The sequence below is a fragment of the Protopterus annectens genome, chromosome 7.part0 (assembly GCF_019279795.1).
Source record: "Protopterus annectens isolate FY-2018-M chromosome 7.part0, PAN1.0, whole genome shotgun sequence".
Taxonomy (NCBI): Eukaryota; Metazoa; Chordata; order Ceratodontiformes; family Protopteridae; genus Protopterus; species Protopterus annectens.
This window is the reverse complement of record NC_056739.1, coordinates 246992741-247064829: the sequence shown is the minus strand read 5'-3', so window position 1 is coordinate 247064829 and position 72089 is coordinate 246992741. Positions and strand designations below refer to the sequence as shown.

Sequence of the window (72089 nt, the reverse complement as noted above, 5' to 3'; positions counted from 1 at the left end):
AATAAAGAGAAGGAAAGAGCTAACATTTTTGATTGCCGAGTCCTGCCTTTCTAATTTGGTTTATTGGTTTTATCTTTGGGATTACCTTCTTTTTTTAACTCAGAGTTGCAATGGGCAAAAATGCTTGTGGTGAGCGTTTCTATTTCTAGGTCAGAGTTTCTTGTCTTGGCCAAGCCAAAACTGCTTGCGCTCAGTGGTGCTCACCCACCAAGTACGTGAAAATATAAGCAAAGGATTACTCGTTATAACTTTGATAATCAAGAAATCCTTGCTAGGTTTAAAGTGAAGAGGGACATTATAGGCATCATAGTGGGCATGTCTGACCTCCATAGGGGCAGTGGAGGAATGCGTGGGCTTCCTATTCCTGTGGATACCAAAGTATGTTTATCCCCAGATACAGACTAGGCACACATTGGAGATCTCACAGGCTTCTGCCTTGAGGATACAGAAACAGTTCCCAGATGTACTCCTGGCATGTGTGGATCAGCACATCTATTTCTTGTTGTCACCTCAGCACCAAGCCAGGGCTATGTGTGCTTTTTATGGGATGGCAAATTTCCCTGAGGTACTCTGTGTGACAGATTGCACCCATGTCACAATTAGGGTCCCTCCTGGTTAACTGGGGAAGGGGTACAACAATAAGAAGGGTTAACATTCCATCAATTGCCAGGTAGTATGTGATGCATGGAGGTGTATCACAAATGTCTAACCCCAGCATCCAGGCAGTGCACACGATCCCCATGTCTGGCACACTAGCTCACTGTACTGTCCCTTCTTGCACTCTAGTTTGCCTAGTGGTCATCTTGTTGGCAAATTGAATTGCTTTATTTTTTATTAAGTTTAACTCATGTTAAACTTTATTTCTGACTGTGCTTCTCAAACATTTTAGAAATATAGAGTATATTTCAGAGCATTTATTATAACTGTAATTGCCTCAATATTGCCACAACTCAAGTGCTCTAGGTTGCACTGCATCTGAAGTGTTTGTGTGTTTTAGCTGCTTTTCTGTATATATAGACTTCTCTGTTTCTTTAACTAAATAAGCTCTGCAAAGTTGTTTTATTGCATTCCTGCCTATATTTCTGAGTTTTTTTGCACTTTTAAAGTTTGTTTTTGCTTAGTTTAACTGGTAGGCTACACACTCAAGTGTGCCAGCCGAATTAACGCATTTACTGTGTTTCTGTACCTAATTTCTGCTACTTTGTAAAAAAAAAAAAAAAAAAAATCCTTGTTTCCTGCCTTTACTGAACTAGAATAGTCCAGTCTTCAGGTATTGCTGATCTCCGGGAGGCTGTGTCATAGTTCCTGTGTTGCCCATATCCTTATTTGGATAGGAGGAAGCTTCTTTGTTCAGCAGTGAGAGTGGGGAGCTCTGAGCAGCCTATCTGTCCATTGAGCAGTGGTTCCAGCCCAGTGACCTGTAGCTTATTGGCTGTTTTGGGCCATTTCCTATCTCTTTCTAACCCCCTGATTTAAAGCCAGCTTTAGCGCGCTTTTGCACTTGTAATTTAAAGTTTGTCCTGTTTGTTGCATTTACCTGTTGAGGCTACACACTCAAGTGCGCTAGCCTGTGTTACATATTTATTGCATTTTTCTGCTGTTTGTTGCAAAAAAGAAAAAAAAATGATCCTTGTTTCCCATCTTTCCTGACCTAGAGTAGTCCAAATACAGGCTTTGCTGTATTCTGGACTTTTGGAAAGTTCCTGTGTTGCCCATTTCCTTTCTTAGATAAAGGGAGGCTTCTTTGTTCACCAGTGGCAGTGGGGAGCTTAGAGCAGCCTATCTATCCCTGGAGGAGTGTTCCCAGCACAGGAATCTGGTAGTCTATTGGCCGTTTTGGGCCAATTTCTAGCTCTTTCAAGTCCCTCTGTATAAAACCTGCTTTGGCGTGGTTTGTGCGCTTGTTACTACTCAGCCAAGCTCCTCGTGGTCCTGCAGAGTAGTGCTAGCAGCAGAGAGGCTAAAAGAGTGACTGCTAACCTGATAAAAGTGTTTTTTTTCATGCTACTACCTTGGCAACTGTCTGATCTAGCTAAACTGCAAGTATTTCTGCTTCTTGAACTGTTTTAAACTGTTTAAAGTTGTTTTTGCACCTGCACTTTTAAAGTTTGCCCTGTTTGTTGCATCTACCTGTTGAGGCTACACACTCAAGTGCGCTAGCCTGTGTTACATATTTATTGCACTGTCCTGCTGTTTGTTGCAAAAAAAAAAAAATTATCCTTGTTTCCCATCTTTCCTGACCTAGAGTAGTCCAAATACAGGCTTTGCTCTATTCTGGACTTTTGGAAAGTTCCTGTGTTGCCCATTTCCTTTCTTGGATAAAGGGAGGCTTCTCTGTTCACCAGTGGCAGTGGGGAGCTTAGAGCAGCCTATCTATCCCTGGAGGAGTGTTCCCAGCACAAGAATCTGGTAGTCTATTGGCCGTTTTGGGCCAATTTCTAGCTCTTTCAAGTCCCCCTGTATAAAACCCACTTCGGCGCGGTTTTTGCGCTTGTTACTACTCAGCCAAGCTCCTTGTGGTCCTGCTGAGTGGTGTTAGCAGCAGAGAAGCTAAAAGAGTGACTGATAACCTGATAAAAGTGTTTGCTTTCTAGCTACTACCTGGGCGACTGTCCGATCTAGCTAAACTGCAAGTATTTCTGCTTCTTGAACTGTTTTAAACTGTTTAAAGTTGTTTTTGCACCTGCACTTTTAAAGTTTGTCCTGTTTGTTGCATTTACCTGCTGAGGCTACACACTCAAGTGCGCTAGCCTGTGTTACATATTTATTGCATTTTCCTGCTGTTTGTTGCAAAAAAGAAAAAACAAATTTCCTTGTTTCCCCTTTCCTGACCTAGAGTAGTCCAAATACAGGCTTTGCTGTATTCTGGACTTTTGCAAAGTTCCTGTGTTGCCCATTTCCTTTCTTGGATAAAGGGAGGCTTCTTTGTTCACCAGTGGCAGTGGTGAGCTTGGAGCAGCCTATCTATCCCTGGAGGAGTGTTCCCAGCACAAGAATCTGGTAGTCTATTGGCCATTTTGGGCCAATTTCTAGCTCTTTCAAGTCCCCCTGTATAAAACCCGCTTTAGCGTGGCTTTGGGCGATTTTGCACATAGCGCAGCATCGGGCAGCGCCTCTTAATTGGGTTTAAACCATTCTCGGCTCCACAAAGTCTGCTCTTCACTTTTTCCCTTAGAACTGATCTAGTTCTCATAATAAACACCCTATTCCCACTCTAAAGCCTGGCACTTGCTCACTAAAGCAATTATATAAGTCAGCACTAAAAAATTAAAAGCACTACACACTCACAAACTCCCCTTGAGTACTTTGTTCCCCATTGGCCCTTTTTTTCAATTATAAAGGAATTCCCAATACTAATCTAGCATGTCCAAAGGTCAGTTGTCAATCTCCTCTCTGGTCCAGCTGGTGAATCTGGGAATCTTGAGGCAATGTTACAACTCCTCCTCCCAACAAATTCCAACACATGTGAGAGATGCAACCATATAGCCAAACTGGAGGCTAAGCTCTCTCAACTTAGTACTGGCGTAACCAGTCAGGAGGAGAAGGAAACCACACTCACTACAATTCCAGTCTCACATAGACCTACCACAACAGCAAACCAAACACATAAACACACAAAAACATACTCTGAGGCTCTAAATAAAAATCTGCCTAAGCAGCAGAGACCTCCAAAGCAGACAACCAAGCAAACGCTACCCCAAAACAAAACACATGCAACACATATCTCACAAAGCCAGTGTGCTGAACAGTCACAGCCCTTAAGGCTAAACAACACACCTGATACACTTGTAATAGGTGACTCTATCATCAGGCACACTGACGTCCCACTCACCAGGCTGAACAAGGAGAAGGTCACGGTGAGCTGCCTGTCGGGCGCTAGGATCCGCCACATAACACAAGCACTCAGGTCACTCCAAGGCAAGTACAAATATGACTCAGTCATTGTCCATGCTGGTGTGAATGACCTGAGACGTACCACACTGGACTACATGAAAAAAGACATAGAGGAGCTCTCTGAGCATGTAACCCAGGCTGGTATGACCCTGACCTTGAGTAGTATCTTACCCTCACCAAGAATGATGCCACAATATGAAGACAAGATGATCAATTTCAACAATTGGCTTAAGTATTGGTGTCATTCAAAGGGGATCCAATGCCTGTCTGCCTGGGATGACATGCTCGACAAGCCACAATGCTTCGCTAGGGGTGGCTTGCACCTGTCACCCCTGGGCTTTCGGATATTTGAAAAGGCTCTTGCCACCCCCATAGTGCCTTTTTTAGGCAAGGCTCAAAAGACAAACCCACCTCCATAGGTATCACAAGGGATAAGAAACTAAGAGTAATGCTACTCAACGCCAGAAGTCTAAACCTCAAGATGCACGCACTCAAAACTCTCCTTAGCATGGGGAACATCGATATCTGTGCAGTAACAGAAACCTGGTTCAAGGCTCCCGAGAGCACCCCAGCACTACCAGGTTATACCTCATACCATGTTTTTCGGCCCCAAAACTTAGACCGAACCACAAAAGGAGGGGGAGTATCAATATTCGTCAAAGATACCCACACCTCCAGGTTGGTGGCACAGCACGAAGCATCAGAGACTATCCATGTGCAACTAACAGTGGGTAAAACTGCCTTCCAGTTTATAGCCTGCTACAGACCACCCTCCCAAACCCAGGAACCCCACTCGGCCTTCCTGAGAACACTGGAAAATATGAAGGTCTCTCCAAACACCATTATATTGGGCGACTTCAACTACCCTAACAGACTGGGAGCATTACTCTAGCTCCAACACCCTAGCCCGAAGGTTCCTAGAATTTATAAACTCAAATGCTATGGAACAACTTGTTGCCACTCCCACAAGAGGGGAAAACATACTGGACCTGATCATCACCAACATGGGGACTCTATGCTCCAGACCAGAAGTGTATCCCTCACTGGTAAGATCAGACCATAAACTAATATCACTAGATATTCACATCCCGACCCCAACCCCTGCCCAGAAAACCACAGTGAAAAACTTCTCTAAAGCAAATTTCACACTCCTCAAAACTGAGGTGGAATCCTTCAAAGCCCCCGGGTCTGTGGAAAATACGGCCCAGACCGCAGAATCCTTTATAAACACATTCTATGAACACCTTCAGGAATGCATGGATCATGCAATCCCAAATAAAACCAAGACCCAATCCTCCAAAGTTAGGCGTCCTGTCTGGTGGACCCCAGCCATAAACAAACTATACAATAGAAAGAGGAAGCTACTACATGATAGAACAAAATCCCAAAAAGGGAAGGCATTTCTGATCAGTATTAACAAAAACTACAGGCACTCATAAAATCGTCTAAGGCCAGCTTCGAGAGAAAAATTGCACAGGGCACTAAGGATAATCACAAGGCTTTCTTGAGTTATGTTAGGAACCTGGGTGGGAATTCCCAGATATGCTCAGAATTAGTCCAAAATGACAAAAAATACACCAAACCCACAGATATTGCCAACATCCTAGCTGACAGGTTCAGTGCAAACTTCCCCCCTTCCCCACCAATAGGGCAAATATCTATCCCAGCAGAGTGCTGCCCCCCCCGACATCTCAGATGCTCAGGTAAGAACCGCCCTCTCCAAAGCAAAAAACACAGCATCAATGGGATCAGATGGTGTCCTGGGCTGCGTCCTACATGAACTCTAAGAAGAACTAAACCCAAACATAAAACTACTGTTCAATCTCAGCCTTACTACAGGATATGCACCCAAAGAGTGGCGTACAGCAACAGTGGTCCCTCTCCACAAAGGTGGTGCCTCAACGGATCCTGGAAACTATCACCCCATAAGCCTGACTAGCTTGGTCTGCAAAGCTATGGAAAGGATCATCATGGACCTCATAAATAAAGATATTGGGGACCTACAGACACTGGATCCTACCCAGTTCGGCTTTAAGGGCAGATCCTGCCTCTTAAACCTGGTTGATTTCTTTGAAACAGTCACCAAGGCCATTGACGAGGGGAATGTGGTCCACACAGCCTACCTGGACCTTGCAAAAGCCTTCGATACAATACCCCACTCGGGCATTATAGATAAGCTCACCAGCTTAAATATAAACCCCTATGTCACTAGATGGGTTGCAAACTGGCTCAAGGACAGAACCCACATAGTTAGAATTGCTGCAGCCATGTCAGACTCCAAACCAGTTACAAGTGGCGTCCCACAGGGCTCAGTCCTGGGACCTCTCTTGTCGGTATATATTTCTCGGAGGTACAGGCTAACACGGAAGGACTTTGGCTGACCAAGTTCGCAGATGACTGCAAACTGGGCGCCATAATCGACTCTCCAGCCGACACAAGCATCCTACAAAAGGGCCTCATAGAAACAGACAACTGGTGTCAGAGCCATGGCCTCAAGCTAAACGCCAAAAAGTGTATAGTCATTCCCTTTGGCAAAAACAAAGTGTCCATAAATTACCACATAGGTGGTAATCCATTAAGTATGGAAGAAGTAATTAGGGACCTGGGGACCCAAGTTGATAGCAATCTCTCATTTGACAACCACGTGGCCAAAGTGGTTAGAAAAACATTTTATATAGCCCACCTAATCATGAAGGGATTCACATCTAGATCAGGGGAGGTCATCGTGCCTCTTTACTCATCCCTCATCAGGCCCATAATTTAGTACAATGCCCCTTTTGGGATGTACCTTACCAGACACCTGCAGCAACTGGAAAGACCTCAAAAGTACCTCACCAAGAGGATCAAAGGGCTCAAACAGATGCCATATGCTACCCGGTTAAAGAAACTCCAGCTCTACTCAGTGGCATACCACCTACTCTGAGGCGATCTGTGCCTGATGTATAAAGCCATGTCCAACCCGGAATTAATGGACATACTGCACCTCAGAAAATCCAAATCCCATCGAGCTATGCGCTCGAGAGACTTGAACCTCAGCACTGAAATAAATAGGACATGCTGGAGGGACAGATTCATAACCCAGAGGCTCCCTTCACTCTGGAATAAAATCCCAGTCCAGGTTAGGCAGAGTCCCTCATTGACTCTCTTCAAGAGGAATCTTGATGAGTGGATGGGAGATAGTAGGTTTACCCTGGGTATCACTTCTGTGTCACTGTTAGACAGAGGCACAGTATACTAACCTCGAAAAAGGGCATAGCAAAATTAATTTAAAATGGGTGGTGAAAGCCAAACACACTCTGGCTAGGCTTATAAATGCCCTAGGGCAGATAGCCTAGTATGAACCTATGAACCTATGTATATTAATGCTTATTTTCCTGTTTTGTCTCCCCTCTGCTTTCTCTCTCTCTCTCTCTCTCTCTCTCTCTCCTTTTTTAAGGTGATGCTGGATATCCACTGGAGCCATAGCTCATGACTTCAGTGAGAAATCCTTCTGGAGCTGAGGAGGACAGATATAATACATCCCTATCCCAGACCTGTATGGTCAGAAGAGCCATTTCAGGTGCCTGGATGAGTCTGAGGGTGCCCTTCACTATGACCCAGTTACTGCATGTAGGTTGTCTGCTGCTTGTTGCATTCTGCATAATACCATCATGCACCAGTGTGGAGTGAGCCATGCTGTCACTGCAGATTCAGGTTCAGGTACTACTTTGGCTAATGATAACCAGCTGGTATCAGTAGTCAGGGAACCCATATTGCAGGCTCATGCATGGCATCTGACTGCACAGGTTAAGAGGCAGTGTTTAGTCCTGAACTGTGGACCAGAACATTCATGGTATTTTATTTATTTATTTATTTGAATTTGTTTACAGGGATGGTCCAGCTGGGGCAGAAGTGCCCATTTTTAGTGGGGTCCCAGGGAAAAAAGCTCCACATATAAGACATTTCAAATACAATATGGAATTTACATTAATAAAGACATTTAGTAGATATTATTGGCAGCTTATGCAATTGGTGAAAAAAATAGTACATAAATAATCATTCTCAAATCAAAGATATTATACAAGCAATAAAGAGTATATACATGAGAACATTCTATATGAGTAGTTTTCAGCTAGCAAAATTTATATAGGGCACTTCATGCAGTGGGTGCAAAACAGATATAGGAATTAATTAGAGACTAGGTACTTAAACTTTTCACACATTTAGGAGGTGTAATAGCTGAGTGATAGGCTATATGAGTCCTGTTGCAGGAATCAGCAAAGTTGGTGGATATTGTTGCAGATATAAGTGGTGGTATGATATCAAGGTAGGCTGCAAGACTACCTGAATGTCTTGCCTAGTTCAGTGGTAGGTCTATAAGGGTTAGGAAGAGAAGGAAGTAGTCAGGAGGGATCAGTGGTAAGACAATGAGGGTTATTAACAGAGGAAAGTGGACAGGATGGGGAGGCGGAGTAAGTAAAAAGACAGATGGATGTGAAAGGAGGATGCCAAAATAGTACAGTGGAGGTGAGAATAGTTGTGATGGTTGAAGTTAGGTTATATGAGATGTGGTGTTAGCACATGTGCACAGCAACCAAGCTGAGGAGAGGTGTTGTTTCAGAGATGTCATGAAGAGGGTTACTGAGTAGGTGGATCTAAGTGTTGGGGGAGGGAGTTCCAAAGATTTGCGATGATAAAGGAGTAAAACATCTGGCCAGCCGAAAGTTTGGGTTTTTCTATATTTACAAGCAGTTGACTGTTGGATTGGAGTGGTCTGTTAGGATGGTATAAAATAAGTGTAGAAGATAGAGCAGGGCACATGGATGGATTATGAATGAGTTTGTGAGCTGTAGTTAGCTGGATAAAGGTGAGATAGTTGAGGAGTTCAAGCCATTTTAGGTTGCGTAATGATAAGCAGTGGTGGGATGAGTAGGAGGCATTAGTTACAAACTTAGCAATTTTGTTGTAGCATGAGTCTAGTTTGGACTTTAGAAAGGACTGAATGTTGGTGAGGAGGGGGCACCATATAAAAGAGAGGGTAATAGAAAATAAGAGGCAAGGGAAAGTCAGGCTGATACACTGAGTAGATGTTTGCGTTGGTAGAGAGTGACAAGGTTTTGTTGTGTCTTTTTGACATTGGACTAGATGTGCAGGTTGAATGTGAGGTTTTCATCTATGATGACAACTAGGAGTTTTGTGCTAGGTACAATGTCGATGGTGGTACCATTTAGGGATTGAATGGTGAAGTTCTCTTTTTGTAGGGGGTGTGGACTTTTTGGGGGCAAAGATTACTAGTTTAATTTTGTTGGGGTTCAGGGCAAGATGATTATTAGACATCCAGATTTCAGTGGAGGTGAGTGCATTTTGGGTGCGTTTGTGTAGTTCTGAGTTGTTTGCAGTGCAGATGATAGTGGAGCCATCTGCATACTGGATGACTAAGCCTTGAGAGAGTGCAGTGTGGAAGTTATTGATAAATATGCTTAATAGAAGTGGGCCTAAAATGGAGCCTTGAGGAGCACCAGTGGTGGTGTTTAGGAAAAGGGAGTAAGAGTTCTGCCATTTAGTTGATTGTTGCCTGTTAGTGAGGTAGTTAGTGAACCAGTTTAGAGTTTGAGGTGAGGTACCTATGTCAGAGAGTTTTGTTAGAAGGTGAGTAGGATATAGTACCAAAAGCTTTAGAAAGATCAAGAAATTGTGAAGATACGAATTTACCAATGTCACGGGCTTGGTTGACAGTGTCCATGAAGGATATGAGGGCAGTGGTGGTACTATGTCCTGCCCTAAATCCGTGTTGGGTGGGGGAGAGGATGTGATTGTGAGTCAGATGGTAAAGACGTTGAGAATGATAGTATAGCAATGGGCGGAAGTTGGTGGTGTCTATGTTGTGGCCTCCCTTGTGTAGAGGGAGGATATAAGCTTTTTCCAGATGATGGGCATATAGGATTCTTGGATATTTATTCATTTATTTGGGTAGTATTTCCTTTTTTTGTAAAAAACACATAGAGTATAACTGATGCATCCAGTGATATCGGTGGGCTATTTTGTGTAGTGCATGGTCCACTGTCACAGTTTATCAGTCATGTTCATCTTACAATAGTTTTATATTACTACCTGTTTGCCTGATTTCTCACTGATTCCTGTTCAGTGATACGTGAAAAGCATCAAATCAATAAATAAATTAACAGTTGTATCTGCTGTACAGAATAACTTTTCTTTAATTATTTATTCACTGTGCAATAGAAAGCAATACTGGCAACAATGAAATATTACAGCAATAACCCACGCCTGGGTGTGGGTAATGCTGGATTTACCCACGGTTGGTGTGGTTTGGTCATGAGGGCAAACCACTCCCAGCAAAACCTCATTCCAACTAAAAAGAAATATTTGTTAATGATACCACGAGTTATACACATCTCCTATTGATAGGTATGGTGATGGTGCAACTGATTTAGAGGCAGGCTACCATGAGAACTGTAAGGTGAGTTAGACTGGTGGTGTGATCTACTGGAAGAAAGTGATCCTGCTGTCAGTGAACTGATACTGTTGCATGACCGTGTTCATGACTGGGAACGTGAGGTTCTTCTAGGTGTAGATGACTGTTGACATGACTTGTGGGAAATGTGTTGTGATTGTTCAGTGTGAGTGCTGACACTACTGTCTTGAGGACTACTGGTGTGTTATGTGATCTCCTCCCATGTGTCCAGACAGTACCCTGTCTGCTGCCCTTTTAAGACTCAGTCCTGCTTGCATCTGGTTTGTCCTAACCAGTGTACGAATGGAGGTTGTAGCTGATGCTTGATGTTCCACCATTCTGTGCATAAGTGACACCATGGTATTATCCCTGATGTCTGCCTGTTCAAAGTAGTGTTGGAAATCTTCACACATACCCTGTAGGACTTTGACCATTTCCAGCTGACTCTCTGTTGCAGTGCTCTGAGCCCTAACAATGTCACAACATATTTCTTGTTGGGAAGCCCATGCTCTATATGCTTCCTGAGGTGTCTGGCACCTCCTTGTAATGGTATCACTGTGGACAATGTGGCCTCATGAATGTCTGCCATCATCTGCAAAGTGTTCTCCTGTGAGTGGGGAAGATGGTGCAGGTGTGCAGGATTGTTCCTGCTGAAAAGTGTGAGTTGAATTACAGCTTGTATAGTGCTTTGTGATGCAGTGTCATTTTCTGTAGAGTTACTATCATATTGTGAGGTGAGAGGTCCTGCAATTAAACCTAGAGACTGCCTGTCACTTAGCTCAGGTTGTCTCATAAATAACTATATTATCAGCAGCAGCAACACCCATTCTGCTGCTGACTTTATCCATATTTATTGGTAGAGTTGGACTGCTTGTTTTTGATGCTGACTGTAAAATAAATCATTACAAAACATTAATAACAATACAATAGCATGCAGTACAGTATGCTTCCAAAGGGATGAATGGAACATTTACCATGCACTTTGCTTTCATTTACATTAGTTGCTGATGTACAAGGCTCAGCTAATAATAAAGAAATGCAATGTATTTAATTGCAACAGTTTTTGCCACTGTTCAATTTTGAGTATAAAAGGTGTACATTTTCAAACAACCTTTAAGAGCTGATGAATATAAATGCTGCTGCAGACTTTTCTTTAATGGAACAGTCTCCATACCACCTCTAAGTCCTCTTAGTCCTGTTTTGTCCTCTTCAGAATCATAGTCATCCTCATAGATGGACAGAAGGTAGTCTTCATCTGGTGTTAACTTAATAAGATTCAGTGCCCCCCTCCCAGTAGTGGTTCTGGAAATTGTTTTCTGCCTAGCCTTGCTTCCAGCACATTCTACCATATCATTTGCACTTTTCTTGCACTGTACCAGAGATCTGTTTCTGCCTCCAACTGCATTGATTTTAACATCTATTTGGCTCCATGATTTGCTCCTCTTAGCTTGTTTTGACTCTCTTTTATCAAAAAGAAGTCTCCCGTATGTTCTAAGTGCTGCCATGAGTGCACAATTTTACACATGGCTAAAATTATCATGTCTATGCCTCGATCCCTTATACTTCATAAGTACTATAGAAAAAAGGGGAAAAAAAGAGTACAGTCAACACTTCCCACAGTATTGTTTGGATGACATTAGCTGTTCAAGTAGAAACAACCGGCCTGCTATTCCAGATACCCACAGATATAAATAAATAAGCAAACAAAAATGCTACCTAAACTACACAGCTACACACAGTTTGTTCAATAAAGACAGAAGTTAGAACAAAAACAATCTGCACTATGATCTACCATTGCGATGTATGTTTCCCTCACTGTCAGAAGCAGAACATCGCTTCTTTTTTTGAGATTCCGCCCCAAACCCGCCCCACCCTCCGGCGGTAAGGCTGCTCGTGAACGCTAGTCGCTCGCTATTACCCTCACCCTCCAACCTCGGGTACTCCTCAGAGTTTAATTAACCAACAAAGACATATAACATCCTAAGGTGATAATCCCAGGATTGTCTGGATCCATAACAACCACAGCACTGGGTGTAGCCTGTTCTCCCTCAAACAGGAGTCAGTGTCTCGCTATTACCCTCACCCTCCAACCTCGGGTACTCCTCAGAGTTTAATTAACCAACAAAGACGTATAACCTCCTAAGGTGATCATCCCAGGATTGTCTGGATCCAAAACAACCACAGCGCTGGGTGTAGCCTGTTCTCCCTCAAACAGGAGTCAGCGTGTATGTTGAACTATCTACGGGTCTCCATCTAGTGTTATCTTGAGATTAAGTAAGAACTAACCACTTGCTAAATCTAGTTTGTTGTATTTTAATACCTAAAGACCCACAGCGTAACACACTAGCAGCCTACTGCCGTCCATAGACCCTCTTTACTCCACTCCACTCCCTGATTTTAAATATTTCTAGCTGCCTGTATTTTAAAGAACAGTGTACCACTGTATGATTTTTCACCAATAGGTGGCAGCATTTACCCACTTTTAGATACAGTACCCCATATACCAGCATACTTCAGTTGTATCCCTAGCCCTTGTAGTACTAGATATATGAATAATTGACTTCTACGTATCTCCCCTCCCTAGACTAGTCTCCCTAGACTGCTGTGTATTACCCCACCCAGGGACTCCCACTTACCTAGCATATAGCTGTTGAACCTTACAATTCCAAAGGGTCAGCTCACTGATAGTTTCTCGTAGGACTCTCACTCCTCTCAGCTCTGCAACCCTGCACCTTTCCACCTAACTCCTCCCCCCTTTTTTTCTCCCCTCCCTGTCCCCTCCCCTTAGGCTAACTTCCGATCACAAGGGGATAACACGGTGTTGCTACCTGCGGCGCCATTTTTAGATTCTGCCCCAAACCCGCTCCACTGTCCGGCAGTAAGGCTGCTCGTGAACGCTAGTCGGTAGGTCTGGTTTACTTTCTTTTTTGTTGTCTGCACATAACTAATGGCTAAATGCACTGATTAATTATTATATTCCTCTGTAGTTGATAATTAGCAGTTGACATTCTGTGTTTATTGTTTTAACCGCCTCTATAAGAACCGCGGTACACGTGTGCGTAGATAGATTAAACCCTGCCTAAAATGGCTGCCGTCTGCGCTAGTTTAACTTGTGTTTTTATGCATATCTACCTCTGCATGTATTGACTGCATGTAAACGGCACAAAGAATACGCCATACACATGTGCTTAGACAGACGAAACTCTGCCTAACAGCTGCTGTTTCATATTTGCCTTGGACCGAATACTTGCTAATAATCAGTTAAAACAGCTGAAACAGGAATTACTTGTTGAATTAAGCGGTACTGGGCCAGCGCTATTATGAACAACATTACTTATTAAAAATTAGTTGTATTAAGCGGCACTGGGCTAGTGCTGGTATAAACAACATTACTTGTTAAATATTAGCTACAACAGCATAAACAAGAATTACTTGTTGTTTTAAGCGCGCTAGTAGAACCCCATTACTCTCCAGCAACACAGTTCATAACCACAACGGGCTGCACGCGTAAATGCATACCAATATAAATACCAACTTCGCATTTGTGTTTATGGGTGTTTCTGGAATCACTAGCAAGACAGTCTTAACCTATATTTCTGATATACACGTAAAAGCATACTACTAATTTCCAGCACGCAGTTGTTTAAGAACGTGTTCTGCTTTGTTTCACTGCTTAAGCAGCCGTCTACCAGAAAGACTGGCAAGACTGTTTGTAGCCTGCATTTTTGTAACAAATATTAATGCTTACTGCATTTGTTTAAGAACAAGTTCTGCTATACTTAACTGCTCAAGCTGCTGTTTACCGGAAAGACTGGCAAGACTGTTTGTAGCCTGCATCTTTTGAAACATATTTTAATGCTACTGCTAATTTCCATCAGGCATTTGTATAACACTGTGTTCTGCCTGTCTTAGCCACTTAGTTACTGGTTTTACCTGAAATGTTAATGCACTGTTTTATGTTAATGCACTGTTTTATGTAATTCCTCCTACACCCTTGTTGTATGGTCTACCTGGTACAGCATTATACAGTTTTCTATCCTTTCTGTCTTTCTGCTATTGTACTCACCCACTCCTCTCAATATAGCATTAACTAGTACAACTATACTTTCCTAAACTGTCCCAACATATCTACTCTATTCTCCTCCTAGACACTCCCCTTTTTACTTACTCTCTCTCCACCTAATGTTACCAAACTACTAAACAGCCTCTTTCTCTCTCTACAGCTCGATATTACCCTCATCCTCCAACCTTGGGTACTCCTCAGAGTTTAATTAACCAACAAAGGCGTATAACGTTCTAAGGTGATCATCCCAGGATTGTCTGGATCCAAAACAACCACAGCGCTGGGTGTAGCCTGTTCTCCCTCAAACAGGAGTCAGCATGTATGTTGAACTATCTACGGGTCTCCATCTAGTGTTATCTTGAGATTAAGTAAGAACTAACCACTTGCTAAATCTAATTTGTTGTATTGTAATACCTAAAGACCCACAACGTAACACACTAGCAACCTACTGCCGTCCATAGACCCACTTTGCTGCACTCCACTCCCTGATTTTAAATATTTCTAGCTGCCTGCATTTTAAAGAACAGTGTACCACTGTATGATTTTTCACCAATAGGTGTCAGCATTTACCCACTTTTAGATACAGTCCCCCATATACCAGCATACTTCAGTTGTATCCCTAGCCCTTGTAGTACTAGATATATGAATAATTGACTTCTACGTATCTCCCTCCCTAGACTAGTCTCCCTAGACTGCTGTGTATTACCCCACCCAGGGACTCCCACTTACCTAGCATATAGCTGTTGAACCTTACAATTCCAAAGGGTCAGCTCACTGATAGTTTCTCATAGGACTCTCACTCCTCTCAGCTCTGCAACCCTGCACGTTTCCACCTATCCCCTCCCCCTTTTTTTCTCCCCTCCCTGTCCCCTCCCCTTAGGCTAACTTCCGATCACAAGGTGATAACACGGTGTTGCTACCTGCGGCGCCATTTTTAGATTCCGCCCCAAACCCGCTCCACTGTCCAGCGGTAAGGCTGCTCGTGAACGCTAGTCGGTAGGTCTGGTTTACTTTCTTTTTTGTTGTCTGCACATAACTAATGGCTAAATGCACTGATTAATTATTATATTCCTCTGTAGTTGATAATTAACAGTTGGCATTCTGTGTTTATTGTTTTAACCGCCTCTATAAGAACCGCGGTACACATGTGCGTAGATAGATTAAACCCTGCCTAAGACAGCTGCCGTCTGTGCTAGTTTAACTTGTGTTTTTATGCATATCCACCTCTGCATGTATTGACTGCATGTAAACGGCACAAAGAATATGCCATACACATGTGCTTAGACAGACGAAACTCTGCCTAACAGCTGCTGTTTCATATTTGCCTTGCACCGAATACTTGCTAATAATTAGTTAAAATAGCTGAAACAAGAATTACTTGTTGAATTAAGCGGTACTGGGCCAGCGCTAGTATGAACAACATTACTTAATAAAAATTAGTTGTATTAAGCGGCACTGGGCTAGCGCTGGTATAAACAACATTACTTGTTAAATATTAGCTACAACAGCATAAACAAGAATTACTTGTTGTTTTAAGTGTGCTAGTAGAACCCCATTACTCTCCAGCAACACAGTTCATAACCACAACGGGCTGCACGTGTAAATGCATACCAATATAAATACCAACTTCGCATTTGTGTTTATGGGTGTTTCTGGAATCACTAGCAAGACAGTCTTAACCTATATTTCTGATATACATGTAAAAGAATACTACTAATTTCCAGCACGCAGTTGTTTAAGAACGTGTTCTGCTTTGTTTTACTGCTTAAGCAGCCATCTACCAGAAAGACTAGCAAGACTGTTTGTAGCCTGCATTTTTGTAACAAATATTAATGCTTACTGCATTTGTTTAAGAACAAGTTCTGCTATACTTAACTGCTTAAGCTGCAGTTTACCGGAAAGACTGGCAAGACTGTTTGTAGCCTGCATCTTTTGAAACATATTTTAATGCTACTGCTAATTTCCATCAGGCATTTGTATAACACTGTGTTCTGCCTTACTTAGCTGCTTAGTTACTGGTTTTACCTGAAATGTTAATGCACTGTTTTATGTTAATGCACTGTTTTACGTAATTCCTCCTACACCCTTGTTGTATGGTCTACCTGGTACAGCATTATACAGTTTTCTATCCTTTCTGTCTTTCTGCTATTGTACTCACCCACTCCTCTCAATATAGCATTAACTAGTACAACTATACTTTCCTAAACTGTCCTAACATATTTTCTCTAGTCTCCTCCTAGACACTCCTCTTTTTACTTACTCTCTATCCACCTAATGTTACCAAACTACTAAACAGCCTCTTTCTCTCTCTACAGCTCGATATTACCCTCACCCTCCAACCTTTGGTACTCCTCAGAGTTTAATTAACCAACAAAGACGTATAACCTCCTAAGGTGATCATCCCAAGATTGTCTGGATCCAAAACAACCACAGCGCTGGGTGTAGCCTGTTCTCCCTCAAACAGGAGTCAGCGTGTATGTTGAACTATCTACGGGTCTCCATCTAGTGTTATCTTGAGATTAAGTAAGAACTAACCACTTGCTAAATCTAGTTTGTTGTATTTTAATACCTAAAGACCCACATTGTAACACACTAGCAGCCTACTGCCGTCCATAGACCCTCTTTGCTCCACTCCACTCCCTGATTTTAAATATTTCTAGCTGCCTGTATTTTAAAGAACAGTGTACCACTGTATGATTTTTCACCAATAGGTGGCAGCATTTACCCACTTTTAGATACAGTACCCCATATACCAGCATACTTCAGTTGTATCCCTAGCCCTTGTAGTACTAGATATATGAATAACTGCCTTTTACGTATCTCCCCTCCCTAGACTAGTCTCCCTAGACTGCTGTGTATTACCCCACCCAGGGACTCCCACTTACCTAGCATATAGCTGTTGAACCTTACAATTCCAAAGGGTCAGCTCACTGATAGTTTCTCATAGGAATCTCACTCCTCTCAGCTCTGCAACCCAGCACATTTCCACCTATCCCCTCCCCCTTTTTTTCTCCCCTCCCTGTCCCCTCCCCTTAGGCTAACTTCCGATCACAAGGTGATAACACGGTGTTGCTACCTGCGGCGCCATTTTTAGATTCCGCCCCAAACCCGCTCCACTGTCCAGTGGTAAGGCTGCTCGTGAATGCTAGTTGGTAGGTCTGGTTTACTTTCTTTTTTGTTGTCTGCACATAACTAATGGCTAAATGCACTGATTAATTATTATATTCCTCTGTAGTTGATAATTAACAGTTGACATTCTGTGTTTATTGTTTTAACCGCCTCTATAAGAACAGTGGTACACATGTGCGTAGATAGATTAAACCCTTCCTAAAACGGCTGCCATCTGCGCTAGTTTAACTTGTGTTTTTATGCATATCTACTTCTGCATGTATTGACTGCATGTAAACGGCACAAAGAATACGCCATACACATGTGCTTAGACAGATGAAACTCTGCCTAACAGCTGCTGTTTCATATTTGCCTTGCACCGAATACTTGCTAATAATTAGTTAAAATAGCTGAAACAAGAATTACTTGTTGAATTAAGCGGTACTGGGCCAGCGCTAGTATGAACAACATTACTTAATAAAAATTAGTTGTATTAAGCGGCACTGGGCTAGCGCTGGTATAAACAACATTACTTGTTAAATATTAGCTACAACAGCATAAACAAGAATTACTTGTTGTTTTAAGTGTGCTAGTAGAACCCCATTACTCTCCAGCAACACAGTTCATAACCACAACGGGCTGCACGTGTAAATGCATACCAATATAAATACCAACTTCGCATTTGTGTTTATGGGTGTTTCTGGAATCACTAGCAAGACAGTCTTAACCTATATTTCTGATATACATGTAAAAGCATACTACTAATTTCCAGCACGCAGTTGTTTAAGAACGTGTTCTGCTTTGTTTTACTGCTTAAGCAGCCGTCTACCAGAAAGACTGGCAAGACTGTTTGTAGCCTGCATTTTTGTAACAAATATTAATGCTTACTGCATTTGTTTAAGAACAAGTTCTGCTATACTTAACTGCTCAAGCTGCTGTTTACCGGAAAGACTGGCAAGACTGTTTGTAGCCTGCATCTTTTGAAACATATTTTAATGCTACTGCTAATTTCCATCAGGCATTTGTATAACACTGTGTTCTGCCTTACTTAGCCACTTAGTTACTGGTTTTACCCGAAATGTTAATGCACTGTTTTATGTTAATGCACTGTTTTATGTAATTCCTCCTACACCCTTGTTGTATGGTCTACCTGGTACAGCATTATACAGTTTTCTATCCTTTCTGTCTTTCTGCTATTGTACTCACCCACTCCTCTCAATATAGCATTAACTAGTACAACTATACCTTCCTAAACTGTCCTAACATATTTACTCTATTCTCCTCCTAGACACTCCTCTTTTTACTTACTCTCTATCCACCTAATGTTACCAAACTACTAAACAGCCTCTTTCTCTCTCTACAGCTCGCTATTACCCTCACCCTCCAACCTCGGGTACTCCTCAGAGTTTAATTAACCAACAAAGATGTATAACCTCCTAAGGTGATCATCCCAGGATTGTCTGGATCCAAAACAACCACAGCGCTGGGTGTAGCCTGTTCTCCCTCAAACAGGAGTCAGCATGTATGTTGAACTATCTACGGGTCTCCATCTAGTGTTATCTTGAGATTAAGTAAGAACTAACCACTTGCTAAATCTAGTTTGTTGTATTTTTATACCTAAAGACCCACAGCGTAACACACTAGCAGCCTACTGCCGTTCATAGACCCTCTTTGCTCCACTCCACTCCCTGATTTTAAATATTTCTAGCTGCCTGTATTTTAAAGAACAGTGTACCACTGTATGATTTTTCACCAATAGATGGCAGCATTTACCCACATTTAGATACAGTACCCCATATACCAGCATACTTCAGTTGTATCCCTAGCCCTTGTAGTTCTAGATATATGAATAATTGACTTCTACGTATCTCCCCTCCCTAGACTAGTCTCTCTAGACTGCTGTGTATTACCCCACCCAGGGACTCCCACTTACCTAGCATATAGCTGTTGAACCTTACAATTCCAAAGGGTCAGCTCACTGATAGTTTCTCGTAGGACTCTCACTCCTCTCAGCTCTTCCCGCTCCTTTTGCCTACTGGGCTCACTCCGCTCCCCTACCCTGTCCCCAATTTCCACCCGCCCCCATTGCTCACACCTTTATACTGCCAATAGTCACACCCCTAATTCTACAACCTATCACCTTCCCTAAAATTGCTTATCCACTAAGACTCTCACCACACCCCACTACATACAGCCTTCTCCTTCAATACCCCCTAACAAATCATGCTAGGTATACTGCCACTACTACTACTAACTCTCACTACTCTAGCCTACACCACATCCATACATGCTACCATACCATTAAACACTACCTTCCACACAGCTCATACCTACACTCACATACATACACATACAAATATTACAATCTGCCCCACACTATTTAATAGTAGCCCATTATATTTTGTAACCAAACCACAGACCACATTATCTCCCCATAGAATAACGACACCTAGACATCATACAGACCTAGCTTACGCCATCAAACTCAAACTGTTCCTCAAAAGATGGCTACTAATTTCAGGAGACATACACCCAAACCCAGGACCAAGCTATGAAATTCTCTACCACAAACAGGAAACAGACCTAATTATTATTAACCTAAACTCAAGAAGTATATCCAACAAACTACAAGACTTACATGCATTCATAGCCCACTACTCAACAGATATACTAACCATAATTGAACCCTGCCTAAAACCCACCACCCAAGACGAATAAATTCTCCCCCTTGAATATAACATTCTAAGGCAAGATAGAACTACCAAAAAGGGTGGTGGAGTTGCAATCTTATTTAAAAATACACTTAACCTTCAACCCCTTAATACCCCACTTCCCATTTTTGGCAACTCTGAAACATTAGGCTCCACTATCTCCCTCAAAAACAAAAAAGAAAATCAACATCCTCTGCAGTTATATTCCTCCAGGAAATAACTCACCTATAATAGAGGATATGTTGCAATGGGTTACAATCAACCTGCCCCCACGAAACCATCCTACTAGGAGACCTAAACCTAGACTGGCTAGCCTGCAAAGCCAACAATCCTACAAACCATATAAACTTGTTTGGTTTCTCACAACTGATCCAAGAACCCACCAGAGTTGACAAAAGATCCAATAAAACCTCCATTCTTGATTGGACTTTAGTTAACCTTCCCAAAGAAAATTATCAAGTGGGATGCCTACCTGATATACTGAGTGACCACTGCCCCACTTTCCTCCTTCATAGACAAGTAAAAATACCCAAACCCATACTATACAAAAAGACCAGAAATGAACACAAGGTACAAATCCGTAACTGCATGCTACAACAAAGTAACTGGCACCCACTACAAACCCTACCACTAGACCAGACAGGCGAATATTTCAATACTACCTTTATGAGAGTGCTTAACACACTAGCCCCCATCAGGAAACCTAGAACTAAGATCAACTACACCCCTTGGCTAAACAGAACAACAAAAGTTCTACAAAAAGCCAGAGATAATGCATGGAAGAACTGGAAGAAAAATAACACCAACCAAGATAAACAAAGATATCAACAACTTAGAAACCAGGCCAAAAAACAAATAAAAATGGACAAACAAAAGTACTTCCTAGGGATCCAAAACAAACATTCAAAAAACCCCAAAAAGTTCTGGAAAGCTTTAAATACCCTTCTAAAACTTGGCCAAACTACAACCCCAGCACCCAACACCAACAATGATAACGTCAGCATAGCCTCCCAGTTTAACCATCACTTCACAGACTCTATTCTATCCCTATCTACCCAGCTATCCAACAATAAACCTATGCTCACCCCAACTTTAGATCACAATAATACACCCCCTTTTACCCTCTCACCCATACCCACCTCCACAGTAAAAAAAACCTACTCTCTAAACTAAAACCCACCACTCTCGCAGCAGATGGCCTACCCACTACTTTTCTAAAGTTAGCTGCAGAGTCCTTAGCCTACCCCATCTCACTTCTTATAAACCGCTCCATACAGGAATCCTACTTCCCCCAACTATGGAAAGTGTCATGAGGTAACTCCTGTGAACTATATAACTATCATCCCATTGCTATCCTATCCCCCCTTTCCAAGCTTCTGGAGAAATGTATTCACACCCAGGTGATGCACTTCTTAACCTCACATAATCTCCTCTCCCTCACACATCATGGATTCTGCCCTAACCATAGTACAACTACTGCTCTTCTCTCCTTTACTGACCAGGTTAACCAACTTAGAAACAACAACAACTTTGTATCAGCCATTTTCTTAGATCTATCTAAGGCATTTGACATGGTCTCACATAACCTACTTATAGACATTCTAACCACCATCTCCTTCGCACCCTCTGCTACTTCCTGGTTCAAAAACTACCTCTCTGATAGAAAACAGTCAGTAAAATGGCAAGGCATACTATCACCACGACTTCCAACTACTGTAGGCATTCCACAAGGGTCAATACTAGGTCCTTTACTATTTACCATTTTCACCAACAATCTACATACCTCCACCCTACATGCATCACTTATACAGTATGCAGATGACTCAACTCTAATCTGCTCAGCCCCAACCATAACCACACTTCAGAAACTTACCCAAGAATCCTTCTGCTCCGTAGAAAAATGGATTACTGATATCCACCTTATTCTAAACCCCAAAAAGACCAAACTACTTCTATTCACCCCCAACAAATTCAAAACCACAACTCTTCCCTTCACCATCACCTCCAACAACGGCACAGTAATCTCTCCCTCCCCACATACCAAACTACTTGGTGTTGAAATAGATCAGGATCTTAACTTCAATGTCCACATCTCTCAAACCATTAAAAAAGTTCATAAAAAATTAGGAACTTTATACAAACACAAACAGTTCCTATCAGACCAGGCTCAAATCACCCTAGCCCAAACCCACCTCTTGTCTACCCTACTGTATGCATCACCAATCCTAATTCACATCAGGAAAACAGACCTTGACAAACTAGAATCATGCTACAATAAGATAGCAAAATTTGCCAATAACTCCCCTTTTAGAAGTCATCACTGTCTTGCCTTAAAGCACCTGCAATACTTAGAGCTCCCTCAACTAATTAGGTACCACCAGCTAGTACTCACCTTCAGCATACTAAAGCATCCCCACAAAACGCCAGCCCTAAACCAAATACTAAGCCAGTACTTAGCAAACCGTCCTCTATGCTCATCTAACAAGACCTTGCTCTGCATATCCAAAGCCAACAACACTGCAGGGAAAGCCCTCTTCTCTCATACCTTCGTCAAGGAATGGAATAAGCTCCCCCAAAATATATCCTCAGCCACATCTATCTCACTGTTTAAAAAATCCCTCAAGCCACACCTCCTGAAGGCGTGGCTCTGTCCTAGCTCAAGCCACACCTCCTGAAGGCGTGTCTCTGTCCTTGCATTACATAAATGCTTTCCTAATCTCCTTAATTTCCTGTTTCTCCTCTCTATCACTACTCACTATGCCTAACACTTGGTACTTCATAAAATCCTAAAACAGGGCTACTCTCAGCTACGTTTTCCTACTATATTGCTGTCTATGATGTCATTTTGATTGCACCAAGTAATGAGTATATCTACTCTTCTCTTTTTCCTCCGAAATAACCAATATCCAAGGTCCGCTCTTGACAAATGTAAGTCCACCTGGAAAGAACTTTGTATGAATTATCTTCTTGATTGTTAATAACTCTGTATGAAACTAATTTTCTTTTCCATCACAAAAAACAATATCCAGGGTTCTCTGTCTGTAATGTAAACCTGTCTGGAAAGATCCATTGTATGTAAATTTTTATTATTTGAATTTTTTCTGATTGTTTGTGTAATACTGTATAAAACTGTTGTTGTGGAGCTTTTCTCCCCGGGCCTCCGCTGTAAATGGACCTAGTTCCAGTCGGACTTTCCCGGTAAACAAATGTAAAATAAAAATAAATAAATAAATACATTTTATCACTCATATCTAGTCCTTTTCTTTATACACTGAAATTTCTCAAATACAATAAGCATTTTTTCCATATATGCACAATCACTGCACTACACTAATTTCTTTAATGATTATTTACTAAAATTACAATGTACTGCGAATGTCCAGGCGACTTCAGCAAAATGACCAGCGTTTAAGCAATAACCCATGGCTGGGTGTGGGTAATGCTGGATTTACCTACAGTTGGTGTGGTTTGGTCATGAGGGCAAAGCACGAGTGACCAAACAAAGCCAACCGTGGGTAAATCCAGCATTGCCTACACCCAGCCGTGGGTTATTTCTATTACACAATGACATTATTTATGGAAAAAAATACTTACTTTTCTTAAATAATTTAATTGTATAATGCCTCTGTGCTGCCCTTCTGCAGTTTTCTGGTATCTGGGGCATTTCTGATGTACTGTGCAGATGTAAGGGACTTGTGTTCCCATGTTTATGCAGTACATTAGTGCTATGCAGAGGTAGCACTGGAGAAAGGAAGATCTCTGTTCCTTCTTTAAAGATATCTTGCTATGTTATACGAGTTATTCAAATCATATAACATAGCAAGATATCATAAAAAAAGCAACAGAGATCTTCCTTTGTCTGTTGAAAGGAAGATCTCTGTTGCTTTTTTTTTTTTTAAGACATCTCTCTATGTTATACGAGTTCTTCAACTCATATAACATAGCAAGATATCTTCAAAAAAGCAACAGAGATCTTCCTTTCAACAGACAAAGGAAGATCTCCATTGCTGTTTTTAAGATATCTTGCTATGTTAAACAATTTGAAGAACTCGTATAACATAGCGAGATATCTTTAAAAAAGCAACAGAGATCTTCCTTTCTCCATTGCTACCTCTGCAAAGCAAAAAAAAGTAAAAAAAAAAAAATCAGGAGATTGTAATACAAATATGGCTAAATTGACTATTGACTGTGTAGGCCTGATTACTGTCACTCAGTTATTAATGGGTTAATATTCAGCTTAACATTTTACTTTTCTAAACTTTTCTATGAGTTTATGGAAGAGGTCAGAAGAAGCTTGACAGTACGAGATGTCAGGCTGAGTCGTCATAACTTGGCAATGCAAGTTTTGTTGTGATGGCTCGGCTTGATATCTTGCCTCCACACCTTTGCTAGTTTGATAGAACATTCTGTTGTTTACATATTTTAGAGTTTTTTATATCTTTGCTAGTTTGATAGAATATTCTGTTGTTTACATATTTTTGAGTTGTTTATATATTTTAGGGAGTATGAGCACGGGAACTTGGCAGGCTTACTGAAGCATCTGTGGGTGACTAGCCACCACCCTTGTTTGCTATCACGTAGTCTGTACTTTTCCTGTGAGAAGGGTACATTCTAGTTATGGGACATGTTTGAATTTTGAGTACACAAGCAGTCTATATAAGATGAGGTCTCACAGGGGTCTGGTTTGGAGCTCACCATGGAATGGATGCATTGCTCGAGCCTGTTCCCTGTTGGAATCTCCAGCCAGACTGCTTTGGGCTCCCCAGTCAATGAGGCAGCTGTGATGAAGTGCCAACCGGTGATGTATTAACCTTTTTTCCCTTATTGCAGTGCTTTAAAGCGTTGTTGAACTGCATGACTAAAGTGCTGTTTTGAACTATTAATTCTACTTAGGTACTGATTTATGCCATTAGTTTTGTTAGCTAAAATACGGTGTTAAAGTAGACTTTCTGTTTTAGAGTAGAAATAATGTTTGTTAACAGATAATTTCTGTAGTGTGTAGTGAATTATTTTGAATCCTGGTCATTAGGCAATACAGAGATATACTAACAGAAAAAGTCTGGGCGATCGGACCTTTTTCCGTTAGTATATTCTTGGATTTACAACGGGCACACTGGTTGGGCTGGCCAATTAGGGTGCTAATTTTTTAATATTAATGGCCAGTCATTGTATAATACCAGTTATACAATGTTAATACATACATACTACACATCAAAATGTAATGAAGGTGAGCTTTAAATCAATATGACAGTAACTGTTAAAGCATTTGCTACTAAATAATAATTACTTTATAAAAGTTTTCCTTCCTTTCAAATGTCTGTGGGATCCTAAGACATTTGCTGCCTATCTCAGCTATTTATGAATCAGTATGGTGAAGCTCAACCTATTGGCATACATTCAGGCTAATTTACAAATTTGTCATGAAGTTAAGACTAATTTATATGCACCTCTATGAATCATAGTATTACCCAAACATGTCCTGAGGTATATTGGTATATTTTAAATTTCACTGATTGTGAACACATGTCCCACAGTACACTAACATATTTCAAAGAAACATTGATATGTTGTGGACAACTGCAAACTCTGCAGCACTCTGCATCAATGCCAAGCTGTCCTTGGAGGTGGACAAATTGTCCAAAACAAGCCAAAATAAGAATATAACTGTAAAATTCAAAATGGGGTCATCTAAATGTCAGTTTGAAAGCAATCTGATGGTTAATTCCTGCCCATCCAACTCTATGTCACACCCTAACAAGTGAAACATATCATCCAGTCATGAAAATAATTTTCACATTACTGTTGCAACTATTCTCTCCCACTTTAATTTAAAAAAAAAAAAAAGAAAAACAAAATTTCCCACTTCACTACAAGACACATGCTGTTGTTAGAGTACAAAAAATACTTTCATCAGTAAGCATTTACAATGACATGTATTATCTACATATTTAAAAGTAATTTATGACACGTGGAAGGACAGGTAGCCATGGCAGGGATAGCCACCCAGTGGTTTGAACCTTGGCTCTAGATGATTGGCACTGTTGAAGTGACACCCTGACTGCACATGTAAAAATGGGAAAAAGGCGTTATAGATGGACAGATGGAAAGGACAGGTAAGTGTTTTCTTTTAAGAAAAATCAGTATGAGACAAAGCAGTTTTAGTTATACCAAGCTTGCTGATAGTATCAATACTTGCTCTAATGAGCATGCTAGCAGAAAAGGGCTGGGTCAAGGTGTCAAACCCAACAGGGAGTGGTTCTAACACTGCTTAATACAGCCCTCAGCATACTTTCCTCATTCTGGTTCTGGCTCTTCGAATGATTGCAGCACCTGTGAAGGCATGCAGCCATGCTCCTAGCCGCTCTGAGAAAGCGACTTTAAGAATGCTCTACATGGAAAAAAATGATGTCTGCAAGGAGTTGGGTGACCACCTGTCAACCCAGACAGGTATAACCCACTCCTGTTAGGAATGCCAGCTCAGGTATGATGATTTACAGAAGAATGAGAAAGAAATACATTATAATAGCCAACAAGAAAACAGACAGATGTAGTGTCTGGTTGAGTCTTCTGGTAAGTATAAGAAGTGCCCAAGAGATATTTCTTTCTTAACAGTGCATAGTACAAACTATTATATAGTAGTAATGGTAGCAGGAAATTAGCTGCTGCCAGTCTGTAGCTTTTCTAAAATGTTTTCATCATGACTGCACTCAGCCACATTTGCTTGAGATATGTCATGGCATATACAACTTACAATTTTATCAAGTAATTCTCAATTTAGAAAAGAAGAACTTTATGCTGCTTTATCCTTTGCAAACAGTGGGTGTACTTATTGAAATTGCTTTGCTTCTCCATATTCATCTCATTAGAGCAAGTATTTATGCTATCAGAATTTTTGACATTATTTGCATATCTGTATAGTGCCATGACTGTTGCACACTTGAAAAGTGCTGAACTATGAATACTGGCCAATAGTGCCTTGCTAAGAAGGGCATTTATTTTCTATTTTTTTTTTATAGTGAGTTGGGTTATCTTACATGAGAAATGGGTTTCATAGGATTGCAAATTTCCCCTCATAATTGCTAGAAGACTGGAGCTAGTGAAGTCAAATGAGATAACAAAATTTATCAGTGGCAAGATCTGGAACATTCTGTGAATGTATTTAGCATACATGTAATACCAGGGGAAATTGTTTAGTTATTCATATTCAGCAGCATTTACATGTAATATTATTAGACTTTGGATCATTGGAAAAAAAAGATTTTGCACAGTTTTTAATCTCATACATCTGTTGTTTTTTCCTTGTATTAGGCTACACATTTATTTGTCCTGAGTGCATGAGGTTCTAAGTAGCACATCACTTCGGTGTGTAACATTTAGCGAGTGTACATCAGCATGAAGTGATTTTGGATGCATTGGATTGTGTGTGTGTGTGTGTGTGTGTGTGCGTGTGTGTGTGTGCGTGTGTGCGTGTGTGTGTGTGTGTGTGTGTGTGTGTGTGTGTAAGGGGAGAGCAGTAATCCAAGATTAGGTGTTAAAACATGGAGATGGACATTTTTAAGGAGTCTGTCTTTGATGTAAAAGTGTGCTTTATGGGTATAATCCTTTTCTCGACTGTAATATGTTGGCTTGTTATCACTGTAGTTGCCAAGATATTTATAGTTGCATTATACTTCAAAGTAAGCTGTTCAAAAACATGCATTTGGAAATTTCAAGGATATTGGCTGGGATGTACCTCTGTTCTATATGAATATATTAATTTTTGCAGCTGAAAAAGGTTGGTATATTAGCAATGAAGTTGTAGTATTAACTATCAGAGATGTTTAGGTGAGTTGAGCAAAGTATGCGGTCAAGTTTCTACACATGGATTCATTAGCTCTGGTTGTGTTTCTAACAAGTTAAGCAAATTCACTGAAGATGAGTGAATATAAGGGGATGGCGTGTGCGTGTGCGCACGTGTGTGCGTTTGTGCGTGTGTGTGTGTGCGTGTGTGAAGACACTGAAGATACCATGCTGGTGTAGGCAAAATAATAACAAGCCATCCTAGTTTTCTTTTCAGATCTTTTAGCAGTTGTTTATCTAAGATATCACTCTGCAGCTATGATATGTAAGCTGTCATGTCTGAAAAGTCAACTACCATGACAAAAGATGTCAGAGTCAAATATGTGGACTTTAAGTATCTGTCACTTTGTAAACACCTTGTTAAGAAAGTCTTTGAGCGCATGTATCTATATATGCTGTCCTCATTATGACAAAGGCTACAACATTTAGGACATTTGTCTCAGACCTTTGTTTTCTGACAATATGTCATTGCTTGGGTAAATTAGGGCTTACTTAAGGAAACATGGCTTCAGATTTGTGTGTTGTTAGCCACTACTGTTATAGGATTTTTCAGCCAACAGAGCAGGAAGACAGAGATAAGTTTACAAAGCTTATCGGAAAAAATGAAACATTTGGACTGAATCCATATGTTGGCTGGGTCACTTTACAAGTGGATACAAGAATTATATAGAGTGACTTTGTGTTCTGTGGTTTCATTGGTCAATGTTTCCTATACTAGTCGCTGGCATCGTTGATTTTGCTGTTGTGTTTATTATCCCTCACTCTGGACATATCTCTCTGTTAGTACCAGGAGGGCTGAAATATAAGGTGAATTTATTGGATGGGACTCAGTCTTATAATCTAACTGATAATATGATTTGCCTTAACAAACTTTGTTAATACTTTGTTTGTACTGTATTTCCTGCTTTTAGACTCCTCGCTCGGTGTGCAGTGAAAGTTGTCCACCAGGACTAAGAGTAGCTGTGCAAGAAGGGAAGCCACTTTGCTGTTTTGATTGTGTTTCCTGCCCTACTGGAGAAATTACAAACCAGTCAGGTAAGCAATATTTCAGCTGTACTAACCATTCATATAACAGTTTCCAGCAAACAGGATACAAATTAGGACACAGAAAGAAATGTCAATATCCATGGCTATTACTGAGTATTCTGATAGCTGTCTAGTTGTTTATACCAATTTACATTTACTATTCATTTACCAATATACTACCTCTATTCCTATTTTTGGTAATTTAGAAGATGGGGTTTGTTTGGCAATCAATCTGATGTTTAGTCACCAAATACTAAATTGCTCTCAATTCAAGTCACTGTGGCATTAGATTGTCTTAAATGCCTCATATATAGCTCCCAATTAAGTGGTTGGCAATCTTTTAGTAGTGTTATGCCAAAGTAATTTTGCAATGTCACTCAGCATGCCAACCTAAGCCAGGGTTGCCAAATTTCCAAAATGACAAGTAGGGACAGCCAAGGTCTTTCTATCATGGAGCCACTTCTATTCAGTGAGGAACAGGCTGTTCCTCACTGAATAGAAGTGGCTCCATGATAGAAAGACTTTTCATACATGCATTCACTCACTCTCTGTCTCCAATCTCTCATGCACAGTCACTTCTGTTTTCTACATGCATTCACTCTCTCTCTCTCTCTCTCTCTCTCTCTCCAATCTCTCAGACACAGTCTCTTCAGCGTTCATACATGCATTCACTCATTCTCTCTCTCTCTCTCTCTCTCTCCAATCTCTCAGACACAGTCTGTTCAGCTTTCATACATGCATTCACTTACTCTCTCTGTCTCTGATCTCTCACACACAGTCCCTTCTGCTTTCATACATGCATTCACTCACTCTCTCTGTCTCTGATCTCTCACACACAGTCCCTTCTGCTTTCATTCCTGCATTCACACTCTCTCAGTTCATTTAGTTCACTCACAGTGCCATTGAAAATCGTTCCACATGCCATGCTTGGTATATGTGCTGTAAGTTGCATATTTATACCAGTTTGTTTTCACAAAAAGTTTATAATGAAAAAGGGATATGAAAATTAGGGCCAACTCATTTAAATGCAGGCAAACAAACAAACAACAATAAAGTAAATCAATAAACATGCCATCTACATGTTTTTCGCGGTCAGTATTATCTAATCGAAGAGGCATTACAGTGAATGCCTCTTCATCAACCCTTGAACACCGAAATGACACTTATGCAAACGGCCAAATCAGCAATTTTCTTCCTAGGGAAAAAAAAAAACGCTTGGCCATCAGCATAAATTTGCCCCTTTCCCCACTGTAGTTCGTTCTTGGAGTTGGTATATTTAGTTAGGGGAGAGTAGGGGCAAAGCCCCCCGCTTTGAGGTGCTCTTAGTTATGTTTTGTTTCTGGATGGATCAGTGATTTTTTTCCATAGGAAAAAAAAAATCGCTGATTTGGCCGTTCGGGTAATTGGCAGTTCGATGGTTAAGGGTCGATGAAGAGGCATTCACTGTAAGGCCTCTTGATTAGATAATATAGACCCGTTTTTAGTATTTTTGTTAGTAATGTGAAGAATGCTTATAGTAGAAAATACTATTTGCAAATATAACATGGATTATTTAAAATAGCATTAGGATCGTTTCCCTTGATGTCATTGTAGCCCAGTGTATTAGAGAGATACTACTGATGCTATTGATGCAGAAAGATCTGAGGGTCACAAATTAAATTCTCTTACTTGATACATCTAATGCCCAGGCAGGTACTTCCATTAAATTCCAACATGGACTCTGTAATACAGCATAAAACTATGTACTTCTTTTCTGAGCTGTCATCCTTAAAATAAGATACATTTTACATAGCTGAAATGCTTGGTTGTAGCTCTTTAAATAGATGTCATACATCTATGGATTTAACTGAAGATGTTTACAATGGATTTTCAGTCTAAAACAACTACAAAAGTGCACAGTAAAAAAGGGAGCGATGTTTAAAAGTTAAGCATGTTCAGTCTTTATTTCTCAAGAACTTCTTCAGAACAGACCACAATTAATCCATTTAAATATATTCAGACGGTTATGTTGGTAACTAATCCCCCAATAAATAAATAAAAAACTATACACTTAAAACTTTTATGTCTATAATATAAAATAATAATAATAATAATAATAAATCATAAAATACACACATACTGATGTAAAAACTTTATAAAAGTAAATAATCCATATGACTGCTTAAAATTATTTAAATTATTTTGAAATATGACCCTTTAGCAAACACACAGTTTAGTCTTCATGACATACTTAGGACCAACAGAAGTTGCATTTGATTTCACAGATTTTCAGTACATTTTTATAGTTCTCTCTACTTTTATCTAGAATTAACTGCTCAACTATAAAAATTTAAATATTTTTAAAATAAACATAGCCTGTCTAATCGAAGAGTTTCCTAAGAGCATCTATTTCACCTTTGCTTTTATAGCCAATCTTTATTCATTGAGTTGCTGTGAAAGTTTCCTTGTGGTTTTAACAAATGGTTGTTGATAGGACAGCAGTATATCATATTCAAGTATTAGTGTGATTTGGTCATGAAAGTAAAGCCCAAACCCATCCATCTGTAAATCTGCATTACCCACAGCTGTTGCCATTTGCACAACCTTACTAATTCATGCTAACACTAACCCAGGCCCTAACCATAAACCTATATCTTACAGTTTAATTTTTTCAAGACTTTTAGGTTTCTAATACCATCATGGGAATGGACCCTCATTCCTAATTCAAGGTATGATTAAAGTTTGTGAAATTAGTATTGCTTCAGTCTTAGATGTTAGCCAAAAGTGCTATTTGCAGCATCCACAATGTGCCCAGAATTGACTCCTGCAATTCATATGAAGTTAAATGTATCAGTAGCACATTTAAATAAGATTGTACATTCTTTTTTATGAGATTCACTGCTCTTACTACTATTGGAATTGTCTGGATAACCTTCTTCAACATTGCTTTGCCTGCAAATCCTGGTATTTTATGTCTTTGTGTCTCCCGGTACTAAGACACTGTAATCACTGGGTATAACAATGTCAGTAATCAATGCTACTTTTGTCTTCTTTTCATGGATTACTATAACTGGTTTTCTTCCATCTGTTTTTTGAACTGTTCATAATGGGTGATTGCATGTGATATAAACTTCATAATTCTTTATAATGGTTTGCGGCTCGTGTTTCGAATGCTTCTTAGTTAGTTCAATATTGTAATGTGTGCACAATCCCCAGTGCCACATTATTATGTCTTTCAGTATACAGGCCCTCTGCCTTTAAAGTATCACACCCAGCAACAAGATGTGTGACTGTTTGCAGTTCTGTTTTACAGAACCTTCATTTGCCTGCTTCACCCACATGTTCAATGGACCTTGCAAACCAAACCAAGGTGTATGTAGGACACTATCCAGGGCCACTAATATTATCCTTTCATCTTTTGGTTTAAATTCACCTGTCCTTAACCATTCCGGTGTCAAACTCTGATCAACATCAGGTTGTTCCAGGAGTTTTCTGTACATGCAACTACATTTATGTCTTTTCCACATTTCGTACATTTTTATCTGATCCTTCTCCTTATATTCTTTGTTTTGTTTTTTGGCACATTCATTTGCTGCCTGATTTTTGTTTACTTTTGGTTTGGTCGACACCAATATACTTCCACTAAACTAAGATGGTAAGTCATCTTAGATGTGTTCTCTTCATGTTTCAAAACTTTCACGTTTGGATCTGCTGAAGTCAGCAGATATGTATGCAGTCCTATGACTGCAGATTTGTACGTGTAATCAATTTTATGGAGGCCCATACCTCCTTCAGAATGAGGAATATATAATCTTGGTATACACTGATTTTTATGTATCATTTGATAAGTGTGAAGCATTTTTCTTGTTTTCCTGTCCAACTGATCTAATAAGTCAATCATCCCCAAACTGTAAGTTAGAACAGGAAGAGCAAATTGGTTTATAGCTTGGACTTTGTTCCAAGATGTTAGGAATGTTTATTAATGTTAGTCTTCTAAAATATTCCTTACTGAGATTTGTTCACATCTGTTTATGTTTTATTGTCGATCCTTCATCAGTTCCCATATATTTATACAGTCCGTGTGGCTCAAGTTCCTTTACATCACATTCCTGCCCCAGACTGGTATTTTCATGTTTTAAATGTTGCCTTTACACATTTATCAATACCAAATGATATTATGTTCCAGTTGTGCTTTCAGCTCAACATCTGATGAACTATACAGTTTTAATTCATCCTCAAAAAAAGGAAGAGAAAATAGCAGCTGTGAATACGAGTCACCCTGGAAAGTCCCTCTTTGAACTTTTATTCTTTGAACTTTTATCCCTGGGATAATAAATTGTCCTTTATCATGACTTAGCTGCAGAGTGGTTTGCCGCTGTTTCATGGTCCATGTAAATATAATCAATGTAGCATCTGTCTTACACATCTGTAAGCACTCCTTTATCCATGAATGCGGGATACTGTCAAATGCTTTTCTGTAATCTATCCATGTCATACTTAGATTCTTCCCGTTTTATAATTCTCCATTATGACTTCATTTAACAACAGATGATCCTTTGTTTCATATGAAACCCTTTTGTTCTGTTGCCATGCTTGAGCTTTCTACTAAATGAATATAAACGTTGTCAGCATAAACTCTAGTATATAGTTTATATGTCATTGGAAGGCAAGTTATTGATCTGTAGTTTGCAGTTTCCCTCTTAAGGAGGGATGGGTATAATTTTTCCTGTTATTTATGTGGCCATTACTTCATCCCATTTCATATTCTGTGCACTTAAATGTCTTACTGTTTCTTTTACTTCTTCTACCCATTCAGCATATTTATTGTTTCACAGTGTCTTTGTAAATATTTGTCCAAAATGTGTCTGTTTTCTTCTTTTTTGATAGTGTTTCTATTTCTTTTGCTTTGTTTCCCAATTCTCCATAAAACTTTTTGGGTTCTCAATCAATTGCTTATTTTGTACCTTTCCTTTATATTTATGTACATATCTTCTAAGGTTTTCTGCTGATATCTTTAGCTTATTGCTTGCAATAATAAATGGTAGATCCTGGTCTGTTCTTATACTGCATGTGATGACCCACCACTGGACCAGTAATCAAGGAGCCTCAATCCTCACCACTGGCAACAGTGAGGGACATTCACTGAGAGAATGACAAGTACACACACAGTGTTTCCAGATACAGCTCTCTGCATCAAGTACAGTTTCCCTTAAGATCACACAGAGACCACAGTCAGTCTGGGGCTGGTTTCTCCCTCTTTCTCCAGATCCCCAATAAGACTCCCCACTGGCAAACCTATAGAGTTGAGATCTCAGCTGAGTGACCAAGCCAAAAACTTCAGCACTCTCTCTGTGCAACCAGTGCTTTGTGTCCCTGTCCCAGTAGATGTCACACATACACTCTTTGAGGTCTGATTTCCACACACACACACCTGGGAAAGGCTGGCACAGGCTTACAATCATGCTTCCTTTTGCACAGACTATAAGGTAGTTTTCACTGCCATCAGTCACTCCTTATCAACTACTTTAGGGCCATTAGCAAAGAGTGTCCAATCTTACTGTGTAATATTAATATTAACACAAATGGTAGTTTGACCAAGAGCAAAGCTATTAGAAGTGGCCCACACAGTGTCACCAAATAAATATGCAAGTACTCTCAAAACCTAAATATCTCTACACAGATCAGCCACAATGAAAGGTTTAAATATATTTAATAATTAATAATGAAGGAACAAGACAATACTAAATATATAGTCACAGTGACATCAGAGTTGAAAACCATAGGAAATATTTAAAATAATATTGTAATCCATTCTCATGCAAATAAAGAAAAACAAAATCTAAACTAAGCTTCCCTATTTTCTTGACTGTATCTAAGAGAATTATACTATTCCCTAGTGGCTTACTATTATAGCAAGACAGATGTGTGGTGAATGGATCTTCTTGCCAGGTCCAAGACAGAATACAGAATGCTCTGTCTCACTAAGAAACTTCTCAAATTAATATCTAAAATATTACTGCTGGGATAGCTTGCATAATGACATCATTTCTGGTCATCTGACTTCTAGTTCCCAGGCCAAAACACCCATTGCTAGAAGCTGGCAGCATTTAGCATCTACCTATAAAAATATACAGACAAGGGCTTTTGCTCAGATCTTTAGTAGATGCTGGAAGTCATAAAGCAATTGCATTCCTTCATGCTTCAAAAGTAGCAATTAGTTCACTCCAACGTCAATACAGAAAGTTTCTTAGTACAGACTTTGTGTCTCTAGCCACATTGAAAACTTGAGAGATAGCCTCTTTATTGCATAATCTATACAGTAATTTAATTTCAGATATTATCTAAAGTTTGCTGGCCTGAGGTTATCCTCCTAAATTCCAGTTTCCACTGTTAAAATATATATATTTAAAAAGTTACAATAGTGCATGTACATTTCTGTCTTCTTCCAGTATGGCACACTGTGATTACATTTCAGACACAGCCCTTTGCAAATACCTTTTGAACAGACATGTCTGTACAAGTAGTTAATATACACATGACATACAGTTCTAATGCATTTGTAACACAAGCATCTTGTATAAATCATTTTGATACTTAACAATGACATATAATTATTCACAAAATTCCACCTAGCTGGGCAGGCAGTATCTCCTTTCATCACACTTCTTCCCCCCTTCGAAGACTCAAGCTAGTTTTTCAAGTAACCCTTGGGAAACATTGCATGAGTGGGATGAGCCTATCTGGGAATACATTACGCCATTTCCTGTCTTGAGAGCCCATCTGCGTTGGCATTGCTAACCCCTTTGTGGTGCTGCACTGTCATATCATATGCCTACAACCCTGGGCTCCACCACAGTAACTTGAGATTTTGCTGGCTGCCTCCCTGTAGCCGTAGATCCCCCTCAGACTCCTCCTGCTTTCTACTACAAATACTTAGCAACAGGACTTCTCTGTCTTGGTAAGGTTTCATGGTGTTAACATGGTAGAGTGTGTGCCCCTGCCTCCTGTCTAGCAGTTCTACGAGATTGTTAACATCACTCATCTTCCTTACCACTTTCATCGGTCCCTCCCAAGCTGCCTACAGCTTGTTGTGTCCAACAGGAATGAGAACCATGACCTGCTGACCCACAGCATACTCTCTAGCTCGAGCATTCCTGTCATACCAGACCTTTTTCTGCTACTGGGCTTCTTCCAGGTTCTTCTGGGCCAAGCCCATGAATTCCCTGAGCCTTGTCCTGAGGTTTAGGACATATACCACAAAAGACTCCTTGTGGGATTCACACTTACCCTCCCACTCATTGTGAATCAAATCTAGAGGCCACATCACCCTATGCCCATACAACAACACAAAGGGTGAAAAATCTGTGGATTCCTGGGGCACTTCTCTGTAAGCAAACAACAGATGGGCAAATATTTGTCCCACTTCCTCTTAAACTGGTATGCAAATGCATGTAGCATTGTCTTTAGTGTAGAGTTTAATCTCTCCACCAAACCATTCGTCATGTAGGGGTGGTCTTTAGATGCTTCACCCCACAGTGCTTCCACAGACAAGCCAGGAGGTCTGACATGAAATTGGCACCTCTGTCAGTCAGTATTTATTTTGGGAAACTTACCCTGCTGAAAATCTCTAACAAAGCATTTGTCACCTATTCTGCCTCAATGGAGGACAGAGCCACTGCCTCGGGGTATCTGGTAGCATAATCTTCTACCACTAGGTATACATCTTCCCTATGGAACTTGGGGTACTCAGAGTCTCCACACTATCCATAGCTATCCTTCAAAATGGCTCCTCAATTACAGCAAAGGCATTACAGGAGCATTTCTCTTGTCCCCTGCCTTGCCTACTTTTTGGCACTGCTCACAGGTCCTGCAGTACCCTGTTAAACCCTGGAAATCCCAAGCCAATAAAAGTTCTGCATAATATGTCTCTGTATGCTTTATGCCCATATGACCAGCAAATGGAATATCATGGGCTTTGGCAAGAAGTGCCAGACGTTAGGCTCTGGGTACTACCAATGTCTGTATTCTTGAACCCTCTATCCCTTCCTCAGGGGTCCACTCTCTGTACAGTAACCCTTTGTCCCAGTATACAGATTCCCCTTTTCTGTGAGACTCAGACGCTTCCCTGGCTACCTTTGTCATGTCTTGTAATGTAGGGTCTGAGGGCTGAGCCTGTCTCAACTCTCTCTTTGCAATGATTCCTAGCTCCCCTTCCACAAAATGTCTGGTATCCTCTGACAGCAGTGTCTCATTGTCAGCCTGGGTACTACTACTCACCTCTGCCCTTGCAGTCACTCTGTCCAAGGAACATCAGTACCTACAAGCAGCTGTGTCTCACCTTCAGTCTCACTGCTACAGGGTAGCTCCTTCTCTGAAGTAACCACCTCATCAGTCCTGGCTTCAAGTGTGCAGTCTGTCTGGGTCCTCCCAGGCTACCAGACCCACATGCTTGTCTCCAAGCCTGACTGCGTGTCACTGCATGCACACAAAGTATTGCATTATCAAAATCATTCCCTATCAGGACATCTGCAGGGATATCCTCAAACACACCTACCTGCCTGCTTCCTTTTCCACCCTCCCTTTCAAGGTGAACCCTAGCCAAAGGTATTTGGAATGGGGTCCCTCCTAAAGCTCTGACTGGAGTAAATCATCCAAGCAGGCTTCACAATGGTTAGGCCAGAGCCTCTGTCTCTCTCTTAGCACTGACCTGTTTCCCATCTACTAAGATAGGATATAACCTCTTGTGGTAGTTTGGTACCTTTGTTGTCTCCAGACAACATACTCCTGGCATTCTGGCATTTCCACTTGCTGGCTCCCTCACCTTGCCTCCATGAACATCTATATGCTACATGGCACCACTGGTTACATTTAAAACATTTAATCCTTGATCCTGGCAGTGTACCTGAAGCAGTGGCTTCCTCTGTTACTGGCAGACTCTGTTGGGGCTGCTTAGGCAGCCCACCATGGGTTTCCTTAGACTCATGTGCAACACTGGGTATCCCTTTCCTGTGCAGTGATGCCCTGCTTGCTACGTATAGGTCTCCCTTTTTCCCCAACTCATCTTCTGTGTTACATTCTCTGTCTGCCAACCAGATTCTCATGTCTTCAGGCAAAGTGCTAAAGGCTTGTTCCTTCACCAAAAGGTCTGCCAACCTTTCAAAAGTGGTGACCTGCCAGCCACTCACCCACCTATGAAAATAAGTGCTTAACTCATCAACATAATCACACACACTTTCATCTGCCTTGCGTTAATGCTCATGAAACTTTTTTTCTATAAGCTTCAGGTGTTAACTTAAAACACTCTAATAAACAATTTTAACTGTATTATAATTTAAGCCATCAGTATCAGAAAATTTAGAAACAGCAGTTACAGCTTTACCATGGAGAAAGGAGGTCAGGAGCCATACTCAAATCCCTTGGCTAACATTATACTGTTTACAAACCCATTCAAACATATGAATAAAACTATCAAAATTGTCACCCTCTGTAAATTGTTGAAGAAATTTATCGACCTTTATTGCTTTGGGGGTTCTCCTGGATAAGAGTCAGTATCTCCTTTTCATGTTGCCTCTGTCGCTCATTTTCTTCAGTCTCCAAATGTCTCAGTATCTCATTTTCTTTGGCCTTCAAATGCTGCAGTCTCTCTACTGTTTCTGTTTCCAAATGTTTGGCCTCCAGTTCAAGTCTTTAACTCCAGATGAATTTTAAGTCCTCTGAGACAAAGTTGAACTGTCCATTTTCTGAGAGTTGTACGTCCCTGAGGCCAGTCTGGTTGTCTTCCCGGTTGCTGGTCCGTGCTGCAGCTGTGGTTAAGGCTGCAATAATTTCTGCTTTAGTCAGATTGGCATGCATCAGTCCTTTGGCATGGCATATCTCAGTCAACTGGCTCCTTGTCAGCTTGCCATAATCCTCTGCTGACATCCTTGCCTGCACTCCCTGACTAATTAAGCTAACAAAAAAATAAATAAAACTATTGTGATATGAAACTCTGAATGTTCACTGTGTGGCTGCTTGAGAGTACAAGCACCTTCTTTTGTGACCACTGTTTACAGGCTACAGACATTTGATATCCACACCACTGAATCCCAGTATGTGATGTGGTGATCCCACCACTTCCACCAAATGTGATGACCCTCCACTGGACCAGTAATCAAGGAGCCTAAATCCTCACCACTGGCAAGAGTGGAGGGCATTCATGGAGAGGATGACAAGTACACACACAGTATTTTCAGATACAGTTCTCTGCATCAAGTGCAATTTCCCTTAAGAGCACACAGAGACCACAGTCAGTCCCGAGCTGGTTTCTCCATATTTCTCCAGATCCCCAGTAAGACTCCCTACTGGCACAGCTATAGAGTTGAGATCTCAGCTGAGTGACCAAGCCAAGACCTCCAGCACCTGCTCTGTACTACCAGTGTTTCGTGTCCCTGCCCAAGTAGCTGACACACACACATCTGTACAAGCAGTTTGATATAAACATTACATGCAGTTCTAATACATTTGTAACACAACATCTTGTATAAATCATTTTGATATTCACCAGTGACATATAATTATTTACAAAATTTCAGCCAGCTGTGTGGGCAATATTCCCTTTCGCATTGCTTTTATCTCTTGTATCTTTCTAATTATTGTTGTTGATCTGTTCACTCTTCTATACTCTTCTAGCAGTGTTATATCACAAGAATTTCTGTTGAGTCTTAATTACTGTGTAAATATATTTTCTCACACTTGTGAAGTTTTATACTGACATTCTGCAATCTACTTCTTTCATTGATCTTAATATATTTATCCAGCTCTATTAAATCAAGGAAATTTTCCTTTCGATCATTGTTCTCTAAACTGAGGACACATTCTTTGTTCTCTGTTTCCTGCGGCATTCTACAGAAAGTTCCCAAACATCTTCCTGTGACATATTTTATTCATCTGTATCATCCAATGCTCTTTCATATGGGAACTCACTGGCCTATAGCCCCACAACACTTTCTGTGTCAGAGTTGCAACTGTTTCCTGCCCCTCCACTTACTGTGCAACTCCCACTGAATGTTTGTATTGGTCTCATACTGAAGATTCTAAAGCATCTTCATGTGGCAAATGATCATATGCTTCCCATTCCACCTGTTTCTCCTTAATTTGGGGATTTATTGTTCCATCATGCTGTGACATTACCAAAGTTGGATTTTCTACACTAAAGCCTTCACTTTACATGTAATCCATGACTTCAGTTTCCATTTCTTAACTTCTCTGTTGTTACTAATCCTTTTTCCTGCTTTCCCCTTTGTTTTCTTACTTTTTGTATTGTGAAATTTTGCAAAATCAGATGCCTTTGCCTGTACTTCTCTTCAAATATCTTTGGTGGTACTTTTTTATTGTATTTTTTAGTTTTGCTTTTCCCTTTGCATAAATATTGAATATCTTTTTCTTTCCCTTGTCCATATTTTTTCAGATGTCTCACACGCCACCTGTTTTTGCTTATTCTGGGGACTCATTGCTGGGTCATGCCGTGACATAACCTGTGTTAGACTTTCTACACCAAATCCTTCACTTTGCATGTATTCCATAACTTCAACTTTTATTTGTTTAACTTCTACTTTATTAATTTTGTGGTCTACATTCTTCCTTTGTGATCTTTTTTTGTACTGTGAAAATTTTCTATATCTGGCTGCCTTTGCCCGTATTTCCCATTAAAAATCTTTCTAGCTGCTTTTTTGTATTGATTAGTTTGGCTTTCTCCTTTGCATAAATATTGTACCATATCAGAACTTTCTTTCTTTCCCATATCCAAATTTCTTTTTCATACCTTTCAAAAATCTCTAGGTTTTGTTCTTTATATTTTCACACTTCCTCAGTCACTTCTTTTTCCAAATGGCCGAAGGTATATTGGCCTATATAACACTTTTCACGGATCTGTGATATTAATGAACACAAGTTTGCATTTAAAGTTTTTGACAGATTTTTATCAAGTATTTTTCTTTCCTCTACTTTCTCTCTTAATCTTTTTGAAAATATTTTAGCTGGACATTCTGGGCTTCTTGCATAATAGTAACAATACATAATTTCTTTCTTATCCTCAATAGTCCACTCTATCATTTTTATGGCTCTTTTTTGGCCTGTCAGTTTTTTTTGGACAACTATTTCCTTCTACACTGGGATTGGGGGGTGGCATCTTCATCCTGAGCCTGGCCTAACCCCATTGTATAAACGTGTGTGTCTTGAAAATTTTACGCTGTCATTTTTTCTAGTCCTGGAAGCAGTGTGCATACAAGGCTTGGACACTTTTTTGTGCACCCAGCTACTTTTTTATTTTTTAACCTACTTCTGTCCACAGATGGTGTGGTGTGGTGCAGAAGTTAGTATTGTCATCTCACAAGCAAGACATTCCCTAGTTTGATTCTTGGCTGAGGTGCTTTCTGTGCGGAGTCCGCATGTCCTCCCTGTATTCACATGGGTTTCCTTCGGGTGCTCTGGTTTCCTCCCGTATTCCAAAGACATGCATCTGGAGCATTTCTCCCCTGGCCTCTGCTGAAAATGGACTCTGTCTCAGTCAGACTTTCCCAGTGAACAAATGTTAAATGAATGATAAATGCTATATAAAATACAATCCATATAACAGTGTCATCTTGGTGAATTTTTGTAAAAACAGGGTCTACATCATGAAGATATTCATCAAAACTTCAGGATGAATTCAATTTCAGCAATACTACTCTCCTTTGCTTGCTGATTTTATCATCTCTCCATTCGGACCCCATTATCATCTCTCCATTTGAACCCCTTATAATCTCTCCACTTGAACAGCTTACATTAGAAAAACTCTTTCTGTAACACTACTGCTACACATGACACTCAGAGACACAGCACACACATTAGCACAGAAGCATAACTCTAAAACTAACACATCATCTATTTTTTTCTCACCTTAATCCAAAAAGCCTTGCATGCACACTTCTACAACTAATGCTGAGACTTTCACTATATTCAAATGTTTTGGCGTTAACATCACAAATCCACGCTTGCCTTTCAAAATCCTTCTTCTTCCATTCAACATCTTCAGCACTTGAACATATGTGCAGTCAATAGAAAGTACACTCAGCAAATTTGACATACCTAGAAATCTTTCAACAAAGCATACATTTAATGAAAAGAGGTAGACACAAACACACACACATAGGTATATATTTATATACATTTATGTATAATGATTATATATGTGTATGTATATATATATATATATATATATATATATATATATATATATATATATATAAATTTATATACAGATACACAAACACACACACACACACACACACACACACACACACACACACACACACACACACACACACACACACACACACACACACACACACACACACACACATCTATTTGTATGGATACACTTCTCTCTGTTGAATAGCAAGTTCATTAAAAGAGTAAATTGACTGTGAAATTTGTCAAAAGCACAGTCAATGACAGCCCCAGTTTGTAGTTATCAGCAAACTTGGTCAGCCAAAGGTCATTCAAATTTGCCTTGACATTTGAGAAGTATATCCCAAAGAAGAGGGGCCCCAGCACTGAGACTTATGGGACTTCACTGGTAACTGGTCTCTTGCTGGTTATGGATTTCCCCACTGTAACAACGTGTCATATTTGTGAGCCATTTGGCTAAACATTTGGTGATGTAGATGTTTATGCCTATTTTTGTGAGTTTATCTATAATATGCTTTGGCCAGGTCAAGGTAGGCTGTATGCATTGTCTTACCCTCATCTATGGCCTTGGTGACCTTCTCAAAGAAGTCCACCTGACTGAGAAGATAAGACCTGCCTTTGATGAAGTGGAACTGGGTTAGCTCTAGAGTCTGGAGATTTCCTGTCATTTTAATCAAGTTCCTGATTATTCTTTCCATAACCTTGAATATGAGGTTAGTTAGACTTCTAGAATGGTAGTTTCCTGGGTCAGTTGATGGTTGCCCCTTGTCTAGAGGGATGACTGTTGCTGTCCTGCATTCTACTGGGACAAAGCCTGTCTGGAGACTGTGGTTAAATAGAGATCCAAGTGGGTTTACTACGTCATGTTTCAAGATATTTAATAAGCACCCTGGGATTCCATCAGGTCCCATTGATGCCATGTTTCGAGCATTAGTGAGTTCAGTCATAACCTGTACTTTTGTGATAACAGGCAAAGGAATGCTAGGAGTAGTTTACGGGGAGTGAATGGAGGTGATGAGAGGGTAAAGTTTGAGCTGAATTTATTGGCCAGCAGGTTTGCTATTTCTTTTAGCTGAGTATAGGTCGTGAGTGCCATCTAGCCAACTTAAGATTTCAGACATAACTGAAAATGATTTTTGGTTATCCTTTGCTTGGGAGGCTGTTTTAGTCATATTTAGCTTTTGAAGACTTGAATAGTTTCCTTATTTGCCCAGTGGGACTAATGAGGGATTTTCTTCTCTGTTGTGTTCCCTCCCACTTACTTCTAGACAGGAGTTTCTTCCTTCTGTTGTATATTCTATTCATGCCAGTGATCCACCAGGGTGGCTTGCTTTTCTGGTTAGACCCAGGTTTACTTCAGTTAGGTACATTTCTATGCATTTGCTTAAGTGTTTGTACAGGCCATTTGTGTATATTTCTGCACAGGCCTCTATGTTTTCAGGGTTAGTCAGATCTTTATTATTACCTATGCTGTCACTTAATAGGATGTAATTTGCCTTGGGAAAATTCTTTAGGATTTTTGGGTTTGAAGGTGGTACTCCCATTACATTTATTTCGAAAGAGACTGATTTATGTTCCTGTTTTACCAATGAGGTCATTACTGTGTGCATGTGTATGTGTGTGTGTGTGTGTGTGTGTGTGTGTGTGTGTGTGTGTGTGTGTGTGTGTGTGTGTGTGTGTATGTGCTATGCTCCCTCATATTTCTGAGTACTATGTCAAGGATGTTTGAGCCCCTAATGGGAGAGCAGACCAGCTGTTCCAGGGCATTTGCATTGACAAAGTCCAGGAATCTCTGAACCTGCATGTTAGTGGTCATATATGTTTCCCAGTTTGTGGAGGGGTAGTTAAAAATCACCCATGAATAGTGTGTTGGGCCAAATGGTAAGTGACTATAGTAACTTCAGATATGCATAGTGGTTTTCATGTTTCATGGTTGGAGACCTGTAGCTAACGATGATATGGTAGGGGATTTTGCCTATGGTCAGAGGGACATGTAGTAGCTCAAGTGAGTCATCCAGCTTGACCAATCTAAAGGTGTGATTTTTTTTTATGTAAAAGGAAACACATCTTACTTTCATTTTTTTTTTCCTTTTTAGAGTGTGGTCTGAATGTGTGATAGGCATTGCAGACTTGCACTGTCGGGGTGCTTTCTGCAGCCTTGAGAAAAGTCTCTGTAACTGTACAGATATCAGCATTCCCCAGTGCAAGGAGAGCTTCCAGAGAGTGTGGTTTCTTGTTAAGACTCCTAACACTCAGCAGTAGTACTTTCAGCTTGGCATTAGAAGAATTTGTTACATTCGTAGGTCTTTTGGTTTGGCACTGCCTAAAAAGGCACTATGGGAGTGGATAATGCCCTGGCCAGTATTCAAAAGCCTAGTGGCAGCAGGTGCAAACCATCTCTGTTAAAGCAGAGTGGTCTGTCGATCATGTTGTCCCAGGCTGACAAATAATGGATCCCCTTGGAATAACAGCAGTAGCTAAGCCAATTAGGTCATCGTTTTCTGTTTCTATAGTGGAATCATTCTTAGTGAGGGTAGAATGCTGCTCACTGCATGGCTCATAACAGCCTACGACATGAATTCAGATAGGTCTACCATCTCTCTCTGGAGATATAGTTAGAAGTTCATTTTAGTTCCTTATGAATAATGACTATAAAAGGTCCAGCTCTGTGTAGGATATTATCACCTTCATAAAGTGTGATTAAAGGGTTTTTCCGAGGAAAAGTACAGGGTTAGCATTAGGGACAGGAGCAGGATTAGGGTTAGGGTTAGCTTTTGACTCCTCCACACCAGCTTACTTATGCATGCGAACCCTAACCTTAGCTCTAACTCTGAAAATATTACCTAAATTCATGTATTTCCAAATACACTGTTCTAACTCAGCAATTACCTACTATATAGAACCTTTGAGTTCCAGTCAGGAAGTATAATAAGTAATATTTATCTCTGGTATCCCCTAGGGGGTCTGTTGCCAGACTCATTTTATTTTCTTTATTTATTAACAATATTTATCAATGCTGTTCATCCCTATTAATCACTCTTTATGATGGTGGTAATAACATATACATGGGTGTACCTTTTACGTCATTATTCAAAAGGAACTAACAATGGACTTCTTCTAACTATTGTTTTAGTTTTCAACTTACCACCTTTCTGTTAATACCAAAAAAAAAAAAAAAAAAAAACAACTGCAACCACACTATTCAACTTTGTCCATTTCAACTACTGATAATTTTCAAATATCACAATTCTCACAATTTAAACATTTAATGCTTACTGTAGACACCACAGTCTTTCCTTCAAAATCCACTCTGACATTATAATAGGGAATGTAGGCAGACAAATAAAAGCCTCTTAGTAACTAACCATCTTACCCCCCTCAAGCTTAGTGTGCATCGGTAATCAGTATCTCCATGCCATGTTTTGTGTACACCCACCCCCCCATTATCACACTTAATTAATCTCAAAACAGAAGGTAAATGCAAAGCACTATAAATAGCATGTTATGTGTGTACTCATCCTTGATGTTCTCAGTTTTCACATTTAAACATTTCTGTAAAAAATGCTGCATTTGTCTGTAAAGCAAATAAATATAAAACATTCCCCATACTACCTCTGACCCAGGAAGATAACAAATAGGCTTTCCAGAAACTCCCCTTCAGCCTTGTAATCAGACTGAAGAGTTTTAGCAAGATTTTTCCAGCTAATTGAAGCCATCTTCCCCATGATATCAAAATGAAATAAATAAAATAAACAATTGTGCTACATTTAGATATAAACCCATAAATACGTAAAAGGTACCTAATGCTGCAAAAACTTTATTGACAAATGTTAAATTCCTCTTACATCCTCAAAAGTCCACAGAGGTCCACTTTATCTTGCAATCTTTCTTAAACCTTACTTATTATTCAGACAATTTCTAACCTTAAACTACAAACAATCTACTAATTTGCAGATGTTAATAAGAATGATAACAGTAAAACTTAATAAATGACTAACTCTGCCTCTCAATGAAGATAAATGCTAACTTGTTAAGACTACATCTCTAGAACTGCTTTGGAGTTTATGTAAACTATGTACATGTGATATTCTCATGTTCTTTTCAACAGTTCATATTGCAATATTCTGTGATGATGCTCTTCTGTGTATGTAAACCTCTGAAAAGTTCAGTTTGTTTATAACTGACCAGTGTCAGTGGCACATTAGGTAGCACCCTTGCTTTGGTGCAGAAGGCTGTGGGTACTATTCCTGCAGCAGGTAGGTCAATTGCTGACACTTCAGTTCAGCATTTGGGGGTGTGCTGCACTCCTGAATGTGGTATCCTTTGGATGAAACACTAAACTGAGGCCCCATCTGCTTGAGTTGCTTGTAGCTCAGGTGATTGTAAAAGATCTTGCACCTATTGAAGAGAGTACAGGAAGATCCCCAATGGCCTGGTAAAATTTTCCCTAATAGTGCAAATACTACTGTGGGTCTCTCTAAAAAGAGGCTACTAGCCTAGTGGGACTAATTCGATCAACAAAGGATAAAAATGAAATAAAATTATTACTGTTGTGCACAAGTCATAGTTGAAAAGAGTCCTAGGGTCAGCCTACCTACCCAGCTGACAAATATAAATAAATATATAAGATACATATAAAATAATTGATTAACTAAACAAATAATCTCAATTAGTCAACCAATTAACATTAGCATTTAAAAAATAAACTACAAAGTAGCCTAGAGCCAAAAGTGTTCATATTGTGTGTATAAAAGTGCCTTAAGCATCCTAAGTAGAAATGCTACAAAATAAGTTATTGTTATTAACTATCTTGTTTTTCATAGATGCCAGAGAATGTTTAAGATGTGCTGAAGATCACTGGCATAATGAGAAGCACACACAGTGTAGGCCTAAAGTTGTGGACTTTCTCTCCTATGAAGAACCTTTAGGACTTTCCTTGGCTTTTTTTGCAATTTACCTTTCAGCGGTTAGCGCTTCCATTTTGGGACTGTTTGTTAAGAACCAAGAAACTCCAATTGTAAAAGCCAACAATCGTGAAATCAGCTACCTTCTCCTGCTATCACTCTGCTTCTGTTTCCTGTCTTCTCTCATATTCATTGGAGAGCCCAAGAAGATGAGCTGTTTGCTGCGGCAGATTGGATTTGGCATCATATTTTCTATCTGTGTATCCTCCATTTTGGCAAAGACCATTATTGTTGTTATTGCTTTCAAAGCTACTGTGCCCAACAGCAAACTAAGAAAATGGGTTGGACTGAAAACACCATTCATGGTTATACTTTTCTGCTTTCTAATCCAAGTCATTATATGCTGTGTTTGGATAGCTAATACTCCATCTTTCCCAGAGAGAAATATGAACTCACAAGATGGAAAGATAATTCTTCAGTGTAATGAAGGTTCCATTACTGTTTTTTATTGCATGCTGGGATATCTTTTTTTCCTAGCATCTGTGAGTTTCATTGTTGCTTTCCTTGTTAGGAATCTGCCAGACAGCTTTAATGAGGCCAAGTATATTACTTTCAGCATGTTAGTGTTCACAAGTGTTTGGGTGTCTTTCATTCCTGCCTACCTTAGTACAACAGGAAAGTATATGGTTGCAGTAGAGATATTTGCTATTCTGGCTTCAAGTGCTGGGCTACTAGTATGCATATTTTTCCCAAAGTGCTACATAATTTTGTTCAGGCCAAATCTGAATACCAGGGGAAATGTTGTAGGAAAAGGAAATACAGGCTACAAAACATAATCAGAAATCAGAAACATGTATTTATACGTTAATGAGCAACATAATCAAGGTTCAATCAAGTGAATCACATTCTCTTAAAGAGAAAATTGTTTGCTTATCATAATATTAAAATAACATATACTGCTCCTTATGCATGCCTGCATGAACGCAGAACTGGCGAAGAATGCATCGAGTTGATACAGACGAGCATCAAGCCAGATGTAATCATAAACACATCTCAGAGTAATATTTCCCAATTTGTTCTAGCAGCATCAGTACTGGTTTTGTAAAACACAACACTCAAAATAATACATTCTAATACAGACGTAACACTGAAAAAGTGAAATGATGTTTTCTTTAAAATTTTAGAAGTAGTTCCATATCCCTTCAGTGTCATCAGAGCCATATTATCATGGCAGAATTTTCAGAAAATGTATTCATGGCATCTAATATTGTTCTTTTTTTCAGAAGCAAATTACAGTGATTTAAACCCTACAAATTTTAATTGTTGATGATTTTCTGATCTAACTTTTAGTAAAGTGTAACATCTGACTTTAACAATAAAGACTTCCAAAATATATTTAATGGTCTGGTTTCTGTATTTTCATGGAAAGCATGCATGCAGAAATGTTCTTGGGAAAGAAGTAGAAAATTTAGGAAAGAATGGATTTATCATTAATCACATGTTAAAATCAGATATGAAATGAAAAGTATCACTCACTGCAATATTTACAGATAAAAAAATGAAAACCATTGCTGTCTAATTTTATCTAACTATTAATTTATATTTCTCTAATAATTTATGCCAATGAACTATTAAGAAAGGTAACAACGAGCCATTTATTTTTACTTTTTTATGCAATCAGTGAATGTAATTCCTAGTTTTGTATTTACATTTTGTTATGCCATCTCTTTACTGATGATGACACAGCTGCAGTTTAAATTCCAAAGGAATAGGATTATGGATCAATAAACCCTTAGAAAAAAGAATGTTTCTGATAAACTTTTATTTCTCAAACAAGCCATTCAGATGATATGTCCTTACATGGAAAATGCACCTCATCAGATCATTTGGATCATTCTAGTTTTTCCAAAATGTGGAAGTACTAATTTCTTATTGCTTTTATATGAAAAACTAACAAAGCTGTTCAAATCTTTGATAAAGCAAATCATCATCATTAACCTGCCCAACATATTTTGTTCATTTTTTTCCCAGATGGGGTAAGGGTGCTGTGCCAGATGTCATCACCTCTCTCAGTTCAGTTTTACTATCTAACCTTTTTCAACAGTCATACCTGATTGACACAGGTTTTCACTCCTCCAAGTCATCAATTTCTTGGCTGGACATCCTCATTTCCTCTTAACTTCTTCCTGTCTCTCTAGAATCTTCTTCACCCAATCATCTTCCGCTCTTTTGCATATGTGTTGTTGGTTCAGGCACGTGCCCTTTTTTGCACGTGACTAAACCATGATATTTCATTATCTCTGCACTTCTGTGCATTTGGAGCTGCTTTGGTTCTTGCACTGATATCATCACTTCTTTGTCTGTCCCAAAGTGTGCCTTCTACCACCTGTTGCAGGCACTTCATCACTTCTTTGTCTGTCCCAAAGTGTGCCTTCTACCACCTGTCACAGGCACTTCATCACTTCTTTGTCTGTCCCAAAGTGTGCCTTCTACCACCTGTCGCAGGCACTTCATCTCCTCATCTCTGGTTTCCTCAGCTGCTCTACCTTCAGTGCCCAGGTTTCTGTGCCATACAAAAGTACTGGTCACACCACTATTTTATACACCTTATTTTTCAGCTTCTTTGGCATGTTTCTATCACACACCATGCATAATACTCTGTGCTGCTTGGCTGCACCACCTCTGAGTCTAGAGTCTAGTTTTGACTTCCTCATTCAGACTTCCCTTCTCCACCCCCCCATTTACTTGAAGAAGTTAATCTGTTAGAGTATTTTCCCACCTATCTCAATTTTTAGCTTCTTCTGATTTTCCCCACTTGCTGCCATGACAACTGTTTTGCCTGTTCTCAGTCTTATTCCATGTACATTTAGTTTACAATCCATTACCCTTTCATTTTCTGAAGGTCTCATTTGGTGCCTACTTGTAATGCCACATCATCCGCATACATCAACTCTACTGATCTCTCACCTCCAGCCCATTTACTAATCTAGTCCATCAGCAGTATGAACAGTGCTGGGCTCAGACTTCAGCCCTGAGGCACACCCACACCCAGTGGGATCCCCTGTGTGAGACAAAATGCTGTTCCTACTTATGTAATTTGGTCCTTGTACAAAGCCTGTACTAATTATATTAATGTTTCTAGGGCTTTGAACCATTACAAGACTGCCCAACTTGTCTTTCTTGAGACCTTATCATATGCTTTCTACAAGTGTAGGAAGTCCAGCTTCATCTCCACTCTCTGTCTTACAGTGGGTCAGTTGTTCTGCATTGTGATCTGAATACAAACTGCTCATCTCCTATCTTACTTTATGCTACTCTACATCAGTCATTCTTTCAAGCACTTTCATACAGTGTGATAGCTCTGTACTATGAATATTTGTTAAAGCAGACTTTTCTCTTGTATACTGGTACTAGAATGCTTATTCTCCAGTTATCTGGGATATGTCTCCATACTGCTATGAATACTCTCAAGAGTTATTTCTCCCATATCTCACCCAGCATCTTGTTTATATCTTCAATGACTTCATCTGAGCCTACTGCTTTCCCTGAGTTCATATTGTTAGGATTGCTATTACATCTTCTAGGGTGCAAATTGTTGCTGGCATCCCTTATGGATAGTGTCTGATGACTATATTCCATATTGTTCTATCTTCATCTTGCAAACTGATAGTTTCTTTCTGACATCTTCTGAGTCACTTTCTATAACCTGGTACACTACATCGGATGCCTTGTTCTTTGCTGTTGTAATTGCACTCCCAGTTTCTTTGTTAGGCAACCAATATTCCTTCTTTGCCCATAGCTTTCAACCTTCCATCTCCAAAATGAGGAGCACTGCCTCTCACAATAAGGAACAGATAGGCAAAATACAGACCATTTACTAACATCACACTAAGACCTTCAACTGGAAAGCACAGAGCATGATTAAATGTGCTGCTTTATACTTAAAAAAAGTTTTTTGAATGAATTAATATGACTCAGTATTATTTACTGTTGATATTAATTAAAACACAAGTTAATCTGTGTGAGGCCTTTTCAGTGTGAAATTCTAAGAACATATACTTTTTAAGACTCCAAATAACTAACATTCCTTATAATGAGGTGCACTTTAGACGTATATTTTAGCCTGGTCCATATCTCTACTTCCCACTTTTCCTGCACTAATTCTTTGTTCGGTAACTGCCTAGACTTCTGTATTTCATTATAAATGCTAATATAAAATTAAATTTCTACATTTTTAACAAATGTATTCCAGAGGTGTGCTTCTGTTTACTGTTTTGTGATGGAGTGTTTAGTGAGGTGTTCAGGTTATTGAGCCTTACACATCCATGCAAATTTATTTATTTACTTTTTAAGTAAACATTTTACTAGCTAGGTGTCAAAGGAAAAATATACTTTAAAAATGATCAAAACACGGTAGGTTCAGGTTAAGGCACTTTAATCTTGCAGCAAGGAGACAAAGACGTGCTAATACAGAGTTTGTCTAACCAGAAACAGGAAATACATTCATTTTTATAGATTCTCAAATTAATCTTGTCCTACCATGCTGATGTAACAGATTACCACCTTTTCATCATCATCTGCTGACCATCTTTCCCATGAATTTCTGCTGATTTAAACAATTTTTATGTGAAACTTCTTGAGGAAAATAACATGGCCTTGGTTACTTTCAGTTAGATACTTATGTTACATTCAAGATACTATGGCTAAATCAAGCACAATGCTAGCAGTTCATTTCTCTAATAATCCTTTGTCTACTTTATGTCTAAATTACTACAGCTGCAGAGGTTCCCATCATCTGGACAAAGCTGTTTGTCTAGAATCATTACATTTATAACATAAGGCATTGTTCATTCATTTACTTCTGACCTAGCAGATTAAACACCTGCTTCTCAAGTACATTTCCACAAGGCATAAACAAGAATATTGCTGTGCTAGCAGTTACTAGGTCAGAGGGCAACTTGCAAGTTTCAGAAAGCATACTGCAGTTTTCAAAAGGCATCTTTTTCAGTCTCATATGAAACTCAATTTATATAAAACACAGTGCATGAAAAATAGAATGAAAAGCGTATTAAAATACTTGATTATTAATTTGGCATTAAGCATACACACATTAATACATATTTTTCTAACACTAGGTGCATGGATCAAGACAAACCATTTTAAAGTATGACCCAAGACTGATGGATTACATACGGTTTAAACATTTTGCAAGAAAATACTTTTGGTTATGATGTCTGCTTACCACACATAAAACATTTACACACAGTTTTAAGTGCAAGTTGCTATTTAAGTTTGCTTCGAAAATCAGAGCACCTAACTATGAATGGGAAGAAATTCTAAACTATGGGAGTCAAAAAATAGAAATCTTTGTTTCTGACAGGAGTCTGGACACAGGAAAAGAGAAGATAATTTGTTAGACTAGCATCAGATTAACTAAGCAGTAAAAATTTATGAGAATATTACAAGAAAGATGATCTTTTAGTTATGGTTGTTGTGTCTTTCGGCTTTTCCCGGTTAGGGGTCGCCACAGCGGAACCCGGTCCGCTAATGATTGGCAGTAGCTTTTTATGTGCTGAGTTGCCAGCTCTGATGCACAACCTTCAACGAAGGTACGCCCATTCACACATGTCTCCACACAGAAGACGTTCTAGCTGAGAATCGAACAGGACAATGTCATACTGTGAGGCGACAATGCTACTGCAATGGTAAGAAGGTTAAATCCATGTCTTGTGTTATTTTTCTGTTTTCTCATGAATATAGTCTGTAATGCATCATTGATAATTAGTTGAGGCAAAAGCATTGCGTTTGCACATTTGATTGGTTGCACTGAATTCTGTGACATTAAGGGGACAAAATCATAAGTAACTGTGGAAGATAATATGTAACATTGAAGATACTCCCTTTCTGACTGTTTGACATGCCAATCTCAGGACCAAGAAAACTGCTATTTTTTTTAACAGCAATTGACTTGTTTTTGACCTATGAAAAGACTTGTTCAACTTTGTCCAGCAAATAAGTGCTGCCTTGGTCATGGCCATAAACTAAATGCAGAATATAAAGAACTGTGACCTTTGGCAAACCTTTCAACTCAAACACCTACCACATGAGTGACACTTCTTTGAAAACCACCTCATTTAGTAGGGACCTAAGTATGTTCAGTGACAATGAACTAACCTTTGATCGCCATGTGTCCAGTGTTGTTAGGAAATCATTTTATCCACCCAGATTGATGACCAGAGATATACATTTGAGGTCTAAAGAAGTTACTGACCCTCTCCACTCCTCCGTCATTAGACCGTAATGTTTTCTCATGAAGACAATCAAGGGTACATCTTCTTTGTGCTACACAGACCACCTGGATTCTCTCTCTCTTTTTCTGTTTTCTACAAACTCTTGAGAAGGGACCTCTGTATAACCTATAGATCATCAAAGGATCTATATTATGGGACCTCCTGCACATTCACAAAAAAAATAAATAAAAAATAAAACTAAATACCCATTGAAGAGAACTAAACCTCCACTGAAACATAAACATGACCTGCTGGTGAGATAGATATCTCTCATAGAGAATCCCTCTTTTATGGAATAGACTTCCCATAGATGCAAGGCAAAGTTCATCCCTGACCCTCTTAAATGTAACCTGGACAAATGTATGGATGATCATAAATACAACCCCAGGTCTGGCCCCTCCATCCCTCATTAAAAGTGTTGAAAACTAGGTATTAAATACTCATGTCAATAGGTATTTACAAGGTGGGATCTTGTGCCTAGGCTGTAAATGATACACCAGATTAATAGCCTAGTATTAACTATGAAATGATGAACCTTATCTAACAAAGGAGGACAGAACTTTCAAAGAGGATGGAGGCAACCTGAGGTCATAAATATCTTACTTTTATCCTTAACAAGTGAGAAACGTATCAGAGTGAGTAGGACAAAGTGTGAAAGAAAGTAAGAAGTAGGTGGATGGTGCCATTGACACTATGAATGTGAGGCCAGAAATGAGCAGTATGAAAGAGGACAATGCACATGAACTAAACAGAATCCCCCTAAAATTCTCAGGAATCTATCCACAGTTCCTATGAAGCATTATCAGAAGAATATAGAAGCTGAAAAAAAGGAAGATCCTGGAAAAAATGGCAGAAGGATATAGTTGCTTTACTTCACTAATGGAGATATAGGACACATGATTGTAATTACAGCCCAGGGATCTTGGTCAAAGTGAGAGTTAAAGTGACAAAGCAAATACTCAAAGGAAGACTGACACCAGTCCAGGAAGAAAAGAAACCTGCCTGGATGGTATTTAGGTACCTAAGATGCATCAGTAAACATTTTCAAGCAATTTTCCACTATAGCTTTATTAGGTGATTGTTCTATTGCCTTATGAATCTCATTAAATCCTTAGACATGACTTCAGTGGATGCGATAAATGAAAGTTTCATTTACACATTTTAGTACTTCATGTATAGAGTAAAACATTTTACAAATCACTTTTTATCAACATCATACTAGCAGAGTTCATTAGCAAATCAGTAGTTGTACAGAAGTCTTAATTTCTCTGAACTCCCCCAGTGTCTGACTTCTGACTTTTTCTTCTTATTTAATTATGTGGACAAAAGTATAGCTGCATCATCTGGTACCCTGTGCAGTTCCCCAAATTAGCACCCTCTCTCATCTCAAAGCTGAGGAGCTTTTCTATCTGCTTCCTTTCTGGACTTTAAAACTGACTCCAATGAAAGATAGTGTATAAGCAAATTCATTGTTCTCAAAATATCTAAATAATTCCAAGATGTTGATAGGACAATGCCTTTTTAATCAACCTGCCATAAATAGTTCTGTCTGTCATGCTGTCAAAGGAAAAAACTTCAAAGACCAATTCATGTTAGGTTCAAGCAAGGCACCCTTTATTACTTGCAGCAAGGAGACAAAACATGCATGCACAAGGTTTGTCTGAATTATTAACAACTAGCAGGTTATACTTATACAGTTCTCTTCCTGTCACATAGACAATGTTACATTCTACTGCTGATGTAGCTAGACATAGCTTTCTGTATGTTCTACAGAAAATATTGTTAGAATTATTGCGGACCAAGTTAAAATATCTGTCATTCTGCAAACATTTTGAGAAAAACAACCTGGCCTTGGGTTTATGTCAGTCCATTTCAGCATTTCAGTTCTTCTATTGTACTGTTCTAATACATGTGTTACATTTTACCTAGATTCAAGGTACATTTCTAGCTTTAGTACAAGTAACGCTGACTATGGTTTAAACTTTCAAGCATCTATTGTTTTCTTTATCAATAGCGTCTAACAGCTGCATGTTTTCTCATGGCATAAGCAGAAGTCAATATCCCTTTGTTAATTTTCATGACATTAGCAGAAATGAATTACTTCTCGTTATTTGCTGACATTAGCAGACAATAGAATGCTTCTTGTTTAGTTTCTAATGGCTGTGCAGATTCATACAGTGTGAACAGAATAAATGTATTAACCCTTTTAAATCTTGAATGCACTAAATGCACTAAGCATGCATATTACTTTTACATATTTTTATAACATTCCCCCCTTTTAACACGTTTATTCTACTTTCAAGATAAGCATAAACAGTTTTTCTTCCCCTAACCTCTTCCTACTCAGGATTTGCAGTTAAGAGAGTCATTCAGTTTAAACTTATGAAAGCATTTTCAGATTTTTAACAATTCTTCAAGTTCAGCACCTTGGTATAAGGTTTCTGAAACTGACATGACTATAAAGTCTTTAGTCAGTCTTTTCATGCAGGGGATGCAGAAGCACACACATATCACCAGTAGGATCATTCCTACACAGATGGCAATCAGGATGTTCATCAGGATACTGCCCCACCCCCCAAACAATCTCTGGAAAAAGTCAGTCAATGGATTTGGTCCTGGTTTGGTCATGGCTGACACCTGCTGAATTACCTCAAGATGATTGTCTATCTCATGTTTGTGGTCAGGAATATACGAACAGCACTCCTCCTGGATTAAAGTGCATGTACCTCATCTCGCCGCTAGGGTGAAGTCAAGAGCCATGCGGTTTTAAAGCACTACTGTTCTCATGGCAGTCAGTTCATCAGTCACCAATTCTAGGGCAGAAAAGGTTGCATTACTCATTATTTCGAAAAGTTTAGACAATTTTCTCAGTTCCCAGATTGATTTTGTTGCTCCATATGCTGGCAATACACCTGCCCACGAGATGATGGTATCACCCAAGTCCATATGTGACAGTCCATTTTTCCCTAAGCCCACAGCATGATGGTTTTTCCAGCCCGCATTGATTTGTCCCACTGGATTGACAGGCTTCTTGATTTCTCGTTGAACATTCAGAATTTTCCCTTGAGGTAAAACTGCTGTGTGTTGTATGGCCGGAACCAGGTACCCCAAATAACAACTGCCAGACCAATTCTCAGGTAACCACTTGTATGCTTTCCTACCATATACAAAATATCAGTCTTCTACTTTGGTAGTAACTTTACTATGTCCTGGCTCTGGATGAAACATTTTCTTGTCTATCACAGACAGTTGTCTATAGATGTCAGCATTATGTTTTACTTCATCAGTTGTCCTATGCATCAGTTCAACAAATGAATCATAGCTCATGTTGCAATAAGACCCTGTGTTATCAGTCTTATTGTAGCAGCTATAAGGAACAGTCACATTGCAATTGCTCCAACCCACCTGAATTGTATCATTTTTGTAAAAACACACAGTCCCCTTCTGTCGAACAGACAAGTGCAATGCTACTTTATCTTGTGATGTGACATCTGATGTATCATAGACTAGGTCTTGTTGGCTCCTAGGGGGACTGAAGTTAACAATAACCCCCCATATGCTGTCGGCAAAGCTGTGCAAATCCAGCAGTTTGAAACATTGAAGGTCTCAGCATACACATATTTGATTGCCTGGTAAGTGCTGAAGTTTGGGTGCCACTCTGCGTACAACTCTGCACGCTTGCTCATTTCAGTTTGTGCAGCAGAAAAAAGGAATGGCCACACCAAAAAGATTATTGTCACTAGTACAGTCAACAGGATGGTTATGCAATACTTCCGAGGAAATGGATGTTCTGCATTCCTGTTTTCTCCAACCCTTCCGAATAAATACATTTGGATCTTACTGGATTTTGTCATCTTTATTTCAGACATGTGTTCTTACTCTCTGCCCTAATAGGACCTTCAGCACCGATGGTTTCTTCACTGGGGTTGAGATGGATCAGTCCTATTGACCCTCTTTGTAGCCAGAATTTGCGCTGTGGGCCCCGATGGAGAGGTAAGATTTTTGTCCAGTTCAAAGTTCTTAACAAGTTTGCAGTGCATCAGGTGGATCCACAAAGCTCGCTCTGCTATCTTGACTGCAGTGGGCATTGAAAGAAGCACCTGGTAGGGACCTTCCCACCTTGGTGATGACCAATTCTTCTTCTTGACAACTTTTATCCACACCCAGTCCCCGGGTGTCACTGCCACTTCTGATGTCTCGCTTTGCTTTCTATCTGAAACAGAATTTGACTGCAACAGATGTTTAGAATTCATGACTTTCTTCATATATTCAGCTAGTGTAAAATCAGCTTCCTGGTCTGATGACATGAGAAGTTTCCACTGGGGTATATAGTAAGCCCTTCCAAATAACTTTTCAAAAGGAGTCAATCCTTTTGCTGTAGGGACAGTTCTCATGCTCATCAGTGCCAGGGGTAAACAGTATATCGAATTTTTCCCTGTTTCAGCTATCAATTTTCTCAATTTTCTCAATTTGTTTTTTAATATACCATTATGCCTTTCAACTAGCCTTGCAGATTGTGAATGGTATGCACAATGATTTTTTAAAGAAATACCAAAATGCTTACTTAACTGCTGTATGGTTTGGTTTACAAAGTGTGTACCATTGTCACTGTAGATCTTTTCCGGAATGCCGAATCTAGGGATGATTTCTTTGACAAGTACTTTTGCCACCGTAGCTGCATCTGGATTTTTGGTTGGAAAGGCTTCCACCCATCTGGAAAACATATCTACAATGACAAGACAATACTTCTTATTTTCACATTTGTTCAATTCTATGAAATCCATACAGATAGTGTGAAACGGATATGGTGGTGTAGGGAAACTCCCTTGCTTGGGCTTTAATGCCCCTTGTGCATGGTGCTTGTTGCAAATCTGACAAGTCAAACAGAATTTTTTAGAGTAGTTTGTAAATCCGTACATTGTGAACACCTGGTTCACCAGCTGTACCATCCCCCCTGTTGAGACATGGCACTGCCCATGGCTCAACAAAGCTGCATATCTAAACAAATTAGATGGAAGTATTAGTTTCCCTTCTCTAGAGATGTACAGCCCCTTTTCGAGAATTGCTCCTCATTTTACCCATCATTGTTTTTCAGCTTGCGTAGTGAGTGTCTGCATTGTTTTTAATATTTCTAAGTCAAAAATCTCAGAGGGTTGTAGTTCCTCATTTAAAATAAATACTTCTGTGGCTGCTTGTTTTGCAGCTGTATCAGCTCTCGTATTACCTTTTGAAATCCTATCTTGTTGCTTGTTGTGAGCTGTGCATTTACAAATGGCTACTTTCTGAGGTAACTGAATAGATTCTAAAAGATCTAAAATAAACTGTGCATGATTTATAGGTTTGCCAGTAGATGTTATCATTCCCCGGTTTTTCCACTGTTGCGCAAAAATATGTACAGTAGAAAAAGCGTACTGGCTATCAGTAAAAATGTTTACACATTTACCCTTTGCTAAGGTACATGCCCTTGTCAGGGTGATCAATTCTGCTGCCTGTGCAGATAAGTTGTGTGGTATAGGTTTTGCTTCTATAATCTCAGTATCAGAAACTACTGCATATCCTACTAGGTTCTGTCCTGCAGGACCCCTTTTGCACGAGCCATCCACGTAGTATGTCATCTCGGCATCATCCAAGGGGACATCCGTGAGATCTTTTCTAGGTAGTGTCTTTTGCTCAATTACCTGCAGGCAGCGGTGCAGTGTGCCGTCTGCAGGGGTCGGGAGCCGAGTAGAAGGGTTTAAAGTCATGCATCATTCAATTGTCATGTGAGGTTGGCTCAACAATATAGTCATACAGGAAAGATGCGTAGCAGGGGAAAGATATGCCACCTTTTCTTGTAGTAAAATAATCGCAACTGCTTGAGGCACTCTCAAAGTGAAAGGGTGGAATAAGACTACTAAGGCCGAAGCCTGTACTGCCATTGCAGCTGCCACTACTGCTTGTACACAGTGGGGTAAGGATTGTGCCACTGGGTCTAGTTGTGATGAATAGTAAGCAATGGGGCATTGCTTATCTCCATACTGTTGTGTTAATACTGATGTCATGTAACCCTGCTTACAATCTACAGTTTGGAAAAAACGTTTATGGTAGTTTGGCAATCCCAGAATGAATGAGGACGCTATTAGCTGCTTCAGTTTGCAGAAAGCAGATTCTGCTTCTGGTGTCCATTGCAATAAATCTTGCGTTACCATAGGCTTCTTATATATAAGGTCAGTCAGAGGTGCAGATTCCAAAGCATAGTTTGGAATCCAGCTCCGGCAAAAATTAGTTGTACCCAGGAAGGACATCATTTCCTTCTTGGTAGTGGGTTTAGGTGCTTGCAAAATTGCTATCTTTCTGTCCTCATCTAATGTTCTGCCTTCCTTGGATATTACATATCCCAGGTATTTAACTTGTTTTTTCCAAAGCTGCAGTTTACTTTTATTTACCTTATGTCCTTCAGCTGCTAAAAATTGTAGAAGTGCTATGGTGTCTTCTCTACAATCCTGCTGCATGGGGGCTGCTAGCAAGATGTCGTCAACATAAAGTAAAATCTGACTGCCTCTTGGTGGGGTGAATCCCGCCAAGTTGCTTGCCATTTCTTGTGAGAATATCGTTGGACTTTCACAATACCCCTGTGGTAGTCACGTATATGTATACCTTTTCCCCTGAAATGTGAATGCAAACCAATACTGGCTATCAGGGTGTATTGGTATCGAAAAGAACGCATTGCTGATGTCTACCACAGAAAAATACTTCTGTTGAGGTTTCAAATCGTTCAACAGGGTGTGTGGGTCTGGCACCGTGGGTGCCCTTGGTATTACTGCGTCATTTACAGCTTGTAAATCTTGGACCATACGCCATTCTCCATTTGCTTTTTTAACTGGAAATAAGGGTGTGTTACACTGTGAATTGGGAGATTCTACCAGTATCCCTCCTTTAAGTAAGGCTGCTGTAATAGGCTTTATTCCTGCCTCTGCATCTTTTCTTAAGGGATACTGTCTTTTTGTTGTCTAAATGCTGACTTTGGCATGATAGTAACTGGTCCCACTGTACGAATAAGTCCTACATCTGATTTTCCTGTTGACCAGAGAGTTTCTGGTATATTCTGTAAGGCATTCTCTTCCTCCTTTAATAGGAGTGTCAATCAGCTGTCCTCACGAGGCTGCAAGTGTACAGCTGGGTGGGTCTGAGTTATCCAATTCAACTTCTGTACTTGTATTCCCTGTTCTGACAGTTCTAATTCTGTCTGTGTCTCCCATCTCGTGACTTTTTCTCCTAGGTCTGCCCATTCTATGTTTTTGTTTTTGGTTAAGCTAACATGTGGTAATCGATTAGATTTATAAAGTGCAAAGAATTCCTGGGGCAATGAACAGCTGGCTACACTGTTCCCTTCTGTGTCCCAGTACAGGTTACGTAATATCAATCTGTTTGCATGATTCTTAAATAATTCTTGCTCATATTCCTTATCAGGTCCTGGAGTGTTACAATAATACAGGGTACAGTGCAACAGGTGTTGCTTATCAGTGTCAAGGGAGGGGAACTTGCTGATGGCTACATTCATTAACTCTTCGGTTACAGTCCCTGGACCAGTCGTAACCAAGTCCTGGCTGTACCAATAAAACATTTCACCCTCTGATTGTATCAATTTGTCGCTGTGCTTCCATACCGTGCATGGTTGGGACTACTGCTATACCAAATAGCTACATGAGGTCTCTGCCCAAGAGGTTTACTGGGCATTTTGCAGAAACAACAATTTTGCTTTTTTGTGTCAATCCTGAAACTGGATCAGTTATTGCAATGTTACGGGAGAGAGGCCCACGATACAGCTGTCCATTAGCTGCTTTGACTAGTATGTAATCAGGTGACTCTGTGTTTTCTGGCAGTTTGGAGGGATGTATCAGGGTTTGTGATGCCCCTGAGTCACACAAGAATTTGACTTCCCTCCCTTCTACCAAGAGTGTAACTTCTGGTTTTCTGTCTGCTAAATAGAACTCCAAGCTCAATAAAGCTAGGTCCAATATTTCATCTTCTTCATTGTCACTAACTTCCTGCACTTCCTCTACTCCCTCTATCACATTCTCATTTATCCCTTCTTTGCTAGCCCCTTCTAGTGATTCCTGACTACCATATAGTCAGCCCTCACCCTCCTTGTCTTCTGTGGTTGCCTTCTTGTTTTTACTGCAATCCTTTGCCAAGTGTCCCTTTTTACCGCATTTAAAACATTCACCCCTTTTCTTTCGCCCTTCAAAGTCCTCTGATCGTTGATCAGATTGTTTGTTTCCCTGTGCATTTTTCTTGCCCTTTTTCCCGGACTGTACTACGTAAACTTCTGCTTCATCTTCTACAAAAAATACTTGAGCTTTCTTTTTCTTTTTGCTATTAAAATGCCTTTCAGCATGCCTAGCATATTCAAGCAATGATTGTAACCTGCTCGTATGATGATATACCATGTGTTTTGTAATAAAACTGCTTATAGGTGCAATACTGCCCTTTAAAAATGCATTCTTTAACTGCTGTTCATATGGGGAATCTTGTGTTTGATCTTCAGGAACCTGCATTTCACAGTGGTTATTAAAACATTCTAATAGTCTGGCATAATACCGGTCAATAGTTTCACCTTCTTGTTGGAGGCATTGATTAATGCAAGTCCAGTCTGCCCTAGGTTTCCATTTTTCAGAGATGCGGTCTGTCAAACCTTTTACTCTGGTGTCTAATTCTGTGCTGCTATGTGGGAGGGGTCTTTGTGCAGCGTCACAGGGATTCCAGTTCCCACTAATCATATGCCAATCTGGCCCTACTATTTCTCTAACTACCTTTTCTACTTCTTCTCCGTTTAAATTATAACTCAGCCTCATTCCTTGTAAGTCTTCAGAGAATTTTCTAAAATTAACTTTTGGATGAGGTATTCCCTCAGTGGCTTTCTGGATGTCTTCCGGAGTCTAAGGTTTATACACTAAAATAGTTGAGTCCTGATTGTCTTGACCTGCCTGAGGGTTGGGCATATTTCTTCTCCTTCACTTATAGATCGTGAATTCTTAACCATTTGCCATAACTCAATGCCTTCATTTGAGTTACCTGCCTTTGTTCGAGACCTGGTCTCGATGGGATCTCTAATAAACGGTTTTATTTTCATAATGCCTCTATCTTCAGTGACCACAGGATATCATGGGGGTAGACTAACCTGTTCACTTGCTTCATATAAGGAAGGCGGAGGTGCTGATGCTATTACTAAGTTATTGTCCTCCTTATCTAGAAACATTGCTTTTGAATTTTTGTTCTTTTGTTCCCTACGTTTACTTCCTCAAGCCACCTGTGTGCCTGAGGAATTCCTAACTGACATTGCTTTTTTACCCGACCTTTGGAATCGGTTTTGAGCTGTTTGACAAGTTTGATAAGCAAGGATTTTTCTAATTTTCCATCGAATTTGTACTTATTAACCCATTTTGAATAATATTTAATATTGTCGGCGCGCTGCGACTGCATGTATTTTGCATCTTCTTTTAACAGCAGATTTTGGGGTCTTTTTGTGCAATTATTACCCATTTTGTTCTACCCTTTTACCGTTACGTAACTTCTCTTATTTTTTTTTTTAACGTGGTACCACGGATTTTGTTATAGTCTCTTCAGAATGACTGCCTACTTATTCTGATTCTCCTGATCTATGACAAGACAGTAATCTTTTTTTATCCCTGACTAGTAAGAAAAATTCAGTCTAACAAAAACAATACACATCTAGTCCCTGATCAAAACAGAAAGCAGAAAAAAGTAGATTTGCCTTACCTGAGCCTCACGTGATTGATCACTGATTCATTGAGACCCATCCTTCAGTCACAGATCAGAAAGTGGCTGGCCTCTTCTGAATGACAATTCAGTTGGAGGACTTTTCAGATAAGAAGAACCAATTTGGTTTCTTCCCCATACGGTTTCAACCACCTGGCCCATCTGATCCGAGGTGAAGAGAGGGCTCCGGCTCGAAGGACCAATCTGTCAAAGGAAAAAACTTCAAAGACCAATTCACGTTAGGTTCAAGCAAGGCACCCTTTATTACTTGCAGCAAGGAGACAAAGCATGTATGCACAAGGTTTGTCTGAATGATTAACAACTAGTAGGTTATACTTATACAGTTCTCTTCCTGTCACATAGGAAATGTTAGATTCTATTGCTGACGTAGCTAGACATAACTTTCTGTATGTTCTACAGAAAATATTGTTAGACTTATTGCTGACCAAGTTAAAATATCTGTCATTCTGCAAAACATTTTGAGAAAAACAACCTGGCCTTGGGTTTATGTCAGTCCATTTCAGCATTTCAATTCTTCTATTGTATTGTTCTAATACATGTGTTACATTTTACCTAGATTCAAGGTACATTTCTAGCTTTAGTACAAGTAATGCTGACTACAGTTTAAACTTTCAAGCATCTATTGTTTTCTTTATCAATAGCTTCTAACAGCTGCATTTTTTCTCATGGCATAAGCAGAAGTCAATATCTCTTTGTTAATTTTCATGACATTAGCAGAAATGAATTACTTCTTGTTATTTGCTGAGATTAGCAGAAAATAGAATGCTTCTTGTTAAGTTTCTAATGGCTGTGCAGATTCATACAGTGTGAACAGAATAAATGTATTAACCCTTTTAAATCTCGAATGCACTAAATGCACTAAGCATGCATATTACTATTACATATTTTTCTAACACATACCATGGACCTAATGCTCTCCTGGAGCCTAAATCTAAGAATAACCTAATGGGCTTTGTGAAACAGAAGAGTTAAGCCCTGGCTATGACCTTAATGATGTGGGATCGAGGAGGAATCCAGATGCTAGAGGAGCATATTGTGATGCACATAAATGAATGGCCTATGTTAGATCACCCAGCCTAAGGGGAAAGAGGCAGCCAGGTAGGCTTCTGTTCTGATAGGTAATGGAGACTGGGTGTTATAGGGAAAATACTGTCATTAGCTAAGGAGTTGGGTCACAGACATGCATGCAAAGTTGTAAAAGCTGCAAAGTTAGCTTGAGCATGTGCTGGAACACATAGCAGCTGCCAGTGATGGTCACAGTACTGTCTCCAATCATAAGGAGTAATAGAGTTAGCTTATATAAATGCCATTTTGTGACAGATTAGATGACAGTCTTTTCACTGATATGCTCCTGCCCTTAGCCTTTGTCCACCTATAAAGCATAGCACAAACAGGCAAACTTACTATGGAAAATAGGGGATCCCCCCCGAATGTATGTGGCAGCAAACAGAGATAACAGGGGAATGACAGAATGACTGAGTAGCAAATCTATGACCTAATAGATCCTTTCACAATCCTCAATATAGGGGATTATAATAAGGTCTCTGATAATAAACAGATGGTGTTTTCACAACTGAGATGAATTTCTTCTGATCCATGTTGAGAATTTATAACAACTGGGCTAACCTTTTCTTGATGCAAAAATCAAGTATAAAATAGAAAAGGAGATGGTACTGGTCTAAGTGTCTGGTAAAGCTGCACTCCAAAACAACAATAATGTATGATTCTGGCAATAACAAATTTATTCGTTTTTATGCAGTGTATAACATTTTAACAAATATTTGTTGATACATAACCAATAAATATTTTGATTTTGGGTTGTGAATGGAGACTGGATCATAATTCTTTGTAATACATATGGAGTTCTTGGTTGCAAAATGAGAGTTACTTATGTGATAGTGCAAGGTATAAATGAAGTTTAATGATGATGGGTGATTAGCCATACTCTTTGCTCCTGACGTCTATTTCTGAGGCAGTGCAAGGTGTGTTGCAGTTTTTAAAACTACTAATTACTTTTTGATGTAGTTCTGTGATGGCTGTGAGCTATGTGAGAATGTGTCTTGAACAATTAAGCTATAACAATGTTACTGCATATGAATCTTATTAAAACAAGGCTACTTTTTTATATTCAGAGCCTAAATCAGTTTGCTTTCTTTTTCCTCTGACATAAACTTTTCTTCTTGCATTAAGTTTAGTCTTAAATCTCTGTCTCAGTGTCTTCATATCTACATTTCTGTACACATCTTTCTCTGATCAACTAATCATGGCATCTTATTCCATTACCAGAGCACCTCTATGACACTGTTCAAAAGAAACCTGGACAAGTGGATGGGGCACCATAAACTCTTATCAGGGATAGTGCCCACAGCCCTACTGGACATGGGCAGTGATTACTAAATACAATCCTGGGTATTGACTAGAGTATCATTAATATTACATTGGGATGAAACGGCTAGGGTTGAAATGACTTCCGGGTCGATAGCCTAGTAACCTCATATGATCCTATGATTACACATCCTGGGTTCTTAAAACTCACTTTCTGAAAAGATAGCTCAGTGGTGCCTTCATCTTTGCTATTAAAAGCTGGCTTTGTGAAGACTGAGAAAGAGATATTGTCCTGGCTATTGGAAGAGCTGAGTTAGATACTACTGTTGGCAATCTCATCAGTAACTCTATAACTCTGTTCAAAGAAACCTAATAAAACAGTTTTAGCTAGAATCCTAAGCTAACATTTTAGATTCTCCTTTGTTGGCATGCTAGAATGCCAACCACCAGTTATAGTATAAGAAGGCAGAAGGTAAAATTTTATTCTCACTTGCAGAAAATCTTAGTTCTCATGAGACCCAAATTACCTTTACAATTTAACATGAATTAATTCCAGACCATTAACCAGGATCCTCAAAGTAACTAAGCCAAGGAACATGATTCCCTCTATTCTGTAGGGTAATGACCTCACCAGTGGTGCTAACGGAAACAGCAAACCTTTGTATCCACTTTTATAAATGTGATCATCTCCATGTATAACAGAATCTATCCTCTGTCCAGCATTATCTCAATAAAATTCAATGTCATTCTGATTCACAAGAATATGCAAACTCTCTATATGAAGATATATATGCTGTTAATAAACAAAACACCTCTAAAACCCTGTTCCCAGTAGGTTTAAGACAATTTTATGAAGTGGTATTGCAAGCTTGCCCCATTTCTCATTATCCTTTATATCTCTTTATTTACCAATGGACTTAATGATGCTCTACTAAACCAGGCAAGAATTGCCATTATATATTAACCTTACACTGATCATAATGTGAGTAGTGCACTGATGTGGTAAGCAACATTGCTGCTTCATAGCAAGATGTTATCTGCTTTGATTCTTGGTTGGGGTGCCTTCTGTCCTCCTTACATCTGTGTAGGTTTTTAGTTTCATCCCACCTCCTAAAGACATGCAGTAGGCAAATTGGCACTCCCCAAAATGCCTATGGTCATGTGCGTAATGTGTGAGTCAGTGTGTACGTTTTGGTATTGACTGAACGTCCTGTCCAGAATGTGTTTGCATGCCTTGTACTCACTGGCTGCCAGGATAGGCTTCAGTGTCCCTGTTACTTAGTGAAAGAATAAAGTTAGTTCTCAGAAAATGAGCAAATGAGTGCATGAATGAATGAATTATAACAATCCCATATAAAGTACCACTAAATCAAATTATTAGTCACAGACATCAAAATAATAGTTACCATTTTAGTATAAAAAATCAAAAGAATAGTGTGTTGTTTTTTTTTTTTTATTATTGATGGTGCTGTGGTAGCGTTGTCGCCTCACAGTAAGACGCTGTCTGGTTCGATTCTCAGCTAGAGCGTCTTCTGCGTGGAGACATGCGTGAATGGGCATACATTCATTGAAGGTTGTGCATCAGGGCTGGTAACTCAGCATGTAAAAATCAACTACCAATCATTAGCAGACTGGAGTTCCGCTGTGGCAACCCCTAACCAGGAAAAGCCGAAAGACACAACATTTTGTTCCAATCAGTCTTGTTTTTATCGTTTCATGCTGATTTTGCATAACACTGTAACCTATAAAATAATATTTTGCTTACAAAAACCTAGAAGTGGCATTTACTACTTATTACAGTTACTGAATTACTGGAATTTGATGAAGTGTACATTCTCCTTCTTCACCTGGCACTTGGAAGAATGACATTTTCCACTGTGGTGGCAGGATTTCAGCACTGTTTACTGTAAGTGATTGTCAGAAAGGAAGGTGGTGACACACTGAGAGGTGTGAGGAATAGTGGAATTGTAGACAGACAAAGGGAGGGAACTGGTAATCGGGAGGGCTGGAGAAAAAGCAGAAGAAGGCACACACACATGGAAGCTAGACGTCCGGGATGGGGGTTAGGGTGAATATGTTATTCTGTATCACGCTGCCTGTGGAATACCCACACAAATGTTTTTTACAGACATATGGTACAGCTATGGAAGCATCTTTCACCCTGATTTATGCTGATATATTCATGGAGTATTTTGAAGAGCTAATAAGTTTACAACAAATGTGATTGCCTGGTTCCACTATCTGGATGTATGTTAGCTGAAATGGGATAATGACAATTCATTACTTTTAGAGTTTGTGGCTATGTTGAATAAAAAGATGTGACATCAATTTTAACACAAAACATGAGTTTTTGTTATGTATTTTTTAGATTTATTGGTCACAAAGTTAATAGATGGTACTCTGAGCACTACATTACATAGAAAACCTTTCTGTAGAATCTCCCTGTCACATATGACAACTTGCTTTCCAAGACTTGATTCCAAATTTTGTTGAATAAGCAGATGGCAGGTGGTCAACAGGTAATTTGTAGTAACCATGAAAAACAAAAACTGATGCCCTTCCTTTAAGACAATTTTTAGTGATCTCATGTATTTTGAAAAGGAGGCTGATGCCCTTTCTACTAGATTTCAAGAATGGGCGTACACTTATGATTTAATTTAAAAAGCTAGAAAAGAGGTCAACAATAGAGAGATCTTGAACTCTCGGTTACAGAAATAAAGGAACTGCCCAGTCAGCTTATGACCTAAGGATTTTGTTAACACATAGTACACATTCATTTTATATTTAAAACATTGGCTAATAATTGTGAGGGACCAATTTTTTGAGGGTATTTTAGAACAAAATTGCAACTTACGTTACTGCAGGGGTAGAATTTTGAAAAATAAAACAATTTTTCTAGTTACAAAAATGGTTTTGCTAAACCTAGAAAGGGTAATTTGAAAATATGGTGTTGTTCCCCTTATAGCAATTGTCTATATTGCCCAAGGCTAGTGAAAAGTAAATATTTCCATTCTACAAACACCTGTAAAATATTTGAAATTACAAGTTTGATTATGTGCACCACCTCTCGGGGTGTTTACCTTGCAATATAACTGTGTGGCAGTTTTTATTTAAGCAAACTTCAGTGCCCTGGAATCTGAGACTGGCCATTTGTCTACATGTCATAAAATGCAGAAGGGAAAGAAGTCCCTCTACAAACACATTTTGATTCATTCTACAGCACACTTTTCATTTATTGGGGTGGATCATGTGTTTGGGACTACCAACAGAGCTAAAAAACATGAATATGCTTGATAAAAAAGAAAAAAAAAAGCAAACTATTTCTTTGGGAGCATTTATGAAACCAGGATTAAATTAAAAAAAATTACATTTCTTTGGTGGATATATTATTTGTATTGAAATGTTGTATTTTAATGGTTTGGAGTTTGTGTGTTCTCCCTGTGTCTCTATGGGGTTCCTACCACCTTCAGAAAACATGCTGTTTCCATCTCATATTCACCAATGAAGGTAGCTGTGGACAGCAGCACATCCTCTATATGGTGCCCTATAGGGGAAAGAGTTGTACAGACCAACCACTTTGAGGCATCTACTATGGTGCACAGTATCCTCAAGATAGGAAAACATGGATCACAGAATGTGTACTGTGACAGTGCTAGCCACTTGACGGTGTAAAATATGACTCTAAGTGATTTGTTCATGCTGACTAATGTCATCAAAATGGCCATGGGTAGTTACCGGTGATACATGGTTTGAGCACCCGGCCTGCTCCAACCTATGCCAGGGACCCATGCTCATGGTGGGAGGGGTATATGTGCCCCAACTGGCCAGTGGGTGCCTGCCATAAAGCCCAGCAGCCCTGGGTCAATAAGCTACTGGACAGCCAGTGTCTAGCTGCCCAGCCTGTATTATCTGTGATAGCTCTGTTGAAAGAAAGCTGGAAGTAAAACCAATCAACCTGCCAAACATGAACTAAGAATTATTACACTTATTGTGGGTTCACTGATGGGATGCAGCTTGGAAGAAGATGACATGATGATATGGACAAAGCTGAACATCCTATGTATCAAAAAGTCAAAGAGACAAGATGGAAGAGCAGTGCAGCAAAGCCACTTGGCTTGGGATCCAGAGTCTACTACTGGGGGGGGGGGGTGGCTAGAAATGTTGTGGGAATTGTAAGAAAGAAGCTTCAGAAGGCAGTGAGGGATATCATCAAAATTAGTGACAGACTCATGGCAATCAGACTCCAGTGTAACAAAAGGGCAGTATTTATAATCTCAGCATATGCCCCACAGCAGGGTTGTGATAGTAAGGAAAAGAGTGCATTCAGGCAGCAGTTGGAGGACCTACTAGATAAAGTAGCACAACATGAATTGGTGTTGATAATGGGTGACTTGAATGCACATACAAGGACTGACAGAATAGGAGAAGAGGACTGTCTGGGTCCACAAGGGTGAGGCAGCAGAAAGAAAGGAGAGGCCATTCAAGACTTCTGTCTAGCAAATGGCTTGATAGTAGCCAACACATGGTTCAGAAAGAGAGACAGTCACAAGATCACATACAAGGGTGGCCAACATGCAACTCAGGTACACTTCCTCCTAGTAAGGAATAGGCACTGGGGAAGAATCAGTGAATCAGTCGGCCCACAGCATAAATCACTGGTTGCCACAGTCAGCTGCAAGCAGTGGTCAGAGAAGTCTCTAAGGTCAACAGAGACCAGGCTGAAGACCTGGAAGTTGATTGGAGAGAAAATACAGCAGTTCAAGGAATTACTCAGGGCTATAGCACCCCAAGAAGAGGAGGAAATAGATGGAGTTGAAGAAGAACAGCAGCACCTCAAAACAGCATGTGTGAGAACTTCAGAACAGATATGTGGCCGAGTCAGGTATGGAAATAAGGTACATAAGGAAAGCTGATGGTGGAATGCCGAAGTCCAGGACGTCAACAAAAAAAAAAGAAGTGCAGGAAAATGTGGGAGATAGAAAAGACCAACCAGGCTAGGAAGGAATACTAGTTGGCTAACAAAGAAGCTAAGAAAGGAGTTGCAATAGCAAAGAATAGGGCATCAGAGGCACCCTACCAACTTCTGGAAAGTGACTCATTAGGTGGCAGAAAGAAACTATATCAAGTTGCAAGCAAAGACAGAAGGATAAAGAAGATAGTCAGACAACCTTCACAAGGAATGCCAGCAACAACCTGCTCTCCAGTCCACAGGACATCAAAGGCAGATCGAAGTAGTATTCCCAGCAGCTTCTGAATGAAGAAAACCCCCCACAAGCTGTACTACCCCAGAAACAGCCTACGATGAGAGAAGAAGAAGAGCCTACCCTAGAAGAAGTAAGAATAGGATTCCAAGATGGCTGCCGACTAGTTTAGTCCCTACTCTTTGAGCTCCTCACAGCTATTTAACTTTTGTTTTTTTTTTACAACTTTATATCAATCTTTTTCCTCAGTTTTTTTTACTAAAAGATTTTATAAATCTTTTTCTACGAATTTGGATTATTTTTTTCTCTGGAGTTCTTATCCTGGGATTTATTTTACCTCAGAACAATTTTGTTCTCTCTGCTGCTTGGACACCTGCTGCTTCAGTCTATTCCTGGATCCTGATATCCTGTCAATTGCACTTCATCTCTGGGCATGGCTACAAAATCCGACTCCATGGAGACTCAGCCTACAAAGGCCAAATTTTCTTCAATGCTCTCTCCTGAAAAAGATTCCAGTTCAAAAAGACTATGGACATCTAAACAACCTACTGAAACATCCAAAGTAAGTAATAAAGACTTAAATGATTCAAATTTCCATTTAGACGAACTAAAAGTAGCATTAAAGCCTATCCAAAGTGCTATCCAAAACTTTTCAGAACAATTTGCTGACTTTAGTAAAACTTTAAAGCAAATAAATGATAGAATGGATATGACTGAAAACAGAAATTCAGCTTTAGAGTTAAAAACAGATTCATTGGAAAGTGACCTTAAGTCTAAAGATAAGATTATTTCTGATATACAAGCTAAACTGTTGGATTTGGAAGCCAGGAGTCGAAGAAATAACATCATTATTCATGGTTTGCCTGAATCTTATGACAATAAAAACTTGCTATCTGTGACTAAGAATATCTTTGAAACATTGTTAAACTGTGAAACATCTTCAAAGTCTATAATTGTAGAGAGAGCACATAGAGCATTACGTGCAAGGCAAGATTCTTCCACACCAAGGATTATTTATACTAAGTTATTAAACTTTCAGGATACTTTCCAGATCTTGGAAACAGCTAAAACTAAAAAACAATTCATATGGAAGTCTCACAAACTATCTTTTTCCCAAGATCTCCCTTCTCAAATTAAACTAAATAGGCAAAAACTTGCCCCCTATTGTGCTGACTTGATAAAAAGAGGGATAAGATTTCGTATGTCCTATCCAAATACTTTGTCTTTTACAGTTAATGACAAAAGGTTTGTGTGTTCAGATCCCAAAGATGCTAAAGACATTTTTCTTAAAACATTTAAAAAGCTTCCTGAC

At 39.6% G+C, this 72089-nt stretch overlaps 1 protein-coding gene across 1 annotated transcript; it reads left to right on the top strand.

Annotated features, from left to right (window-relative positions):
* Positions 1-13856: 13856 nt before the first annotated feature.
* Positions 13857-48017, top strand: LOC122805936 (vomeronasal type-2 receptor 26-like). The gene is made up of 3 exons (XM_044076180.1): positions 13857-13952; positions 28978-29101; positions 47101-48017. The coding sequence occupies exons 1-3, from the start codon at positions 13857-13859 to the stop codon at positions 48015-48017; spliced, it is 1137 nt and encodes a 378-aa protein (XP_043932115.1).
* Positions 48018-72089: the final 24072 nt, after the last annotated feature.

What these genes read in the sequence shown, in the direction of transcription:
- LOC122805936 (XM_044076180.1), top strand. Translation starts at nt 13,857, where the DNA reads ATGCATACCAATATAAATACCAACTTCGCATTTGTGTTTATGGGTGTT. An exon ending in CCTATATTTCTGATATACAC is followed by an intron (nt 13,953 to 28,977) that starts GTAAAAGCATAC and finishes TCCTGCTTTTAG; the next exon opens with ACTCCTCGCTCGGTGTGCAG. An exon ending in AGAAATTACAAACCAGTCAG is followed by an intron (nt 29,102 to 47,100) that starts GTAAGCAATATT and finishes TGTTTTTCATAG; the next exon opens with ATGCCAGAGAATGTTTAAGA.